The sequence below is a fragment of the Desmodus rotundus genome, chromosome 12 (genome assembly GCF_022682495.2).
Source record: "Desmodus rotundus isolate HL8 chromosome 12, HLdesRot8A.1, whole genome shotgun sequence".
Classification (NCBI taxonomy): domain Eukaryota; kingdom Metazoa; phylum Chordata; class Mammalia; order Chiroptera; family Phyllostomidae; genus Desmodus; species Desmodus rotundus.
The window spans coordinates 74,647,104-74,719,192 of NC_071398.1; the positions used below are offsets into that span (position 1 = coordinate 74,647,104).

Here is a 72,089-nt window from a genome sequence, read left to right on the forward strand (position 1 = left end):
CCAGTCAGAATGGCCAACATAAACAAATCCACAAACAAATGTTGGAGAGGATGTGGAGAAAAGGGAACCCTTGTGCACTGTTGGTGGGAATGCAGACTGGTGAGGCCACTGTGGAAAACAATATGGAATTTCCTTAGAAAACTAAAAATGGAAATGCCCTTTGACCCAGTAATTCCGCTGCTGGGATTATACCCTAAGAACACTGAAACACCAATCCAAAAGAATCTGTGCACCCCAATGTTCATAGCAGCACAATTTACAATAGCCAAGTACTGGAAGCAACCGAAGTGCCCATCAGCAAACGAGTGGATCCAAAAACTATGGTATATTTACACAATGGAATTCTACGCAGCAGAGAGAAAGAAGGAGCTTATACCCTTTGCAACAGCATGGATGAAACTGGAGAGCATTATGCTAAGTGAAATAAGCCAGGAAGTGAGGGACAAGTACCATATGATCTCACCTTTAACTGGAACATAAGCAATAGAAGAAAAAAGCAAACAAAATATAACCAGAGACATTGAAGTTAAGAACAATCTAACAATAGCCAGGGCGGGGGTGGGGGGTGGGGGCGGGGATAGTGGGAAGAGGGTATTACAGGAACTACTATAAAGGACACATGCACAAAACCAAGGGGGAGGGTGGAGAGGGGGGAGGGAGGTGGGTTCACCTGGGGTGGGGTAGAGGGATGGGGAGAAAAGGCATACAACTGTAATTGCATAACAATAAAAAAAAAAAAATCTGCAAATTACAAGAACCAATTAAAAAGTGAACAAGGACTCCAGCAAACCACCATAATTACACACAGATATTTTTTTAACTTGGCTCACATGTTGACACTTGTTATTAATCTTGACCCAGTCCAATTAAAAGCCAGAGAACTATTTTCTCCAAGGTCACACAGCATTTTAATAGCAGAGCCAGGATAGGAACCCAAATATTGTGACTTCAATCCAGTGATTTTTCTATTATGAGGTATTGTCCATTTGTAAATCATACTAGCACAAATGTTTGTAATCATACTAGTACAAATGTGGCAATGGTAGAAACAGAAGTTTTAAAATGCTGTGACTGATTCCTGATATTCTTGGCAAATAGATTTAAATTAGAGAGTAGGTATTTTGTAAAAACTGACCCATTGATGGTTTTGCAGCACATGTTTCATTCATATTCAAACAATTTCACTTTTGTGCTTCATGTATGGCCTTCCTTGTCTTGGAAAAGATTAAGACAAGGTTTCTGGGAATATATGGAGAGAAGCTGTCTTGAGACAGTAAGGGGTCTGGATGGAGTGAAATGAGATCAGTAAAAAAATCCTGAGGGCACCCCACCAAGATATCTGGAGAAGGGAACTGAAAAAAAAAATAGCCTGTACTGAAACAGAATTACCTTTGAAAAACAAAAACTTAAGAGGAACTGAAAGAAAAAAGTCTACATACTATTTTAGCAATTTTTCTGTAAGTATAAAACTTTTAAAAATAAAAATGTTGAAAAGTGAAAAAAAAGTCTAATATTGAAACAGAATTGCCTTTGAAAAATAAAACTTATCGGCATCACTTCTTAGTTGATTATTTCTTCTTTCTTGAGACATTTTGGCCCACAGGACTCCATTGTCTCTTGGTTCTCTCCTACCCAAGGCTTCTTTTTTTTTTTAATTTTTATTGTTATTCAATTACAGTTGTATCCCAAGGCTTCTTATTATCTTTTGCTCAATGTTGAAAATTTCTCTCTTATCTATAAACATTGAAAAGTCTCTGGGTTCAGTCCTTAAACTTTTATACTCATTTTTATGTCATTTTTTTAGTTGATCTCATTCAATCTCTTGGTTTGAGATACTCAATTTTATTTCCAACTCTGACCTCTTTTTAAAATTTCAGTCTTGTATATCTAACCATCTACTCAGCATCACCATTTAAATAATTAACAGGCATCTAAGACTTCATATGTGCCAAATCAAGCTCTTGCTTTCCCACCTTCTACTTTCTCCTCTACCTGTCTTCTTCACTGCAGTAAATTATATCTTTAGTCATTAAGTTTTTCATGCCAGAATATTATAATTATCTGTGATCCCACTTGCTTTTATACCATATCTATTCATCAGCAAATTCTATTGGCTCTTCCTTGGAAAATGACCTGAACTCAATCACCGTCTATCACCTTTACCAACCTTCACCACTACCGCTGCTTGTCTGCACTATTATAATGGCTACCTAACTAGTCTCCTTGCTTCCACCTTGGTCCCCTATAATCTATGCTTTACAGGCAACTAGAGCGATACTTTTTTAAAAATTTTTATTGTTATTCAATTATAGTTGTATGCCTTTTCTCCTCAACCCTCCACCCCACCCCAGCCAAACCCCCCTCCCTAGAGTGGTACTTTTAACACATAAATCAGATCATGTTATTTCTTTGTTTGCCAGTTGTTTTCCATATCACTTAGGATAAAATGCAAAGTCCTTTCCATGGCCTCCAAGACCCTACATGATGGACCTTGGAAACCTTATTGATGTCATCTTATAGTTATTTACTCCTAGCTTTTTCCATACTTGTCCCATTAGCCACCTCATTTCCCTTGAGCATGTAAAGCACATTCCCACCTCAAGGCTTTTGCACTGGAAAAAAAGCTCTTCCCCTAGATATCTACACAGCTATCTCTGCCTTAGTACTTACTCTGTGTTACCTATTAGAGATGACTTCCTTCCTCTCAATAAAACATTACTGCCTGAAATTTTACTCTCTATCCCTTTAACCTGATGTGTTATTTTTTTTCACACAGGCTCTACCATACTAAAATCTAAGAATAATATGAAGAAAGACTTTGTTTGCTCACTACTCTATTCTCAGCAACTAAGTGCCTGGTACATAGTAGATCCTCAATACATGTATTGACATAATGAACAAGTGTCCTGAGCAATAGAAGTTGAGTAATTGTGAATGATACCCAGCATTTCCTTCTTTTTATTTGGACAGGAAAATTGGCAGCAGAAAAGGAGTGGGATTTCTTAGCTGAGTACTCCATCTTCTGTAATACTGGTTAAGTGGCAAAGAAGAATGTGAGGAAACATTCAGCAATTCTACTGGGGTGAGAGAAAATTTATAAAGAATAGAATGCTTGTCTATTTCCAGGAGACAATGTGCCATCTCAAAGTAAGAAATGGTTGTTGTTTTAAAGGATGACAGTATTGTTACAACTCATTTAATTTAAAGAATAGCCTTTTCAATAGTTATTTCTTTTTCAAAACACCTATTATTAAAATATATTGTGTAAAAGTGAGCATATAGCAAGCATATCAGTTTTCTCATGATGTGATTTTTTTTCACTCAATCATCATCTAAATCTTTCTTTGTAAAATAATGAAGAATGACATTAAAGTATGAAATAGAGAACTTTAAATTTGAAGCTAAAAAATCCAAGAACATTTTGATGCCTTTCTTACTAATACATTTTAATTATAATTTGACCATAATTATAACTTAATTATAATTATAAATATTTGGACATCTTCAGTAGAATGTTGGACATCTTCTTTCAACCTACTCTTAAATATTTATATTAGTGTTAAAAAAAAGTCCCTGGGAATGCACATAACTGGTTCCCCTTTGCCTATTCACATGCTTGAACTCTGATGATCATCATTTCCTGTTACATTATATGGCTATGAGTCATTGGCTGGGTTTTTCTCAAACTGCCCCCAGTTTCTACAAGTCATTTCTAAGTGGGCACAGATGACAGTCATTACTAGTCCTCACATATCATTGTGCCTTCCAGTTTCTATGCTCATTCACTAACATTCTTTCTCTGGGTGTCACCAATCATGCTGCATGTCTTTGAGGAAGGGGACTCTGGGAAAGAAGGTTACCCTTTTCCTGTGCCCAGAACAGTGCCTGGTGTAACTACACCCTCACACACTGACCCAAACACCCAAAGATCTACCTCAAATACTGTGGTGGAGGGCCCAGAACCCTGGTGCTCTTCATTTGTCATCAACAATGACAAATGTAACATCAACACTGTACCACTCACTGTAACTTGTATCACCTACTGTATGATGTGTTGAAAATACAGCTAAAAAACATTTGTCTGACTTCAAATTAACCATGCTTTCTTGAGGGAAATATGCACATAAGGCAACAGTTACAATACAGAGGGCAAGGACTGCAATGAGCAAAGTCTAAGGGGCTATTGGAGCACAGAGTAGTTCTAATGTAGGGTCTGCCACCTGCAGGTCATCTCACTTCTATGATTCATATGTTATTCACCTATAAAACTAGAATAAAATTGCCTTTTTGTGTCTGTGTCATAGGTTATTGTGGGGGCAAAACTATCAATGGATGTGAACACAGGTTGTAAATTCTAAAGGGCTATACCAGAGTGACTACAAGGCATATGGGGTGGCAGTGAAGGGAATTGTCCTGTATGGGGTTCTTGCAGGTTGTATTGGTCTACAGCTCAGAGCTGGTCTTAGCCCAGTTTCACAACTTCTGAAATGTAAAAATCAGGACAAAGAAAGAGAGGTCAGAGAAACCTTGGGTACACCAGTTGTACCCATAGCTATGGAACCACCACCAATCTCGATGGAATGGAATATTTGATCTTGGGCAAGGTGACTTTAATGTTTGATGCCTGGGTTTCCTCATCTTAGTAGTGGAGCAAACCATTGTTCTTAGTCCATGTAAGTGTAAGTATTAAATGAAACAATCCATATAAAAATAGTATAGGGACTACCTTCTAGTAAGTCCTCAGTAAATATGAGCTAATATTTTAATTATTCCCTTTAAAATAGCCACTAATCACTTATAAAGAGCCAGGTATGAGCCTTAGAAATAATTAGATAGATTCCTAGTGGTGGTCTTCACATGAGGAAGTTAGTGAGCCACCTGCCTGGACTGACCCTCCACTTGCTATGTGCCCTCAGTGTTGATGTTCCAGCTTTCTCCTCATTGCAGAAAAGACACATGCCCCCTCAAGCAGGCTACAGCATCATAACTAATACCCCAGCTCATATTCCTTGACTCTTTGTTGTCCTCTGAAGACACAGGTGTGTGTGCCATGTGCCAGGCTTGGGCAACGAGGGACAGGGTGGTTGGTGGGGGACCAGCTGATGAACGTGGGGTAACAGACACATAGATGTCTGCTATGCTTAGGTTTTCCCAAAGGTCACATTACCAATAGTAAACTTAAAAAAACGGAACTTGGTAGAAGCTCAACATTTGTCAGTTGTTTAGCAGCTATGCAAATTAGTATAAACAGATTTACAAAGCATTTTGAGAGCCATTTTGTGGAAATTGAGGGTGATTTTTACATAAAATACTCTTTTTTGATATAAAGAAGTCAGGCTATGTTAGTACAGTAAGAAGAAATTCATGGCAAGTTGATATTAGGAATGGAAAGTACACTGGAGGAAACTGCCACCATGTGACCCTGATAAACTGTGAGCAGCTCTGACTTCATATAATTAGTCAGTATTGACTCCACAGCTAAGCTGGGCAAATGCATGTAGAATTACTTTCAGTAAAATCTCATAAAAAGGATACATGGGTATGAGGGATTAGTGAGTATATAGAAATATTCAGTCTTAGTGTAACAGCACAGAAACTTTATTTCTTTAATATTAACTTCTCTTTTTTCTTTTTGATTCAGACTGGCCTTGCCCAGCCTAAGAGCACTGTGATTCACCTGCCACCTTCTTTCCTTGCACTTAGGTAATCATTAAGCCCTTAAGTAATGGACATTAGGTTTTGGTCAGCATCAAATAGTCTCAGGGACAAAGCCTCAGGTCTGTTGGCCACAGAAACAGAGTTTTGGTCAAATTAAAGGTAACAGACCCAGAAGAGCAGAATGACTTCTGTGACCACATCCCTGCAAAACCAGACAGAACAACATTATGGCTGATGTCAGGACCAGATACAATGATCAACTATCCCCTACCTTGGCTCTGACCGATCAATAGAGTCTACAACCTTAACTCCCTTAATCCTATGCATTTAGGGACCCTCTCCACCCAGAGTTTGCCAGCAGGCCCCACCTAGCAGCTGCCCAGACCAGTTATCTTGGAGGCAGAGGTTAGATGGTGGTCTATAACTAGGAGTCCCTGTCCTATAGCACTTGTGTTTGCAGCATAAGAAACAAGGGATTTTAGAATAGATCTGGATTTAAAATCTGTTCTGGTTTTGAAAATCAAAGGCATCTTCTGGTGAGGTTTCACAGGTCAAACAACACTTTCTCAAACTTGGAGAAACTTAGAAGGAATAGAAAAGGTATTAACTCCTGAGAATCTTAAGTTTGAAGTTCATTTTGCTCATCTCTCACCTGGACTCAGGGAAACTCAGCAGGAAATAAGAGAGAGACAATTTCTTAATAACCTTGCTAGTTTGTTTGATCTTGTGACTAAGGGAAACAGTGAGAAATTTGTTTGCTAGTTTGTTTAAAGTTGTATTTGTGATTTGTTGAGTCTGTGTCTCTTCTTGTGGGAAGGGAGCCAATTCTGACTACATTTCAGCAAACCTTGAAGGAGTGGGCAGTGGAAGCTAGACCTGGTCTAACTCAAGGTAGCTGTTCACCTCATCTTGACTGCATTGAGCAAACCTTGTGTTTGCCCCTGCCCCCGACACTGATGGGATAAAAACCCAAGGTCCTAGGCATAGTGGGAAGTTTGGGCCACCTAACACTTCTTAGTGTCTTGTCTGTTGTGTCTGACTTGTTGCCGGCCAACTTTAGAAGGGTATAAGAGTTGCTAAATTGTTAGATCTTGTGACTGTTTGTTCTATTTGTTTCCTTTATGAAAACTGTCTAATCCTAGGACTTAGTTAACATTGGTTAGGCTGAAATAGGTAATTACTTTGATTGACAACATTGGTAGCATGGGTAATGCTACCTTTGTACTCCAGTGTAAACTTCTGGGCTGTATTTTATAGAACTGGGGAATGTTTAACTATGAAACCATATTAAAAATGATTTCTCTATGCAGAATAGCCTAACCACATCATGTCTTAGGTCAGGGTAACACTGGCCACAGGATGGATCACTACATTACACTAGCATCTTACAGCTAGAACTATTTTGTAAGAAAGAGGAGAAATGGAATAAGATCCCTTATGTCCAGGTATTCATAATACTATGTCAAAATATACCTCCTCAAAGAAAATGTAAGATTCTGATACCAAAGGCAAGGAAACCCACTAAGCCCATTCAGTAGGAAACCCCCTTAGACAAGGAGAATATGCATAAATAATGCAACTAAATTTGGCAATGGCTCCTACTTCTGTGGTGCCTGATGCTCCACACCCATATATGAATACTGAAGCTACAGTGTAGCCACAGCCCCTCTAAAATGAGATTTCAAGGAATAGCGTCCTCTTCTCATACTTAATGGGGTACTCAGTTTGGTCAGAAAAATGTTCCAATCCAGGCAGGGCAATACCCTTGAAGACATATGCTATTAGGAAGGCAGGATGCAAATGGCCAGCCAGCAGGAATGGTATGAATATATACTCCCTTTTCCACCTCAGACTTCCTTAACAGGAGAGGTACTGTACCAGCATATAGAGAGGGCTCTTTAAGGATGGAAAAATCTGTTTGCTTCTATCTTCACCTCCCACAACCTGGCATGGGTAGACTTTCAGCAAATACTGAATACTCTACCTACTGCTGAAAAGTGTCAGACCATTTTGAAAAAAGCTAGTGAAGAGGCTACGCAATGAGAATCCTCAAAATCCGATTAGAGCTGAAGCTTCTGTGGCCACCCCACAATTGACTCCCACTAGAACATTAATGATGGGGATTAACCAAAACTTGAACGTCATAGAGAATATGTCCCTGCCAGATTAAGGAAGAGATTACCTAAACAAAAGAATTTCAGTAAATTTCAAATGCTCCAGGACACTGAATTTATGGCCCTGACCCTCACACTACATATAGGAAGAGGTAAGAGTGTTAACATCTACACAGACTCAAGATATACATTCATGGTGTAACAGTGGGGAATTATAACCTACCCCATCATTGTTTTGACATTGTCACTGCAAGTGCTGACTCTGACTAATATGTAACTTATAGGTAAACAACATATCAGTATAAGAATCTTAGGAACTAACTTCAAAAGATACAGACTCTAACCTTTAGGCATTCTAGCTCTGAGAGATTTGTTGAGCTTCAACCATAATAGGTACCAGGATGATGCACACCAGACCATTACTTGACCAGTTTCAGGGTCTTTATCAGAATATACTGTGCTGGTCTGCATGTAGAGAACTTCTCAACCTCCTCCTCTTGATTTCTTCGTTCTGATGTCCCTCTCCCTCCTTATAAAAACTGCCACCTGCACTAAGATGGGAAGATGGGCTTTGGGATGGGACTCCCCCATCTTCTCAGGTGTCTGGCACTTAAATAAATCATCTTTCCTTACACAAGCACCTGTCTTTCTAGTGTTGGCTTTCAAAGCAGAAGGGAGTTGGACCTGTATTTGGTAACAATGGTTGTACATGCCCATGGAGCCATTTGGAAAGAAAAAGTTAACCTCAGGGGGAGAGGAAATAAACATGCCCCTAAGATAATAAAATTGTTAGAGGCAGTTATGGGACCTAAGGTTGTTGCTATTATAACTGCCTTGGTCATCAGAAACTGGACAATCTGGTCTCTCAGAAAAATAACAGAGTGGAGCAGGTGGCAAAATTAGCAGCAAAGACTAAAGTCTCAGCATCTCTAATAGTGGCACTCATTTCTGAAATCAATCTAAATGAAGCCAGTCCAACCTGAATTATTTCCCAGAGGACTTAAAAAGAACTGAGACACTCCTGCAGGAGTGAGTGGTGAGAACTATGGCTGAGCTAGCCGAGAACCCTGAACATGGACATAGAGTAGGGGTTCTGCTGTGACTGTTGGCTGTCTGGCAGTCAGTGTTTCAGACAAAGAAACAAAGCCACGGTGAACTGACACCCTTAGACTCCCAAATCTCACTTCCCAGTGCCATTGGTGTCCAGTTTCAGAGCATACTGTCTGCCATCCCAAGAACTATTACCTCAGAATTGCTATTTCCCTCTGTGGCTGATCCCCAGTTTGGGCATGTGGGGGGTATCCTGCAGAAGTCTGAGGTCACCATTACCAAGAAGGCAAAACAAACCTTACCCTCAAAGTCATGGTTATACATGGTTATACTGAAAGCAGCCTTGGAGGTCAGCTTTGGGATTTCACTGAGCTAAAACAAACAAACAAAAAACAAAACCAAAAAAACCCCTTGCAATTCAGCACCACCTACTGGAAAATAGTAGAAAGACCCCTTTATAGAAGTAATGCTAGTGGACTGCTAATACATAGATGAGTAGGCAGAGAAGAAGCCCATCAAATACCATAAATAATCAAGGTAAAGAGGCAGCTCAGAAAGAAAATGAAAATCTCCAGAAAGTAAACTGGAACACATGGAAATATGTGCTATAAATGATAGAGAATTCAAGTTTGCTGTTCTGAAAATACTCAATGAGATGCAAGAAAATACAGACAATTATTAATGAACAAAACAAATAGTTTGCCAAAAAGATTGAAACTTTGAAAAAATAACCACGCAGAAATCCTGGGGATGAAGCATTCAATAAAGGAGATCAGAAATGAACTACTGGACATAGGAAACAGAGCCAACAGGATGGAGGAAAAAATTAGTGATATTGAAGACAGGAATCTAGAAATAATGCAAAGGGAAGAAGAGAGAGACCTCAGCATAAAAACATGGAAAAAAATCTGCAAGAACTATCTGAATTCATTAGGAAAAGCAATATAAGAATAATTGGGATACCAGAAGAAGAAGAGAGGGTGAAGGGAACAAAAAGCCCATTCACACAAATAGTACATGAGAACTTCTAAACCTGTAGAAAGAACTAGATCCTTGAATCCAAGAAGTGAACAGAACACATAGTTACCTTAATCCAAAGAGGCCCTTTCAGGGCACATCATATTAAAGCTGCCAAAAATTAATGACAAAGAAAAATTCTCAAAGCAGTGAAGGAAAAAAGAAAGTGACCTACAAAGGAAAGCCTATCAGGTTATCATAGGACTTCTCAGCAGAAACTCTATAAGCCAGAAGAGAGTGGAACCAAATATCCAAAATACTGACAGAGAAATTACCAGCCAAGAATAATATATCTAGCAAAGTTATCTTTTAAATATGAAGGAGAAATAAAGATCTTTCCAGACACACAGAAGCTGAGGGAATTTATCACCAGAAATCCTTCACTTCAGGAAATACTCAAAAAAACTTATTCTACCTGAAACAAAGAGCAAAAGGTCACAACAGTACCAGTAATATCACCAATAAGAAACTGACAGCATAAACAAGGATAATTTGTAACAACAAAAACATAAAAGGGGAAAGGGCAAAGGTTTGAACTGGCAAAAAGAGGATGGAGATCAGATACATGTGAAAGGGAAAAAAGTACTGTATATATATACAACTTTCTTTTTCATTGTCCTAATGGTAACCACACACAAAAACCCCCAAACTGAGGCACAAAGCTTTAAAAAAAGGAAACAAGGAAAGCATGGAATACCACCAAACAAAATCAACAAATGGAAACACAAAGCAAAAGAACTAACGGAAGCACAGAGTTACCAGAAAACAAAGGATAAAATGGCTATAGGAATCCTCACACATCAATAATCACCTTAAATTCACCAATAAAGAGGCGCAGAATAGCAGACTGGATCAAAAAACAAAACCAAACTATATGCTGCCTCTAGGAGACACAGCCAAACTGCAAAGACAAAGGTAGATTTCAAGTGAAAGGGTGGAAAATGATTCTCCAAGCAAAAAAACATTCACAGAAAATCCGGTGTTGCCATACTTATATCTGACAAAATAGATTTGAAGATAAAAAGGTAACAGACAAAGATGGACATTTTATAATGATAAGAGAGACATAACACTTTTTTTAATAGGGTATTTTTTATTGTACTTTTTCATTATAATTTATCCCCCTTATACCCTCTTCCCGTCTCCTCCACCATAATAACCACACTGTTGTCTAATGACATGAGTTCTTTTTCTTTTTTGCCTAATCCTTCCACCTCCCAACACACTCCCACTCCAGAGCTCTCAACCTGCTATCTATGAGTCCCCATTTTGCTTGTTAGTTCTGTTTGTTCATTAGATTCCACGTGAGTGAAATCATATGGTATTTGTCTTTCTCTGACTGGTTTATTTCATTTAGCATAATGTTCTCCACGTTCATCCATGCTGTTATAAAGGTCAAAATTTTCTTCTTTTTTATGGCCAAGTAGTATTCCATCGTGTAAATGTAACATAGATATTTTATGTACTCATCTGCTGATGAACACTAGGTCTGCTTCCAAATCTTAGCTATTGTAAATAACACTGCAATGAACATAAGGGTAAATAGGAGGTCTATCCAGAAACTATCCACTCATGCACTATGAAAAACAGAGACATTCACTGAAAAAGATACAAGATAGAAGAAACATTGTACATAGGACAATGACACCTTAGTCCCTTCAAAGTAGACACCTTGGGAACTCACATAGTTCTCCCAGCATCTCTTCAACTATTCAAGACACTCTGCAAAATTCTTTGTTGCAATCACCATCAGCTGCCCCATTGTATTTTCCTGAATCTCATCAACAGCATGAAATCTCTTCCCTTTCAAAGGTGATTTTAGTTTTAGGAAAAGCCAGAAGTTCCGTGGCACAAAATCTGGGCTGTTAGCGGGGCTGACTCACCTGGGTGATTTGATGTTTCACCAAAAATGCTGCATGAGATGTGATGTATGAGTGGGTGTGTTGTTGTGATGAAGCTGCCAATCACCAGTTGCCCATAGATGCAGCCATTTTCATTGTATTGCATCTCTCAACCAACAAAGAACATTGAGGTAGTACTCCTTATTAATTGTTCCTTCTCCTTTGGTAACAGAAGCCACAGAACAAATTTTGCCATGATACGTTTCATGCCAAGATCCTGCGTCAATATCTCAGGCACAGTAGTTTTTGGAATCCCCAGATGAGCTTCTACTTCTGACACTGTCAGTCTCTGATCTTTGTTGATTGCAGCCCAAACATGTTCAACATCTTCAGGTATTCTGCTTGTTGCAAGCTTTCCAGAGTGTGCATCACTTTCAACAGATTCTCAACCATCTTTGAAGCATTTGTGCCACACTTTTATTTGTGCTGCCCTCCTTGCATCATCCCCCAGCCTTCTGAATCATCCAAATAATTTCTGTGGAGGAATGTTCAAGCTTAATGCAAAATTTGATGCAGATTCGTTGCTGTACTCACTCAGTCATTTTTTTTAAATCACTTTATTGTTGTTCAGTTACAGTTGTCTGCATTCCCCCTCATCTTTCCTCCCAACCCCAGCCAAACCCATCTCCCTCCCTTGCTTCCACCCTCCCCCTTGGTTTTGTCCATGTGTCCTTTATAGTCGTTCCTGAAAACCCTTCTCCCCACCATCCCCCCTCACCGCCCCTCTGGCTATTGTTAGATTGTTCTTAATTTCAATGTCTCTGGTTATATTTTGTTTGCCTTTTTCTTTTGTTAATTATGTTCCAGTTAAAGGTGAGATCATATGTTATTTGTCCCTCACCACCTGGCTTAATTTCACCTTTCTTTCAATTTCTCTTTAGACATGAATTTACCAGGCAAAACTGTTGATTTTTGAAGCGATTTTCCTGAAATTGCATGAGAATCAGTGAAATAATGGTTCCATTATTTGTTCTTAATTATTAATATTTTTTCATTTATAAAGTTACTGGACTATAATTGGCTTAATAAGCACATCCTACTCTAAATGATAAAAATATAGCCAAAGTAAAACCATTGACCTTGTGGTATTAAGATTGGGGAGTAAACACACAAGATTATTTGTCACCTATTTTTAGAAAATAAATGTCAGTATAAAACCAGAGGTCAAAATGAATTAGCATAGGTGTAAATGTTTGACTAGAAATTGTAATTTCTTATGTTTTTAGGGGTGTTAAGAAAGTCTTGTTCTTTGGTTTATTTTACTGTTTTGATTGTAATAACGTTTGCAAGCCCTGGTAACCATTAACTTTCTCAAACCTAATGTCTGAAAGCTTCATAAAATCAATCTAAATGTTTACCTTGTTAAGGCAATTTGTGAAACTTTAAAAGGGTCTTCCTGTTCCAAGGGTATATATTATTGTGAAAGTAAAGTCTCACAAAGCTAAATAAATTTTCTTACATACCTTTAAAAAATAAAGAAACGAACTAAAAGGAGGTGAATGTACTTGAAGAAATAATGATTCATTTTCAAGATAGCTGCAGATGGAAGCTACAATAACCTCCTCCTGGTGCCCAACTACATTTACAGCTAAATTATAAAGCAATCTGATGAACGACCAACTTAAGAAAAGCTAAACAGGAGTATTATATTCAAGGGTTTTTAGAAGAAACTACATAGAGACCACTCAGTCATTTTGAATGCAACGGCCACACGGTACACATGCTCACTCAATGGCATCTACTACTCCCACTGACTAGTACAGTCAAATTGTCATTGTTCATGAATGCACATTCCATTTCACTCTCCTTAGCTGCCAGGTTACATCGATGTTGCGCAAACTGTTCTTGTTATGTTAACAATGGTTGTATTTTTCCAGACAGGTCTTATATATTCTTTTGAATTAGTTTTTTTGGTTTCTTCAGGTAAGTTTCCTGAAGTGGAATCACTGGGTAGTAAGGCAGTTCCATTTTTAACTTTTTGAGATATCTCCGTACTGCTCACCACAGTGGCTGCACCAATCTGCATCCCCCCCAACAGTGCAGGAGTGTTCCAAGTTCCAGCCCTGGGGCAACTTAGCAAGAGGTATGGGCCTCACTGAAGTCACATGTTGCTTGTCTGAGAGAATTTAGGAAAATCTAAAACATGAGCCAAGACAAGCCATTTGTATGGAAAAGACCCTGGAAACAGCTTGGGTAAGCCCGAAAGTTGGGTGCAGCAGGGTCTTTGGGAATCACCAGGATGGGACAAACAGTTTGAGTTAGGTTGATGGAGTCTCAGATATGGTGTCTGCCTTCCAACTTTGTTGGGGGAGAGATCAGGAAAGGAACAATGGCCTTAGCCAGCACTTTTGTCTGGGAGAGAGCCCTCACAACTCTCACCCTGATTCTGGACAATTAGTTCCTCCCTATATATCTCTGATGCCTTTTAATCTGCTGCTCCCATGCTGGAGCCTAGAAGGAATGAGTCAAAGTAAGTCTGTGTGTGAGCACTTTAAGGCGAACTTCCTGAGACACCAGAAGTTTCTGTCTTCTACAGCCTCAATACTGCTGGTTTTTACGGCCAGAAGTTATGGGGACTTATCCTTCTAGCACTGGAACCCTGAGCTGGGGAGCCTAATGTGGTGCTGGAAACCCTCACTCCTGAGATATATCCCCTGATATTTATCCACCACACATGGGTGTGGGACCCATCCATTTCATGTATCTGCCCCACCTACCAGTCCTGATGTGGTTGCTTCTTTAGTTCTGTAGCTGGTTTCATCTTTAATTTTGTAGTTGTAGGACTTTCATTCAGCTTGATTTCTGAAAATTCTGAATGATGGTTGTTCTATACTTTAGTTGTAATTTTGATGTGGTTGTGTGAGGAGGAAAGCTCTGTTTACCTGTGCTGTCATCTTGACTGGAAGCTCCTATTCTTTTTTTTTTTAATTCTTTTTTCTTTTTGCTGCTCTGATTGGGTATTTTTTCCCACCTTGTCTCTCAAATCACTGATTTGATTTCTGCTTCATCTAACCCACTGTTTATTCCTTTCAGTATATTATTTATTTTAGATAAATAATTCTTTATTTCCAACTGCATTCTTTATTTCTGACTGTTTTTTTTAATGGTTTCTATGTCTTTATATTCATGCTGTTCAGCAGCCTTATAATCATTACTTTTAACTCTATATCTGATAAATTTCTTGCCTCCATGTCAGTTAGCTCTTTTTCTGGAGAATTCTCTTGTTCCTTCATTTAGGGTCTGTTTCTTTTTCTCCCCATTTTGGCTTTCTCTTTGTATTTGTTTCTATGTATTAGGTATATCTACATAGGCTCTCATGCAGGCCTATGCCAGATGCTGTCTGTAACTGATCCTGGACATCCTGTTTGGAGCTATCAGTAATCCACAACTTTTGGCTCCCTCTGCAGGACCTGGGTGTGTGCAGAAAAAAAAAAGGCTGCACACCAAGGCCAGGGGAGATCAGCTACAGTCTCAAAGCTCCCAGAGATTTGCTTCCACCTGCAGGTTTTTAGACTTAATCACTGAATAAAGCTAAAGCTCCACAGAGTGGGGCAAGGATTACTGAGGTTTAGGTTATTGTTTCCTCCTAGGCTAAAGCCTCAGAGGAGTGCTCTGGAGAGGAGTGGAGTGCTCTGCCCAAGAAATATGGCTTCTACAGTATAGGGGGATGATGGAGCACAGGAATCCTGGTGACTGACCCTTCAGTTCTCTTCCCAGAGCCACCAACCCCAGACTTTTCTCATATGGCTCTAGTCCACTCTGGCCTCCCTTCACTGGAACTCAGAGTAAGTAGCTTCAAATGAAATTCTGTGTTTGCCCTTTGAGAGGGTCTCTGCATCTCTAGTTGTCTCTCCTTGGCAGACAGAAACCCCATTGTTTTTCACAACCAGATGTTATGTGAGCACCTTTCCTGGTTCTGGTGACCTGGCTGAGGAACCCAGCTTGGCATTTAGACCCCATACTTCTCAAAGGGAACCATTCTGACTGCTGAAATATCTCTCCAGAACTTCAACTGCTACCCATGGGAGCCCAGCCAGCCCTGTCGCAACTCTGAACTTCCTTTCAGTTTCAATGTGGTCATGTGGTTTCCTTTGAAAGGTTTTTTTTTTTTTTCATAAGGCATCTCTCCAGCTAGTCTTCCATTGGTTATTCAAGATGATTTTTCTGTTATTTAGTTATAATTCCTGTTTTGTCTTGGGAAGTGGTTAGTATAGCTTCCACTAATCTGCCACCATCTTGGATCTTCTCTCCAAGAAGACATAATACTTTTTAAAATATATGCACCAAATCAGGGAGCAAGAAGGATAACTGAGGCTGGAGTTATTACTTCCTCCCAGGCTGATGCCACATGGAAAGGAGTGCACCAAGATATACAAAGCAAATACTCACAGATCTAAAGGGAGAAATAGACTGAAACACAGGCATAGTTAGGGACCTTAGTACTTTATTGGCAGCTCTAGATGCATCATGCAAAGAGAAAATCAATAGAGAAAGATCAGCCTTATATGACACATTATAGCATGTGGACATAATTGACATATACAGAGCCTTTTTATCCCAGAATATCAGGTTACACAGTCTTCTCCAATACATATGAAACATTCTCAAGGATAGACCTGATGTTGGGTCACAAAATTAGCCTCAACAAATTTAATAAGCTTGAAATTATATGAAACATACCTCTAACCATAATACCTTGAAATTAGAAATGTGTAAAGAAAATAAAGAAACCCCAAAATAGGTGGAGGTTATACAACATACTACTAAAAATGACTGGGACAAGAGTAAACAAAAGGTGAGATGAAAATATACATAAAAGGTTCCAGCCAAGATGGAGGCATAGGTGGAAATGCTTTGCTTCCTCACACAACCAAAAGAAGGAAAATAACAAATTTAAAGATATTGTCTGGTTGTTTATTAACAACCAGAACTGCTAGAGTATCAAACTTCATGGAACTCTGGCAGCCAAGGAGATAAAGAAACATTCATCCAGACTGGTAGGAGGGGTGGAGATGGGCAGCCAGGCAGACAAGACTTGTGGTAAGGCAGCAGACTTACCACAAGGTGGGGGCTGGCTGATTAAGGAACCAAAGACTCAAAATCTCTAGCCATAAAATCCTGTGAGGGTTGTGAAGGCAAGAGAAACTCCCAAGACTCACAGGAAAGCTGGTTGGAGGGGCCCACAGGATCCTACATCATACACAAACTTACCTACTTGTGAATTAGCACCTGAAAGGGCACAATTGTTCGTGGGAAGTGATGGAAAGTGGGGCTAGAGTGGAACAAGCCAGTAGCATTGTTCCCTCTATGACCTTTTCCCCACAGACAGTGACACAAGGTGGCAAAGAGGGCTTCCCCACCATGACAAAAATCCAAGGCTCTGCCCTTTACACCATACCAGGTGTGCTGAGACAAAGAAATATGGCCAAAATGAAAGAACAGATCAGAACTCCAGAAAAAGAACTAAGTTATTAGAAGATAGACAACCTTTCTTATGCAGAGTTCAAAACACTGGTAATCAGGATGCTCACAGAAATGATTGAGTTTGGTTACAAAATTAAGGATGAAATGAGGGCTATACAAAGTGAAATAAGGGAAAATATACAGGGAACCAACAATGAAGGGAAGGAAACCGGGAATCAAATCAACAATATGGAACAAAAGGAAGAAATAAACATCCAACCAGAACAGAATTAAGAAACAAGAATTAAAAAAAAAAGATGAGAAGATTAGGAAACTCTGGGACAACTGTAAGCACTCCAACATCCAAATCATAGGGCTACCAGAGGGAGAAGGAAGAGCAAGAAATTGAAAACTTATTTGAACAAATAATGAAGAACTTCCCCAATATTGTGATGGAAATGAACTTCCAGGAAGGTCAGGAAGCCCAGGAAGTCCAGAGAGTCCCAAAGAAATTGGGCCCAAGAAGGGATACACCAGGGCACATCATAATTACATTACCCAAGATTAAAGATAAGGAGAGAGTCTTAAAAGTAGCAAGAGGAAAGGAGAGAGTTACCTACAAAGGAGTGCTTATAAGACTATCAGCTGATTTCTCAAAAGAAGCCTTGCAGACAACTGTAATTGAATAACAATAAAAATTAAAAAAAAAGGAAGAAACCTTGCATGCCAGAAGGAGCTGGAAAGAAGTATTCAAAGTCATGAAAGACAAAGACCTACAACCAAGATTACTGTATCCAGCAAAGCTACCATTTAAAATGGAAGGGAAGATAAAGTGCTTCCCAGATAAGGTAAAGGAATTTCATCATCACCAAGCCCTTATTATATGAAATATTAAAAAGACTTATCTAAGAAAAAGAAGATGATCAAAACTATGAACAGTAAAATGACAACAAACACACCTATCAACAACTGAACCTTAAAAAATGAAAACAAAAACAAACTAAGCAAACAACTAAAACAGGAACAGAATTACGGAAATGGAGAGCACAGTGGGGAGGGGGGTAGGAGGAAATGGGGGAAACAGTACAGGGAATAAGAAGCATAGTTGATAGGCACATAATAGACAGGGGGGGCTAAGAATAGTATAGGCAATAGACAAAGAACTTATATGTACAACCCATAGACATGAACTAGGGGGAGGGAGGAATGGTGAAGGGTAGGGGGTACTGGGAAGAGGGGGAGAAAAGGGAGAAATAAAGTGGGACAACTGTAATAGCATAATCAATAAAATATACTTAAAATATAGAGAGACAGACAAATGTGAATGACCATAAAACATATCAAAACTCCTGGGATGCTGTGAAAGCAGTAATATGAGGAAATTTTATATCATTACAGGTTTATCTCAAGAAACAAGAGAAATCCCAAGTGAACAACCTAACAAACCTAACATCCTAAAGATCTAGAAAAAGAGGAACAAAAGCAACCTAAAATCAGCAGAAGAAAGGAAATAATAAAAATTACACCAAAATTGAGTAAAATTGGGGACAAAAAGACGATACAAAACTTAATATAACCAAGAGCTGGTTTGCTGAAAAGATTAATAAAATTTACAAACCCCTGGCTAGAGTCACTAAGGAAAAAAGAGAAAACACCTCTATAAACAATATCAGAAATGAAAGAAAAGTTACCACAGACATCACAGAGATGCAAAGGATCATAGTGGAATACTATGAAAGACTATATATCACTGAATTCAATAACCTAGAAGAAATGGGTAAGTTCCTAGAAATTTATAACCTTCCTAGACCAATCATGAAGAATTGGAAAATCTAAATAGACCAATCAGCAGTGAGGAAATTGAAGCAATCATCAAAAACTTCCCCCCAAATAAAAATTCAAGACCAGGTGGTTTCACCAGTAAATTTTACCAAATATTCAAAGATTGAAAACGTGTTCTTCTCAAACTCTTCCAAAAAATTGAAGAAGAGGCAATATTTCCTAACACATTTTAAGAGGCCAACATAACCCTAATACCAAAACCTGGAAAGGATAACACACAAAAAAGAAACTACAGACCAATATCTCTGATGAATACAGATGCAGAAATCCTAAACAAAATACTAGCAAATCAAATACAACAATATAGTTTTAAAAATACATCACAATCAAGTGGATTTCATTTCAGGAGCACAAGGATGGTTTAACATGTGCCAATCAATCAATGTATTATACCACACTAGCAAAAGAAAGGATAAAAATCATATGATCTTAACAACAGATGCAGAAAAAAGCATCTGTTGTTAAGATAAGATAAAACATCAATTTATAATTAAAACACTCAGTAAAATAGAAATAGAAGGAAAGTACCTCAACATAATTAAGGCCATATATGACAACCCTCAGCCAATGTTATACTCAATGGCAAAAAACTGAAAGCTTTTCCTCTAAAATCAGGAAGAAGACAAGAATGTCCACTCTCACCACTCATTCAACATAGTTCTTGAAGTCCTTATCAGAGCAATAAGGCAAGAGAAAGAAATAAAAGGCATCCAAATTAGGAAGGAAGAAGTAAAAGTGTCACTTTTTGCAGATGACATTATTCTGTACATAGAAAACCCTAAAGACTTCACCAAAAAACTATTGGGAACAATAAACAAATACAGTAAAACTGCAGGACACAAAATCAATATACAAAAAATCCACTCCTTTCCTGTATAGTAATAATGAAACTTCAGAAAAAGAAATGAAAAAATGATTCCTTTTACAATTGCAACCAAAGGAATAAAATACCTCAGGATAAACTTAACAAAGCACGTGAAAGACCTATATACTGAAAACTATAAAGTATTACTAAAAGAGATTGTATAAAATACAATGAAATGGAAAGATATTCTATGTCCATTGATTGGAAGAATCAACATAGTTAAAATGGCCATACTACCCAAAGCAATCCCCAACCCAATTCTAATGTTATTTTTAAAAGAAATAGAACAAAAATAATCACCACATTTACACATTTATATGGAACCACAAAAGTCCCCAAGAAGCCAAAGCAATTCTGAGAAAAAAGAACAAAGCTAGAGGTATCACATTACCTGACTTCAAATTATATTACAGAAGAATGATAATCAAAACAGCATGGTATTGGCAGAAAAACAGACACAAAAATCAGTGAAACAGGATTGAGAGCCCAGATACAAAGCCACATGTATTTGCACAGATAATTTTTGACCAAGGAGCCAGAAACACACAATGGAGAAAAGAAAATCTCTTCAATAAATGGTGCTTGGAAAATTGGAAAGCTTACATGCAAAAGAATGAAACTAGATTAGTTTGTCTCCATGTACAAAAATTAATTCAAAATGGATCAAAACCCTAAATATAAGATCTTAAACAATAAATTACATAAAAGAAAACATAAGTACTACACTTATGGACCTTCGTCATGGAGGACAGTTTATGAATTTGACTCCAAAGGCAAGGGAAGTAAAGATAAAAATTAATAAATGGAACTATATAAAATTAAAAAGCTTCTGCACAGCAAAAGAAACTGACAACCAAACAGAGAACTGACTGAATGAGAAACCATATTTGCAAACGACATCTCTGACAAGGGTTTAATATCCAGAATATAGAAAGAACTCATAAAACTCAACACCAAACAAATACTCCAACTGAAAAATAGGCAGAGGACTTAAACAGATACCTTCCCCAAGAAGACATAAGAATAGCCAACAGATATATGAAAAGATGTTCAACCTCACTAGCTATTTGGGAAATGTAAATCAAAACTACCATGAAATACCATGTCACACCTGTTAGAATGGCTATTATCAACAAGACAAATGATAACAAGTGTTGGAGAGGTTGTGGAGAAAAGGGAGCTCTCATTCACTGTTGGTGGGAATGTAGACTGGTACAGTCACTATGGAAAACAGTTTCGTAGTTCCTGAAAAAGTTAAATAGAGAACCAAGATGGCGGCATAGGTAGACACACTGCGCCTCCTCGCACAACCAGAACTGACAGAAAATTGAACAGTAAGGGGGTCCGACACCAAGGAAATACAAAATAAACATTCATCCAGACCAGTAGGAGGGGCGGAGACGGGCACCGGGGTGGAGAGGACTCGCGTGGCTGTGGAGGGAATGAGACTGGCGGAGTGTGGGACAAATGGCGCAGGCAGTCTGAGCACAAGCAGACCCTGAGGCCATACATTTGCACAGATAAACTGAGAGGGCCAGACTCAGAGTGGCAGAGAGCGGGGCAGGCAGAGCAGTGGGTAGCACCCCAGGGCCCCACATTCGCACATAGATAAACCGGGCGAACGGCAGGGAGCGAAGCAGACTGCACAACCCAGGGCTCCAGCTCCGGGAAATAAAGCCTCAAGCCTCTGATTGAAAGCGCCCATGGGGGTTGGGGCAGCAGCAGGAGAGACTCCTAGCCTCATGGGAGAGGTCGTTGGAGAGACCCACAGGGGCCTAGAGTGTGCACAAGCCCACCCACTGGGGGACCAGCACCAGAGGGGCCCAGTTTGATTGTGGGTATCAGAGTGAAAGATTGAAATCCAGAGGAGAGTGAGGTGGGTGCCATTGCTCCCTCTTGGCCCCTCCCCCACATAGAGCATCACAGAGCAGTGACCAGCGTTACCCTGCCCCAGTGAACACCTAAGGCTCCACCCCTTAAAGTAACAGACACGCCAAGACAAAAAAAAAAAAAAAAAAAAAAAAGGCCCAAATGACAGAACACTTCAAAGCTCCAGAAAAAATACAACTAAGCGAGGAAGAGATAGCCAACCTATCGGATGCACAGTTCAAAGCACTGGTTATCAAGATGCTCACAGAATTGGTTGAATCTGTTTGAAAAGTAGATGAAAAAATGAAGCCTAAGCTAAGAGAAACAAAGGAAAATGTACAGGGAACCAATAGTGATGCGAAGGAAACTGGGACTCAAATCAACGGTGTGGACCAGAAGGAAGAAAGAAACATCCAACCAGAAAAGAATGAAGAAACAAGAACTCGGAAAAATGAGGAGAGGCTTAGGAACCTCCAGGACATCTTGAAACGTTGCAACATCCGAATTACAGGGGTGCCAGAAGGAGAAGAGGAAGAACAAAAAATTGAAAACTTATTTGAACAAATAATGAAGGAGAACTTCGCTCATCTGGCAAAGGAAATAGACTTCTGGGAAGTCCAGGAAGCTCAGAGAGTCCCAAAGAAGCTAGACCCAAGGAGGAATACACCAAGGCACATCATAATTACATTACCCAAGATTAAACGCAAGGACCTACATCCAAGATTACTGTATCCAGCAAAGCTATCATTTAGAATGGAAGGGAAGATAAAGTGCTTCTCAGATAAGGTCAAGTTAAAGAAGTTCATCATCACCAAGCCCTTATTATATGAAATGTTAAAGGGAGTTACCTAAGAAAAAGAAGATCAAAAATAGGAACAGTAAAAATGACAGCAAACTCACAGTTATTAACGACCATACCTAAAACAAAAACAAGAGCAAACTAGGCAAAAACTAGAACAGGAACAGAACCATAGAGATGGAGATCACATGGAGGGATGTCAATAGGGGAGTGGGAGGGGGAGAGGGGAGGAAAGGTACAGAGAATAAGTAGCATAGATGATAGGTGGAAAATAGACAGGGGGAGGGTAAAAATAGTGTAGGAAATGTAGAAGCCAAAGAACTTATAAGTATGACCCATGGACATGAACTATAGGGGGGATTGTGGGAGGGAGGGGGTGGGTAGGATGGAGTGGAGTGAGGAGGGAGGGAAATGGGACAACTGTAATAGCATAATCAATAAATATATTTAAAATATATATATATATTTTAAAAAAGTTAAAAATAGAGTTACCATATGAACCAGCAAGTTCTCTCCCAGCTCTTTACCCGAAAAACTCAAAAACATGTATTTGCAAAGATATGTGCACTCCTAGGTTCACTGAAGAATTATACATGGTTGTCAAGACATGGAGACAACCAAAATGTCCTGTGATAGAAGATTGAATAAAGAAGATGTGGTACACACACACAATGGCACACTATTCAACCATAAGAAAAGAAAAAATACTGCCATTTGTGACAACATGGATGACCTTGAGAATATATACTAAGTGAAATAAGTCAGTCAGAAAAAAGCTAAGAACCATGTGATTTCACTAATGTGTGGAATATAAAACTGAAACTCATGGACGCAGACAGCAATATGGTGGTTGCCAGAGGGAAATGGGTGGGGAGTGGCTTAACATATGGTTGACAGAAGAAGGTGGTGGGCATGCAGTGCAATATATAGATCCAGTATCATAGAAATATACTTTTGAAACCTATATGATCCCATTAACAAATGTCACCCCAAAATATTTAATAAAAATTTTTTTGAGAGGAGGAGGACAGGGTGGGGGGAGATGGAGAAGGATGAAAGAAAACTATCTGAAAGGCTACATAGCATGATTCCAATTATATGATATTCTGAAAAAATCAGAACTATGGGGACAGTAAAAAGATCAGTGGTTGCTAGAGATTTCAGGAAAGAGGGATGAATAGGAGGAGCATAGAGGATTTTTAGTGCAGTGGAACTATTCTGTTGTGGAACTATAAATGTGGATACAAGTCATTATACATTTGTTCAACTTTATAAAATTTACAAAGCCAAATGTGAAACCTAAAGTAAACTATGGACTTTGGGTAATCATGATGTTGCAATGTCAGTTCATCAAGTGTAACAAATGTACCACTCTGGTTAGAGATGTAGATAATGGGGGAGGCTATGCATGTGGGGGTCAAGAAATATAAGGGAAAGCTCTGTACTTCCCTCTCAATTTTTCTGTGAACCTAAAAAGTACTCTAAGAAATAAAATCTACTTTAAAAAATCTATAGGGCTTCCTGTTTCTGGTCTCCAGGCCCCACCCACAAGCTGCTGGGCAGAAACATCTGTGGCTCATCCACGGCCATGAAATCAAGAATACTGAGACCCTCAGTCTATTTTCAGTCTGGTTCTTGCCTGGCTTCAGAGTTCCTGGGAAGCTCTGGAATGTGCTCCAAAGGGCTGAAGTTGTGTCTGGCTCTGGAACTTCTACTGCTGTCTCTTTGTTTCCTGGAGACCAACGTTCAAGGTATTTTCCATAAACTGTTTGTCTGTGATTGTGCACCAAAGGCACAATCGTGAAAGTAAAGTATGGCCTCTAGACCGTAGGCACTTCCATCTTGGAAGCAGGGCAGTGATGAGTTGGGGAGGTTTTCTTAGCCTTGGAGTATCGGGTTCTATGTCTTTTCTCAATGGGACATGGCAAAAACTGAACCACGGGGAGATGAGGAAGTAGGGCCCTCATATTTAGTCCCATGGCCTGTGGTCTGTGAAGTATTTTTTGCGTTTTGAATAACAGCACACTCAACACTGATAGATGCCACATTTTTATGCTCAGGTATACTTTGCTGCTCCATGAGACTTCTGTCTGTGCAAGGTGTTCTGTCCTAAGCGGAGGTAAATGATGTCATTGTCCCAAAGAGAGATCAAATTGTAGGAAAGATAAGTTTGAAAGGACTGCTGTGTGAAGGGTCTCTGAATGAGGGTCTGAGTAGGTGCTTCAGTATAAAAGTCACTCTGAACTCCCAAGCTTTGGGTTGTTAAGAGTTAAGGTGCAATCTCCAGCTATGGGCTGGTTCTAGCCTCCTTATGAGCTAACTTTACTTTTCCTATACGGCTGCCCAACCCTTCAGTACCTTTCTTCCCAGGCCAGCTGAGAAGCAAGAGTTCAGCTATTGTCTTTCTCACTGTTCCTCTTCTAATAAATGTTCAGGATTTTTTCATGTAAAAGGTTTTAATACTTACCACTGTAATAAAAAATGACTAAAAGTGAACAAACATAGGGAGAAACACAGCATCATAAACTTAATGGCAGTATGTAACTTTTAGGGAGATGAGGTAGAAATGCTGACCAGAAACATTGAAATTAAGAACATTATAACAATATCCACAGGGGAGTGGGGAGGGGATAGTGGGGAGAGGGGTCTATAGGAGCCACTATAAAGGACACAAGGACAAAATCAAGGGGGAGGGTAGAGGTGGGGGAGGGAGGTGGGACTGGCTGGGGTGGGGAGGAGGGAAGGGGAGAAAATGCAGACAATTGTAACTGAATAAAAATAAATAAATTAATTAAAAAAATAAATGCTGACAGGAAAGGCTTCTCAGGGTGGCAATACTTTAGATCTGGTTCACAACTACTTAAGGCTAGAGACATGATGTGTCTTTATGGGTTCCTTAGGGCTGATTCAATTCATAGGACACTAACATGGCCTTGGTAGTGGGGTTTATGTGAATGAAGTATTAATCCAACTTTTGGAAAGATAGAGCTGCCAAGAGAACTGGAATATTTCAGGACTTTCTCTAGAGACAAAAACAAGGTATCTGAATTTCTTTGTGCATGGATTATGCATACAGATGGTTGTCTTATCCCCAATGTGTGAGTTCCTTTCCATTAACCACAATCCATCTAAATTAAACTTTTTTTTTGCCTTGAAGGAGGTGTTTTCTCTTGCTGCTAGGCCCATGTAGTACATGTCTTTCCTTCTGCCTAGGATTTCCTGCACCATCTTCTCTCCCTGACCCTTTCTTAGCCTCCCATTGCCATGTGACTGCCTCCCAGAAATCTCAGGCCCCAGATTATTGGTGAATTTTTTGTTTCATTGTTTCCTTGAGCTCAATGAGGACAGGGACCATGTCTAGTGCTGACCTTAGCACAGTGCCTGGAACATAGCTGGCATCAATAAATAATTGTTAATTATATGAATCAATGACTTCAAAGAACTTCCTTTTGGCTATACATCCAGATTTCCTGGGAGTACAGTAGCTCTCTTCTCCCTGATAAGAAATTCTTTTGTAGAAAAATTTAAGAAGCACTTTTAAATTTCCTGTTTTATCTCTCCTCAGAGTCAAGTTTCTCAGTTCTTTGATTTCAGGGTACCTCTCCACTATTAGGCATCTTCCCCATCTCCCTACAACACTTAGCAGAGTTCAGTGGAAACAGCATGTAATAAGAATGAGAAGACCTGTGTTGTCTCTGAGTTCAATGACGTGGGACTTTCTATAAGTCACAAAAGTTTCCTGAGCCTTAGCTTTCTCAACTCTATAATAGTATAATAATATGCTCTGCATTTTTTCAAGGTGTTATTATTAACATCAAATTAAATAAAGAATGTGAAATTGCTTTGCAATTGTGACACACACAATCTGAGTCAGACAAGCCTGAGAAGAATATTTTAAAGTTTAATAAAAAAAAATTCAAAGCCCAAAGTTCTTTCCTGAGCCCCAGACCTGAATTTCTAGCTGCTTCTTAGACAACTCCCCCAGACTCTCTAAATACATATCCAAAATCTAACTCATCATCTTGTTCCAGATATCTATTGCTGTGTTATGAGCTACCACAAAACTTTGACTTAAATTAGTAACAGTCATTTATTCTGCCCACAAATGTGGGGGTACGATTTGCTCAGCACCTCGAGGTTTCTCATGTGCTAGTCACCAGATCATGGTGGGGACTGAGATCATCTATTTCTAAACCTTCATTATTCACATGACTGGTGCCTAGGCTGAGTAAGACTAAATTCAAGAAAGAGGCAAATGCTGCCTGATATTTTTTAACCTAGCTTTGAAAGTAACTGTTCTGAGGCATTCTGTTTTATTGAGGCAGTCATCAAAGGGAGGGGACTTACACTCTAACTCTTGATTGGAGTAGTGTCAAAAATTTGCAGACTTTTAAAAAATATTATAATCTGCTGTTCTTCTACTATTTCCTATTACAAAAAATGGCATCTCTATGTTCAGTTACTCAAGCAAGAATTCTAGGAGTCACCCTCAACTTCTTTCTTTCTCTCTCTTGACACACCTAATAAATAAGTCCTATTAGTTTTCTATTAAAAATATCTCTCAAGTATATCTCATTTTATCCATCTCCACTGACAGAGTAAACCACCTATGCTAGATCAATACACCATTTTCTCTTTTTCTCTCCCTCTTTTTTATCCTCACCCAAGGACTTTTTTTCCATTGCTTTTTAGAGAAAGAGGAAGGGAGAGAGTGAGGGAGAAAGACAAACATTGCTGCAAGAGAGAAGCATCAGTTGGTTGCCTCCCATATGTTCCCAGACCAGGGATCATATGCATCCTGGTTTGGGCACAACCAAAAACTGTCCTTACCTTTCATGCTCCTTTACCATTCTCCTTTCCATTCACACTAACATATATTAAAAGAGTAGTTTACATTAATTCTCTTCTTTCTCACTTTCAGTTTAGGCCTTGACCCGTTGTAATCTGATTTATTGAATTCACTAGACTTTCCATCCCAGGAAATGGTACTCTGTTTATCTTGTCAGTCATGACACATATCTTCAGAACTGATATTTATTGCCAAAAAAGTTCCTAAAAATATTTGTAGAGGTTTGAATATAGTTGATCTCATTAGAGAGCTCCAGGTAAGTCCATATCAATATTTTTAAAATGTACCTTTTTCCATCCTTAAGAGTTTTACTAGAAACCATGTGACTTGTTTTTAGAACAATCAGAACTTCCTCTTTAGAACCTATAGACTCTTTGGTATAAAATTATGACTTCCTTTAATCTGATTTTTCCCTATTTTAATTTTTTTTTACAGACAAGAAACATGGGTAAGCACGGAAAATATATGTTTTATTTTCTATTGTAAACTACAGGTAAACACAGTTACTTTATCTTAAGCACCCAGGTACATACCCAACTACTTCTTCCTGTTAGAATTAAATCAAAATAGTAGCTTTCCTTAAGGCTGCTTTCCTTACCTTTTAAAATAAGAAATTTATAGGAAGGCAAATTAAGATTTTCTCAATTTACTTTAAAATTGAAAAATACATAAGTATACTTTACATAAGTAAAATATCAATCCAACTTATTAGACAATTCTGTTAGCTGACTAAATTACAATCTTGATACCCCAAATTGTATTATATTTCTCCATTAATTTTGCAATCTCTATAAATAAAATTAGTCCATAGTTCTTCTTCAATTTGTGAATGGATTATAGAATTCTTTCTGAAAACTAGAATACCTTCCTTTTCTTCTTGTGTGGTCAATCAACCATTCTTTCTAGTGTTTCTATCTTCAGGTTTATGTTGCTGTCCAGGCCATTCATTTGTTAGGTATTTCATAACAAAATTTACTCTTCTTTTGCTATTTTTAAACATGTGCATTGGCCCATGCCAGGTTGTTTCCCTTAGCTGACTTATATTAATTTATAGATATTTGAAAACTTGAGTGACTATGGGACCAACACTCTTTTATGATTTTTTTTTTGAGAATTCGTGAGTGTATCCTTCACTGCTCTTCTGCCTTCTATGACATAATAGTGACCTTTTGTTTATTTATTCAGGATCCAGCCACAAGCCAGGGCTGTACTGGTCCAGTTTGGGCACATTATCATATATATAAAAAAACATAGCTCATAAGTAATAAGTAACATAACAAATCTTAATTTGCCTTCCTACAAATTTTTTATTTTAAAAGGTAAGGGAAGCAGCTTTAAGGAAAGCTACTATTTTGATTTAATTCTAACAGGAAGAAGTGGTTGGGTATGTATCTGGGTGCTTAAGATAAAGTAACTGTGTCATAAGTAATTAAACAGTAACTCAAATTTCTACTTGCAGTGTCTCAAAAGATGTTAAAGGGTATATAATTTATAAGCTATAGCAACATTTCCTACAATCCCTTTTACTGCTTTCTTCAGTCTTCTCAAACCATCCCATCCATCTGCTGCTCAGAGATTCTTACTCCTTTGAGCCTTCATGCTGTAGCACCCTTATTTCTTAAACCACCAGAGTGGCCCTTGTTATATATATATATATAATTTCTCCCCATCAACACAAAGAGTCACCAGGCCTTCTTTCATCTTGTATCTTGTAGCTATCATCTTTTCTTTCTCCAACTTAACCAAACTTGGTATTTTAGAGCTGAGGCTTACACAATTTGGGGTACTCTCATGAGAGAAAGAACAAAACTGTATATACAAATAAGAAAAAAATTAATTTAGTCAGCATAAGAAAAGAAATTCCTATGTATCACAAGCTTTAAAAAGTTAATGAATACTACCAATATCACTAAAGCCAGAAAAATAGTATAATACTTTTGTTAATGAAATGCCTTCGTGCTTTTGTAATACTTTGCCACTGAATTTCTTTGTCTCCCATTCACTTTAAACCTTGTTTCTCCTCTATTCCCCACTTACTGCTGGAAAACTAAATTGAACCATAGGAAACAAAAGCCTATAGAAGAGATGACTTGTCATTACTTTATCTCAAAATCTACTGGGTCAGCCTCAGTGTCCTTTTTCTTGGTCATCTTAGGCAGAACTAGATGTATTCTAAGCAACACCGCCTGCCCCCAAGCCCACTTCTCAATCTCCAACTTTCATTAAATTCCTGACCAGAGGTCCAGGCCCTCTGATATAGACCATATTCATGGCTGCAAGTAGAAATCCCTTGCTTCTTCCCTGATCACCATCCCAAGCCAAAGCCTGAGCCACAGGGCATCTCTACCTTCTCTAAAACAGGTCTTGCTCTCAATCTCATTGGCAGGTTATTCAGAATATTCGGTATCTGCAGTCTCCGGCAGCAATACGACTCTTCGAATCTCTAATTTGCCTAACAACCACCTAAGTCTCACCTTGTTTTATAATTCCAACCAGAAGATTTTAGAATGGGAATCCGACAAGCCTAATCCCCACTTCTTCAAAACTACATTTAAGGACAGGGTCATACTTGATCGTAAAAATGGCATATTCTACATCTATAAGGTCCAGAAAAATGATACAAGCACCTACCTCCTGAAAGTGGTGATGGAGAATGGGACTGAAGAGGAATGGAAGATCCCACTGGAAGTGTTTGGTGAGTTTGAGGAAACCAAGGGCAAGTCCCCACTTTGGGGTCTTGGATGGAGTGGTGGGAGGTTTCCTGGTGATGAAGGGGGCTCTCCTGGGAGGAGGGAAAAACCTCAGGACAGGCTTAATTCATTTCTCCTTGGGATATTTCATAACTCCTTGGGTGTTAGTGAGCCTAAGATTTGAAGAGAAGAAAGACAGTAGGGAGGGTTTCCTCTCTATTATCTCTGTGTTCTCCTGTGATCAATCCAGATCTGTTCTGAGATCGTCTTAATAATATATCTGAACAAAGATTTTATCAGACTTAAGAAAAAAGATAGATGAGGTAAAGGAGTGGGCAGGATACTAAGGAGGGTTTTTAATCTTTCAAAATGTGTGAGATAAAAACTTTTAATCATAGCTCCAGCTTAACCAGTATATGTGAAATAAAGACTAGGACATTATACTTGGAATCTGACAGCCTTAGGTTAAAAACTCTGGTCACTTACAAGCTATGTGACCTTGGAGAAAGATTTTAACATCTCTGTGCCCACATATTAGCTAAGTTTCTTTTGATGGCAATAACAAACACCAAGTCAGTATACCTTGAGAGAGAGAGAGAGAGAATTTATCTAAGAAACTAGGACTATTTAAAAGAATTGAAGGAATTTAGAAAATTCAAGAAGGGTGAAGGGGAGGAATATTGAGAACCAGGGCCAGTCCAGAATCCCTAACCTCAAGAATCAGTGGACTAATCCTATGGATTCCTGCCTTTTACATGACTTATCTACCAAAGTCTAGACTATCGTATCTCTCAGTTTAAATTCTCAAGAAAGAAAAACTGGTTGTGTGGGAGAAGATGTAGCAGCCTCTTCTCCAAACAATCCTTTTGTCTTCATACTTCTCTGGGGCCAGCAGCTGCCTGACATGAGGCCCAGGGCTGTGGGCTTAGCTATCATGGGCTCTGTGTCAAACCAGTTTGCAGAGCAAGCTGCACTTGGAGGGCTTCTGGAGACTGAAGGAGGGTGAGGCAGTCACCCTTAAGAAGTACACTATGGGTCTGGAATCTATCTGAGTCAGCAGCCCTGGTGGGGTGTCCTGTATTGGGAGAGAAAGGCAGCCAAAAGGGAAGAACATGCAGAAGGGGAGATCAAAGGGGACAAGTGTGACAACGACACCTGTGGAGGTCTAGGCTATAATGCCAAGGAATACAAGCTGCTTCTCCAGCCCAAGATGTGCCACTTCTCTCACAGCATCAGCCATATGGTGGCCTCATGTTTACTGAAGGCCCAGCAGGCCCCCAGCTCACTGGGAAAGCCAGCCTACTTTCAGGAGGAAGAAGAGATCCATAGCTCTGATTTGCTCTCAGAGGCCCAGAATTTAGCCACAGTGTATGTGTGGGTGTGTGGGTGGGGGTATCCTTTTGCCAACAGGAATTTTCAAGGAGCAGGCATCAGCAGAATGAAGAAAATGGGAACAAGGTGGATAGGGGGCTCATGCATTAGTGTTTCTTTCTTTCTTTTTTTTTCTTTTGTTCAATGTCTCATAATTTTTCAAGCGCAGGTCTTTCAACGAATTTGTTAAATTTAATCCTAAATTTAAATTTTGGCATTTAATATTTTATGCAATTGTAAATGGGATTGTTTTCTTAGTTTCCTTTTCCTGATAGTTCATCATTGGCCTATAAAAATGCAACTGATTTCTGAATATTTATTTTGTATCCTGTTACTTTACTGAATTCATTTATCAGTTCTAGTAGTTTTTGTGGAATCTTTAGGATTCTCTCTATATAAGTATCATGTCATCTGCAAACAAAGACAATTAATTTACTTCTTCCTTCCCAATTTGGATATCTCTTATTCTACTTGTCTGATTATTGTGACTAGGACTTCCAGTACTATGTTGAATAAGAACGGTGAAAGTGGACATCCCAGCCTTTTTTTCCATTTAAGAATGTTTTATTTTGAAATAATTACATATTCACAGGAAATTTCAAAGACAGAGCCAAAAGAAATCAGCTTTTGCATATTAACCATGTATTCTTCAACCTTGCTATAACTGCTTATCTGTTCCAGGAGTTTTTTCATTTTTTGTTCTGTTTTTGTGATTCCTTGGGATTTTCTTTTTTTTTTTCTTTTTTTTTTTTATTGTTATTCAATTACAGTTGTATGCCTTTTCTCCCCATCCCTCCATCCCACCCCAGGTGAACCCACCTCCCTCCCCCCTCTCCACCCTCCCCCTTGGTTTTGTCCATGTGTCCTTTATAGTACTTCCTGTAATCCCCTCTACCCACTGTCCCCGCCCCCACCCCCCACCCACGCCATGGCTATTGTTAGATTGTTCTTAACTTCAATGTCTCTGGTTATATTTTGTTTGCTTTTTTCTTCTATTGATTATGTTCCAGTTAAAGGTGAGATCATATGGTATTTGTCCCTCACTTCCTGGCTTATTTCACTTAGCATAATGCTCTCCAGTTTCATCCATGCTGTTGCAAAGGGTATAAGCTCCTTCTTTCTCTCTGCTGCGTAGAATTCCATTGTGTAAATATACCATAGTTTTTGGATTCACTCGCTTGCTGATGGGCACTTCGGTTGCTTCCAGTACTTGGCTATTGTAAATTGTGCTGCTATGAACATTGGGGTGCATAGGTTCTTTTGGATTGGTGTTTCAGGGTTCTTAGGGTATAATCCCAGCAGCGGAATTACTGGGTCAAAGGGCAGTTCCATTTTTAGTTTTCTGAGGAAATTCCATATTGTTTTCCACAGTGGCTTCACCAGGCTGCATTCCCACCAACACTGCACGAGGGTTCCCTTTTCTCCACATCCTCTCCAACATTTGTTTGTGGAATTGGTTATGTTGGCCATTCTGACTGGTGTGAGATGATACCTCATTGTGGTTTTAATTTGCATCTCTCTGATGGCTAGTGATGCTGGGCATCTTTTGATATGTCTCTGGGCCCTCTGTATGTCTTCCTTGGAGAAGTGTCTGTTCAAGTCCTTTGCCCATTTTTTAATTGGGTTGTTTGTCTTCCTGGAGTGGAGTGGTGTGAGTTCTTTATATATTTTGGAGATCAGGCCCTTGTCTGAGGTATCATTGGCAAATATGTTTTCCCATACTGTTGGTTCTCTTTGTAATTTGGTGCTGTTTTCTTTAGCCATGCAGAAGCTTTTTATTTTGATGAGGTCCCACTTTTTTATTCGTTCCTTTATGTCCCTTGCTTTAGGGGACATGTCTGTGAGGATGTTGCTGCGTGGAATGTCTGAGATTTTCCTGCCAATGTTTTCCTCGAGGACTTTTATGGTGTTACGGCTTATATTTAAGTATTTTATCCATCTTGAGTTTATTTTCGTGTATGGCGTAAGTTGGTGATCAAGTTTCATTTTTTTGCACGTAGCTGTCCAGATCTCCCAACACCATCTGTTGAAGAGGCTGTTTTTGCTCCATTTTATGCTCCTGCCTCCTTTGTCAAACATTAATTGATCGTATAGACTTGAGTTTATTTCTGGGCTCTCTATTCTGTTCCATAGGTCTATGTGCCTGTTTTTATGCCAGTACCAGGCTGTTTTGATTACAGTGGCCTTGTAATACAGTTTGATATCAGGTATTGTGATCCCTCCTGCTTGGTTCTTCTTTCTCAAAATTGCTGCAGCTATTCGAGGTCGTTTATGGTTCCATATGAATTTCTGCAATGTTTGTTCTATATCTGTGAAATATGTCATGGGTACTCTAATAGGGATTGCATTGAATCTATAAATCGCTTTGGGTAGTATGGCCATTTTGATGATGTTAATTCTTCCAATCCATGAACATGGTACATGCTTCCATTTGTTTGTATCTTCCTTAATTTCTTTCTTCAGTGTTGTGTAGTTTTCTGAGTACAGGTCTTTTACCTCCTTGGTTAGGTTTATTCCTAGGTACTTTATTTTTCTTGTTGCTATATCGAATGGGATTTTTTTCCTGATTTCTGTTTCTGCAGTTTCGTTGCTGGTGTACAGGAATGCCTTTGATTTCTGGGTATTGACTCTGTATCCAGCTGTTTTGCCAAATTCATTTATTAGGTCGAGTAGTTTTTGAGTGGAGTCTATAGGGTTTTCCATGTACACTATCATGTCGTCTGCAAACAGTGACAGTTTCATTTCCTCCTTTCCAATTTGGATGCCTTTTATTGCTTTTTCTTGTCTGATTGCTGTGGCTAGGACTTCCAATACTATGTTGAATAGGAGTGGTGAGAGAGGGCATCCTTGTCTTGTTCCTGATCTTAGTGGGAAAGCTCTAAGTTTTTGTCCATTGAGTGTGATGTTGGCTGTAGGTCTCTCATATATGGCCTTAATTATGTTGAGGACTGCTCCCTTTATTCCTACTTTGCTGAGTGTTTTTATCAGAAATGGGTGCTGTATCTTATCGAACGCTTTTTCCGCATGTATTGATATGATCATGTGATTTTTGTCTTTGCTGTTGTTGATGTGATGTATTATGTTTATTGATTTGCGAATATTGTACCATCCTTGCATCCCTGGGATGAATCCCACTTGGTCATGGTGGATGATCTTTTTAATATATTGCTGGATGCGGTTTGCTAATATTTTGTTGAGAATTTTAGCGTCTATGTTCATCAGCGATATTGGCCTGAAGTTTTCTTTCTTCGTTGTGTCTTTATCTGGTTTTGGGATTAGGATGATGTTGGCTTCATAAAAAGAGTTTGGGAGTCTTCCATCAGTTTGGATTTTTTCGAATAGTCTGTGAAGGATAGGGGTTAGTTCTTCCTTAAATGCTTTGTAGAAATCTCCTGTGAAACCATCTGGTCCAGGGCTTTTGTGTGATGGGAGTTTCTTGATGACTGCTTCAATTTCCTTTGCTGATATTGGTCTGTTCAGGTTTTCTGCTTCTTCTTCAGTCAGTTTTGGAAGATTATATTTTTCTAGAAATGTGTCCATTTCATCTAGGTTTTCAAATTTCTTAGCATACAGGTCTTCATAGTAATTTCTTACGATCCTTTGTATTTCTGTGGTATCAGTTGTAATCTCTCCACTTTCATTTCTAATTCTGTTTATTTGGATCCTCTCTCTTTTCTTCTTGATGAGCCTACTTAAAGGCTTGTCGATTTTGTTTATCTTTTCAAAGAACCAGCTCCCCCCTGGATTCATTGATCCTTACAATTGTGCTTTTAGTCTCTATGTCATTTAGTTCTGCTCTGATCTTGGTTATTTCCTTCCTTCTGCTTGCTCTGGGCTGTCTTTGTTGTTGTTCCTCCAGTTCTTGTAGGCATAGGGTTAGGTTGTTTGTTTGAACTGTTTCTAACTTCTTAAGGTAGGCCTGTATTGCTATGAACTTCCCTCTCAGGACTGCCTTTGCTGTGTCCCATAGGTTTTGGGTTGTTGTGAGTTCGTTTTCATTTGTTTGAGGAAGTTTTTGATTTCTTCCCTAATCTCGTTCTTGACCCATTCATTGTTTAATAGCATGCTATTCAGTCTCCATGATTTTGAGTGTTTTGGGTTTTTACCCTTGGCGTTGGTTTCTAGTTTCAGACCCTTGTGGTCAGAGAAGATGCTTGATATGATTTCAATTTTCTTGAATTTGTTGAGGCTTGCTTTGTGTCCTATCATGTGGTCTATCTTTGAAAAATTTCCATGGACACTTGAAAAGAATGTGTATTTTGCTTCTTTGGGATGAAAAGCTCTGTATATATCAGTTAAGTCCATTTCCTCTAAGGTATTGTTAAGTGACACAATATCTTTGTTGATCTTTTGTTTGGAAGACCTGTCCATTTTTGATAGTGGGGTGTTAAAATCCCCTACTATAATTGTGTTGCTGTCAATATCTTTCTTGAAATCCTCCAAGATTTTCTTTATGTATTTGGGTGCTCCTATGTTGGGTGCATATATATTTACAATGTTTATGTCTTCTTGGTGGATTCTTCCTTTGAGTATTATGAAGTGACCTTCTGGGTCTCTCTTTATCACCCTTCTTCTGCAGTCCATTTTGTCTGATATGAGTATTGCTACCCCTGCTTTTTTTTCCTGTCCGTTTGCTTGGAAAATTTGTTTCCAGCCCTTCACTTTCAGTCTGTGTAAGTCTTTTGTTCTGAGATGGGTCTCTTGTAGGCAGCATATGTGTGGGTCATGTTTTCTTATCCATTCAGCTGTTCTATGTCTTTTGATTGGAGCATTTAATCCATTTACATTTAAGGTTATTATCGATAGGTAGTTATTCATTGCCATTATTTCCTACCTGTGTTCCTCTGACTTTCTCTTTTCCTTCCTTTCCTTAAAGCAGTCCCTTTAGCATCTCTTGCAGAGCTGGTTTGGTGGAGCTGTATTCTTTTAGACTTCTTTTGTCTGGGAAGATCCTTATTTGGCCTTCTATCTTGACTGAGAGCCTTGCTGGGTAAAGTAGTCTTGGTTGCAGGCCTCTGGTTCTCAGTACTTGGAATATTTTTTGCCATTCTCTTCTGGCTTGGAGCGTTTCCATTGAGAAGTCAGTTGCTAACCTTATTGGGGCTCCCTTGTATGTTACTTCCTTTTTCTCCCTTGCTGCCTTTAAGATCCTCTCTTTGTCTTGGAAATTTGCCATTTTAATTATGATGTGTCTTGCAGTGGGTCTCTTTGGGTTCCTCTTGCTTGGGACTCTCTGTGATTCCTGGATTTGGGTGACTTTTTCTCTCCTCAGATTAGGGAAATTTTCCATCATTACTTTTTCAAACAGGTTTTCTATCCCTTGCTCTTCTTCTTCTCCTTCTGGTATTCCTATTATACGGATATTGTTACGTTTCACATTGTCCTGCATTTCCCTTATTGCCTCTTCATTCTTTCTGAGCCTCTTTTCCTTTTCTTGCTCTTTCTGGGTGTTTTTTTCTACTTTGTCCTCCAGCTCGCTGATCCGATCCTCTGCTTCATCAAGTCTGCTTTTAATTCCTTCTACTGTGTTCTTCAATTCAGAAATTGTATTCTTCATATCCTCTTGGCTCTTGTTGATATTTTCTATTTCCTTTTTCATGTTGATATAGTTTGCAGTGAGTTCATTGTAGTTTCTGGTAGTTCTCTTTGAGCTCAGAGAGCTCAGTGAGCTTCCTGATGACCATTTCTTTGAACTCAGTATCTGATAGTTGAGTTGCCTCTTTTTCGGTTAGTATTCTTTCTGAGACTTCCTCCTTTCCTTTCATTTGGGAATTGTTTCTTTGTCTTCCCATTGTTTGTGAGGCTCTTATTGTTGGCCTCTGCTTCTTAAATTGCTTTGTTCTGACTCCCTGGGTTTATGATATGAACTTCTATGGTAGAATGCCAATGGGATTCGGTGGTGCTGTTTCCTTACTCTCCTGTGCTCACTGGTCTTGAGCTGACATTTATGTGTTTAACACGGTCTAACTCTAGTCTTTTCAGCACTCCCGGTTTTGTTGTCTCACCTGTGGGAAAAAGAGGAAGGGGGGGAGAAAGAAAAGAAAAGAAAAACAAAAACAAAAACAAAAATAAAACAAAGATGGGAAGGAGGGAACAAGGAAATAGGAAAGGAGGAAAGGAAGGAAGGAGGGAAGAAGGAATAAAGAAAGATTGGAGGCAAGATAAGAAGGAATTTTAACAAAAATTAAAACATAGAAATAGATAAAAGAAGGCAGGAAGAAGACATAAAAATGGTAAACGATGGGAGGAAGAAGGAATGAGAAAAAAAAAAAGAGAGAGGAAGAAGGAATTCAGGGGGAAAGGAAAGAAAAAAAAAATCTTCTGCTGGCTTTAAACCGGTCAGGTTAGTTCTGCTGGTGTCCTGTCTGTGCAACGGGAGGGGGTGGTTGGAAGGATTGGTTTCACTTTTCTCCCTTCCTGGGTCACACTCTTCGCTGTTGTTCAGCCTGCACACTCTCCTCTCACTGCAGCTCACCTCTACTGGGTGTTCTGCCTTTGTCCTAGAGAGCTAGTAGGCCCTGCCGGGTGAGCACTTGTTAGGTAGGCGTTGTAGGTGTGGTCCCTGGCAGGCAATCAGGCCGTTGATCAGCCAATCCCGCAGCTTTGTTCTTAGGACACGCAGGCGGCGGCTCCAGCCGCTTTGGCTTGGGACGCGTGCATGCGCAGCAGGGTAATCCAGCCGCTTTGGGTTTGTGATGGTCTCAAGCGGCTTTGTGCTCTGAGCGCGCAGCCCGCTGATTGAGCCGCCTGGGCTTGGGACGCTGGCACGCAGGCGGCGGATTCAGCCGCCTTGGGGTTAGGACACTCGCCAGCAGCTTTGTGCTCGGAAAACGCGCATCCAGCCGGCCCTGCGCTGGGTGAGGGCGCAGCCCGCCGAGCCAGAGGCTCTGGCTTGGGGGCCTGATCCAGCCGCCCTAGGCTTGAGTCTCTCGGGCGGGCGGGGCCGCCCTGGGACTGAATCACGTGGCACTCGGTTCCGAGGTTTTGGGCCTGTGGGTGGAGCAGCTAGTCTCTGCTCCAAATGATCTCGGAGGTTTCAGGTGTGGGCGCCCCTCCGGGGTTTCATGTATGGGCCCCGTTCGCTAATCTGCGCGCGCGCGCGACCGGACCTCAGGTGAGCGTAGCAGTCCAGGGGTGGAGGGGGAGGGGCGCCAGGGGCCTTGGCTACTACCCCGAGTTCTCTAACTAGCCCCTGAGTGTCTCTATTTTCTTTTTCTTTTTGAGAAATTCCTCCTTTTCAAGCCCCCCTGGTCCAATCAAGCACCTGGCTGCTCACAGCGCAGCCTGGCCCTCTCCCAAGACTCCTGCAGCAGCCCCTGCGCCAGGGCTGGCGCTTCTGCCGCCCTTGTACTGCGCGGTCCCGGGTCCCGGGGACCTTATTGTCCTTGAGCACTCTTCTTACCGTCAGATCTTTCAATGTCCTCTATCTTTGGACTCTGATCTTCGTATATGCTGGAATACTGTTGGCTGTTCGCTCTGCTCCTCAGATCAGCTAGGTATTTCTCTGGCATTGAGGGGAAGTGGACTCCGCTCCCACCTATGTTGCCGCCATCTTCCGGGATTTTCTTTATTGAGGATCTTTTTTAAAAAGTTGTTTTATTGTTGTTCAAGTACAGTTGTCTGCATTTACCCCTCACCACTCCCCCGGCCCACCCCAGCCCTCCTCGCCTCCCTCCCCTTCTTCCACCCTGCCTTTGTTTTGTCCATGTGTCCTTTATAGTTGTTCCTGAAAAACCTTCTCCCCCCCTCCATTTTCATATGCAAACAGCTTTTCATGTTTTACTGTTGCTTCTGGTCAATGTTTAAAAATACAACTCTCTAAGATTTTCCCTTGTCAACATTTTCCTCTTTATCCTTTGTATCCTTCCAACTCATACCTGAGAAATGGGTTCTGGCAATTGTCAGGAAATTATTGTTGTTGTTGTCATTGTTGTCATTATTGTTTTTGGTTTTTGTGTACAGCTTAACAGCCAGACAGTCATATACTTTACGTAGTGTTCCCCTTGATATTTTCGGTATCCTAAATGGCACCATACATAATTATCACAATACTATTGACTGTATTTCCCATGCTTTACTTACTCCCCCATGGCTATTTTGTAACAACCAACTTGTGTTTCTTAGTCTCTTCACCTCCTTCACTCAGTGTCCCAATACTACTGTCCCCTCTGGCAGCCACCAGTTTTCTCTATCTATAAGTCTGTTTCATTTTTGTTTGTTCACTTATTTTGTTCTTTAGATTCCACATGTAAGTAAAATCATATGTTATTTGTCTTTCTCTGAATGACTTTTTTCACTGAGCACAGTACCCTTTAGGTCCATCCATACCATCACAAATTGAATGATTTTATGCTTTTTATGGCTGAGTAATATTCCATTGTGCAGGTGGGAGGAAGTGAGTACACAAAACAGAATTTATTCTTGTATTATTTTTACTAATTAATATATTATTTTCCATACAAACAAATATAAACCTACTTTTGCCCCATTCTGTATATAGTATGATAGCTTTTTAAATTCACTCATCTATTGTGTTGCTTCTATACCTTGGGTGTTATAAGTAACACTACAATGAACATATGGGTGCACATATTCTTTCAAATTACTAAATGTGGGTTTCTTTGGATAAATCACTAAAAGTGAAATACCTGGGTCAAAAGGCAGATATATATCTTTGTTTTTTAAGAAACTCCATATTGTTTTCCATTGTGGCTGCACTAATCTGCATTCCCACCAACAATGCATGAGGGTTCCCTTTTCTCTATATCCTTACTTACACTTGTTATTTGTTGATTTATTGAAGATAGCCATTCAAACAGATGTGAAATGATACCTCACAGTGGTTTTAATTTGCATCTCTCTCATGATTAGTGATGCTGAGCATCTTTTCACATGTCTATTGGCCATCCGTATGTCCTCTTTAAAGAAATATCTATTCAAATCCTCTGCCTATTTATTTATTTGGTATTGAGTAGAAGTTTTTATAAATTTTAGATATTAATCCCATATCGGATGTATCATTGGATAATATGTTTTCCCATTTATTATGTTATTTGGGGTTTTTTTGATGGTTTCCATTTTTGTGAAAAAATTTTTAATTTGATGTAATCCTAGATTTATTTTTCTTTTGTTCCCTTTGCCTGAGGAGACATATCAGAAAAAATATCACTATGAGAAATGTTTGAAATTTTACTGTCTATGTTTTCTTTTAAGATTTTTATAATTTCAAGTTTTACATTTAAGTCTTTAATCCATTTTTAGTTTATTCTTGTATAAAGTGTAAAGAGGTGAACTAGTTTTATTTTTTGCACATATCTGTCCAAAATTTCTCGCATCATTTATTGACTAGACTGTCTTTACCCCACTGTATGTCCTTGCCTCCTTTGTCAAGTATAATTGACCATATAGATGTGGGTTTATTTATGGGCTCTCTATTCTCTTTCATTGACCTATATGTCTGTTTTTATGCCAGTATAAAACCATTTTGAGTATTATGGCCTTGTAGTATAGCTTGATATCTGGTAGCATGATACCCCCAACTTTATTCTTGTTTCCCTATATTGCTGAGGTTATTTGAAGGTTTTTTTTTTTGTGGTTCCATATCAATTTTGGATTACTGTTCTAGTTCTATCTAGTATGCCATCAGTGTTTTGAAAGAGATTGTGTTGAATGTATAGATTGTTTTGAGGTATGGACATTTTAATGATGTTAATTCTTTCTATCGACAAAAATGGTATAGGCTTCCATTTATTTCTATTTTCTTTGATTTCTTTCTTCAATTCCTTATAGTTTTCCAACTACAGGACTTTACCTCCTTGATTAAATTTATTCCCAAGTAGGATTTCTGGTCAAGATGGAGACATAGGTAGATACACTTTACCTCCTCACACAACCAAAAGAAGGACAACAACAAATTTAATAACAAAAAATAACTAGAACTGCCAGAGTATCAAACTGTATGGAGGTCCAACAAACAAGGAATTGAAGAAGAAATATTCATTCAGACTGGTAGGAGGTGCGGAGATGTGGAGCGGAGGTGGAGAGGACTCCCAGCAAAGCAGAGCCTGTGGGGCCAGGGTGAGTGAGGCCACAGCTGGCAGATTGGGGGGTCCCGCATTTGTGGGTGGATAAACTGGGAGGAATAGCTAGGAAGCAAGAGAGACCACACAACCCAGGATGGAACCCATGGTTCCATCGCAGGAAAAGAAAGCCTTAAAACCTCTGGCAGTAAAAACCTGTGGGGGTTGCAGCAGTGGGATAAACTCCCAGCACCACAGGAGAGTTCACTGGAGAAACCCACAGGGTCCTAGAGCATACATAAACCCACCCACCCAGGAATCAGCACCAGAAGGGCCCAATTTGCATGTGGGTAGAGGGGGAAGAGACTGAAAGCCAGCCTAGACTCCAGCAAGTGGCATTGTTCCCTCTCTGACCCCTCCCCTACATACAGCACCACAATGCAGCAACTTGGGTTGCTTCACCCTGGTAAATACCTAACCCTCTGCCCCTTATTAGTAACAGGTGCACCAAGACAAAAAAAATATGGCCCAAATTAAAGAACAGATCAAAGCTCCAAAAATAGAACTAAGCAGAGGAAAGATGGCAGCGAGATAGGTGGGAGCAGACTCCACTTCCCCCTGCACATGGGTGAAACACCTAGCAGATCTACTGAGGAACAAAGCGAACAGCCAACAGCACCCCAGGGTTTATGAAGATAGGAGACCAAAAAGTATAGAGGACACTGAAAAAACAGACAGTAAAGGGATTGCTTCAGGACAAAAGGTCCCTGGGACCAGCGCAGGGACCAGGGTGACTGCAGCCCCAGGCTCGCACCTGTTGGGCCTGCTGCAGGACTCCTGGGAGAGAGCCGGGTTAATGGCTCCCACCCTGCCAAACAAGGCTTGAGGAGCAACAAGAGAGACATGGTTGCTTGAGGTCGCAGGGAGAGGAATAAAAACGAAGTGTGGTAAACACGGAGACCGTGCTTGCCGGCTGGGGAGCATTGAGAATTGGGCCGTGTGGGGCCCTGAGGTGGACAGTCCCTGATCTAGCTGGAGAGGTGGGCTGTGCAATAGGACAGGCCCTTACTTGTATGTAGCAGCAGGATTGAGCAGGAGGATTTTCCCAAAAAGAAAAAGACCCTCGGGGGCACTTTGGGGAACTCTCCTGCAGCAGCAGCTCCAGTGTCTTCTCCACCTGGCTGCCAGGTGCTCCCGCAGGGCTGTGGGGGATATTGAGCCCAAATCCTAAGCACCGGGGAGGGGGGGGGAGTGCACACCACACAGAGACCACAGGCACCGACCAGGGAGCGTGCAACTCAGAGAGACGTGAGACCAAAGGCACCAGGGAGAGTGCGAATCAAGAAAGGCCCTGTGCACACACACCCATAGCCTGGAGAAGGGTGAGTGCCTGAACCTGTGGGTCTGGGTGCCACTGCAGACTGGCTTGGCCAGCAGGCTTGCATTTTTTTAAGTCATTCTTTATTATTATTTTATTATTTTTTCTTTCTGTTAACACCTTCTTCCTCTTTCCTTCTTTCTTATTCTACTCCTTCTTTCTCTCTCTTTATATCTCTTCTTCCTTCCATCTTTTTTTTTAAATCCCACAAGTGAAACAATCAAACCTGGAACTTTGAAAAGACCAAAGTTGGACCCAAAGAGGGGGCATCCCAACACCTGAGACAGTGAAACAAATTTCACTTGGCTACTCCAGAGAACTTACAAGATATTGTATATTTGTACTATTTTTCCATTATCCTTACATCACTCATTTTATTAATATTTTGTATCTCTTTTTTCTGTTTAGTCTTCTTCACTTGACAGGTTATTTTGCATTGTTTGACTGGTTTCCCCTTGTTCTCTCTTTCAAACTGTATTGTTAATTAACTGTCTTTCACTTCACTTGTGTTCCATTAGCACACTACTCTAGGACCTATACTCCCTATTCTAGTCATTCAGATCACATAGATTCTGTGATATGATTGTTGCTTCATTACTATTGTAAATAAAAGCTGTTCCATACATCTGTAAATACTACACAGAACTTCTCCCAGATCTCAGCCCACTTCACTGTTTCCTGAACTTTGTTACTGGTGTGGTTAAATCTGTTCTCTCACATATTACACCTATTTTCTACCCTTTACTGTCACTTTACCTCATAATCTGACTTGACCTTATCTGGGAAGCACTATATCAGCCCTTCCATTCTAAATGATAGCTTAGACCTGTGGGTCTCTCCAATGAACTCTCCTGTGAGGCTTGGAGTTTCTCCCACTGCCTCAACCCCCACAGGTTTTTTCAGTCTGAGGTTTTGAGGCTTTATTTCCCTGCGCTGGAACCCTGGGTTGTGCAGTCTCTCTTGCTCCCCAGTTGTTCCTCCTGATTTATCTACACGCAAATGTGGGACCCCCTGGTCCTCCAGCATTGCCTTGCCATGAGTCCTCTCCTCCTGGTTGCCTGTCTCCACCCCTCCCAGAGGTCTGGATGAATGTTTCTTCTTTAACTCCTTGATTGTCGGACTTCCATACAGTTCAATTTTCTGTCAGTTCTGGTTGTTTTTTGTTTTTAAATTTGTTGTTGTCCTTCTCTTAGTTGTGCAAGGAGGCACAGTGAATCTACCTATGCCTGCATCTAGTCCAGAAGTGCACATAAGTTTTTGTGCACTTCTTGCTCTTTCTCTTCCCCTTCCAGTACTCCTATGATTCAATTGTTGGTATATTTGAAATTGTCCCAGAGGCTCCTTACTCTATCCTCACTTTTTTAAAAAATTATTTTTTCTTCTTGCTGTTATGATTGAATTGGTTTTTTCTTCCTTGTGTTCAAATCATTGATTTGATTCTCAGTTTCATTCCCTCCACTGTTGATTCCATGTAAACTTTTCTTTATTTAACCTAGTGTAACCTTTATTTCTGCCTGGGTCTTTTTTATGCTGTTGAAGTACCAAGTGAGTTTCTTGAACATCCTAATAACCAGTCTTTTTAATTTCATCTAATAGGTTGCTCATCTCCATTTTGTTTAGTTCTTTCCCTAGAGTTTTGTTCTGTTCTTTCATTTGGGCCATGTTTCTTTGTCTTCTCATTTTTGCAGCCTCCCTGTGTTTTTTTCTGTGTATTAGGGAGAGCTGCTTTGACTCTCTGTCTTAGTAGCATAGCCTAATGTAGAAAAGTGCACCCTTAAGTTGGATTGGGTGGAGCCTTGGGTAATCGCTTGGACAGAGCCACCCATGTGAACTAGGTTGATGGAATCTCAGATATGGTGTTGCTGCTCTATGTCTCTGTGTGGAGGGGGGCTCAGGAAAGGGACAATGGCTGCTGTCTGGCCTCTCGACTTTTATCTGGAAGGAAGCTGTCCCCTGGCACTTGCCCTGATACCAGACACTTCAGTTTCTCCCAGTATGCCACCAGTGCCCTTTGAGCTGCTGCCTCAGTGCTGGACCCCAGAAGGAGTGATTCTGCCTAAGTCCATTGCAGACCCTTTAAGAAAGAGATGCCAGATAATCCCTCTTCCACCACCCCATCCCACTGATTTTTGCAGCCATAAGTCCATGAGGGCTTATCTTCCTGGCACTGGAACCCTATGCTTGGGGGGCCTGCTGTGGGGCTGGGTTCACTTACTCCTAAAATATTCTCAATTTTTATCCACCACATATATGTGTGTACGAACACCCATTCCATGTCTCTGCCCCTCCTCCTTGTCTGAAAGCATGTGATTTCTTTAATTCCTTGGTTTTCAGATTTCTATACAGCTCAGTTTTCTGATGATTCTGGGTGATAGTTGTTTTTTGTTTAGTTGTAATTTTTGCTGTGGTTGTATGAGGAGGCAAGCTGTGTTTACCTATGCCTCCATCTTGACTCAAGGCATAGATAAACACAATAAACAAAATCTCCTTTTGTTTATTTTAATCTAAAGTTCTCGGGTACTTGAGCAACCTCAAGGATAAGTAGACAATAGCTCTTATCTACACAGCAATAATATCTTTTGTTGTTTTATCACCATGAAAAACAACTATTGGGAGTGCAGAGCCTATTGCATTACCTAATTTCTGCTAATTAGAGCTTTCTTATTTGCCACAGTGTCCTCTTCACCTTCACCTTCAAAGTTTAATAGAAGACTAAATTTTAACTGGATGGCCCTGTTACTTGATGTCCTACTGAAAGGTTGGAAATTGGTCTGAACAGGAAAAGATGATGCAGAGGTTTGGGGAGGCTGGGTCAGGTAAAAGACACGGAAGGGAATCCAACATTAAGTGAAGGTTGTCTATATATGTGTAATAAAGGATTCCTGTTCCAGTCCCCTAAACCCAGGGTTTAGGAGTTGCTTTACATACCAGATCCATCCCTCACTGGTGGATTAGGCCTACCATGCACAACAAGGTGTATGTGTGTGTATTTGTAAAAAAAAATATGATTTGGTAAAGATAGGTTTTAAGAAAAATACCTCTGTACCCATCTTGAGCTGCCCAGGGATGGATATATGAATCAATTGTCTAACCTTAAAATTCTGGGCTTTTCTTTCTTGGCTTCCAGAGAGATCATAAGCAATAGCTTCTTTTTGGTGCCCTAAGCCAGTGTTCTTCCTTTCTACAGCAGAGCATTGTGGTTGCTGAAGGAGAAAAGAGGGGTTGTTTGTATGCTGTGAGATCACCTCAAACTGTACTGAAAGGGGGAAAATGCAATAGCACACATTGGGTGATGTGTTTCTGATCCTAGGTTCTTGTCTTCCCCAAATGATGCCACTCTCTAGTTATTGTATTTGTATAATTTAGTGATTGTTAGGTGGTCTAGTTTGTGTAAATATAATATGTTGGTCTGTCTGCATGTTCTTTTGGGGTTTTATTGTTTAAAACCTTCTTCTTATATTGAGAAAACTAGCTAAAGCATCTTTGTCAAGAGATTTTGTACCAGGCAAAATGATCTGAAACATAATCTTAGAGACTCCTCTTCTTGACATGGAGTCTTGAACCATCCTTTTCTTGTTTGCTTGTTTGTTTCTCCTTCTCTTATTTCCTGTTTTGGACCAGATATTCTGTCCTAAAGATTTCTCTCCTACCCTAGCTCCTCTTCTATAAACTGCCTACAAAAAGCTCACCCCCACATTTAATTTGTGGGCTGCCACCCCCAATTATTAAGTGATGTATGCAAAATGCCTGGAGAAGCTAAAACTACTCCATTCCTCCTTCCTAATCTCCTGAATCAAGACCATTCCTTGATATGTGATTAATGCCAAACATTAAGATTGCTGTACATAAATGGATCAAGCATACTTTAGTCTTTAATCTTAGAAGCAATGAGGAGACCTTCTATTTTGAAAATAGGGCCAGAAGACCAAGAAAGGGAACATGAATATATATCCAAGTCACTCAGGAACTTTCATGAAAGAAACATATGTCAAAGTAGCCACAAGATTGTCTAATAGGAAACAAATGAATGTAACTCCATCTTTACTGATAGAAACCAAAGCTTTGTGTGAAATCTTGAATTTGTGGAGAGGGAAGGTAAGAAAGCATGAACCTGCCTTTTCTTTCCCTGATCCCTTCCCCTCATTTCTGAACTGCAGCAGACTGAGCCTCCTTGGGCTTTGGTGACCTCCATTGCTGGGGACTTTATATTGCTGTGTCAGGTACTTCCATTTGCTATCTATCATTTTGTAAGTTACAAATGGTTTCACAACCAGCTTGCAAAATTTCTGAATATGTTAAAACCCACAAGCTAGTTGGCTTCAGCACATCTGCCTGAAGATAATACCCCTCAGAATATGTTTAGAAAGCAATCATCCTTTAGTCCAACCCAGGAATTTTGGACAGATCATAGGGGGCATTTTGGAATCAGACTACCACAGCCGATTCAGTAAATCCCATCCACAAGTGCTCAGTGTTGTGATGCTCACCATGAGAAATATGGAAGGTATATAAGACATGAGGCTAATCCACAAGAAATGGCAAAAAAAAAAAAAGGTATAAAAATTGCTCAGTTAAAGCATGCAGGATAAGCTGAGCATCTGAGAGGGTTGCACAGAGAAGATGAGTCTAGAGTTCAGGACACTGGCTTAGTAGAGCTCCCTTTGCCCCTCCACACACACATAGCCCAGAGGCAAGATCTGATCTGGTTAATTCTCTGCCACATTTTAATCTTGTGACATTTGAAATGCACTGATATGGCAGATGGTTTACCCTTGACAAGAATGAAAAGACCCTAGAGGATTTCAAGTAAAGTAACCCTAGCAAAGGATAAAGCAGACACTTGGATTACCTTTCCCCCTGTCTGGCAGCATAACAACAGCAGTGATGATGATATGACCTTCAGTGTACATATAACACAGTCTACAGAAAGCATCTTCTCATGGACAATATCATTTTATAAATGAGAAAGAAATTCAAGATGTCACTAATCTTGCCTAATATCACTCCACCACAGTCAAGTCCAAGATCCAGGCTGGTCTCAATCCAAAGCTAGTGTTTTGTTCTCTCTATCTCATAACTACTCCATCCATCAATCTACCCATCAATCCATCCATCCATTCATTCAACAGATATTTATAGAATACCTGCTCTGTGGCAGGTACTGCTCTAGGCACTGAGATATAAAAGTTAACAGGCACAATGCTGTTGGTCACTGCTGACAGGTGCTGGGGTTACATGAGGTTCTTTTCTGTAGCTCTGCCACAGTCCAGAAAAGGGCTTCACTATGTGCAGAGCAGTATATCTTAACCTGGACTCTTGCTGAAGCTGAGTCCAAAAGTCTTTAAAGGACAGACAGACCAAGGTGCCAACTGAGGGCTATTGCTAGAGAAGGGACCTGAGCAGTTCAAAGATCTCTCTGCCAGCACTCTGCTGTTCTTTCTGGACCACAGATGGTTATAGACCCATATTGTTTCTGGGTGCATGGCTTCCCCTCCTGAATCCAGGTTCGCTTCAACCCAAGGAGAAGCTCTTCTGTTTCTTCCATAAGGGCTTCTTCTTTATGACTCCAATTTCCACAGCATTTGTCCCCTCCTAGCTTCCTTGGTATGTTGTTGGCTAAACTTACCTGATAATATAAATGCTTCATAAATCCATTGTTTCATCTTATAACCTCTTTCTCTTCTTCAGATCCTGTACCTAAGCCTGTCATAAAAATTGAGAAAACACAGGAAGTGAACAACAGCTGTTTTCTGATCCTGTCATGTGTGATCCCAGATACTACATCTGTCAAATACCTCTGGTATAGGGACTCAGTGCCCTTCCAAAAAGAGCTCCAGAGGGATGTGCTTAACATCTCCATTAAGCTACAAGACTACCCCAAGAGTTACACATGCCAAGTCAGCAACCCTGTGAGCAGTAACAATGGCACAGTCTACTTTACTTCAGCCTGTACACCAGGTAAGAAATATTCCTAAGGGAGCTGTTGTGGGTTCAGAGTCATTAGTTTTCTCTTGAATGAAGAAAGGTGTGGGGTTCCTATTCAGCCTCTTGGCACAGAATTTGGTGGAGAAACGCAGAGGCATCTGGGAGACTTGGGTTCTACTCATGGCTCTGCTAAAACCTCCCAGTGAACTCACTTTATCTTTGTGGAGCTCAGTGTCCTCATCTACAAAGGATGGATGCATAGGATATCCCCTTACCTCACCTACTCTAACAATGCATGATCCTTGAATCTGCAGCCAGGGTAATTGTAGGACAATTCGAGATATCATGATGAGTGGACAGAAAAAGGGCAAGTGGGAGAGCAGGCCACACATTGTTGAGCAGGTGTACCAAGGGGTTTCTGGTAGACAGCCTAAATCAGCAAAAGAAAGACCAAGGAGATGAGCATGAGTAAAAACAAGTAGTGAACAGGAGTGAGAGCCTTATCCTAAGGTAGAGACACTCTGCTCTTTCCCAACTGTGTGTTTCTTGATGAATTTAGGCAGGCAAATTCTGGGTTTTATGTTCACATTCCTCTGTTTCCTGGGAGCATCTACTCACTACCTTGAGCATCACTCCTATCTCTCTACCAAGCCTACATAGATCCTATAGTGAGGTAGCTTAGATAGTGTAGTAAGTTCACAGGTTTTGGAGTCGGATATCTGGGATTAACTCTAGGAATGTCACTTACTAGCTAAGCAAGTTACTTAGCTTCTGTGAGTCATGTCCTATTAAATAGCAGACAAAATAATCGTTTTTATCTCATGCTGTTGTAAGGATTGAATGAGACAATACAGATAAGCTAGTACAGTGTCTGACAAGTTTTCAGTGAGTGGTAGCTAAATTAGGCTCACTCCCTTCACTTTGGGAGACACTAAGGGTTTGGGGACCCCATTAGTAAATATGGATCACTATAATCCGCACTCAGGTCTATCTTACTCTTCACACCCCTGATGTCACATCTCTGAGCCCTGGTATACATATCCTTCTTGAATAACTCATACCAGTGATGGTAACATTTACCTGAGATCCCTATCATGGCCAGTTATCAGGGACCATGGCCCCCAAGGACATTGCTCTTTCATGGTCTTCTTGGATCCAGTCTACTCTCCCACCTGTGCTGATTTCTATACCTCTGTGGGCACAGGTAGACTATGGAACTTGTATTCTCTTCTTTATTCTTCCCAATTAACTGTCTGCGTCTCTTTTAGTCTCCTCAGACCCAATATGAAGTTTGGTGTCTGACTTTGAGACCATAAGTTGACTGGGGAGTCAACTAGCACCACCTTCATATCAAAACCATATCCCAAGATCCAGGAAAATAAAAGACATGTAGTCTCTGTCCTTCACAAAATGAAGGGGACTGCTCATTTTCAGAGAGGATGAAAACAATAATACACCAATTTTTTGAAAGGGCTAAACCTATCTTGTCACTTTTTAGCTATCTAAATTATCCTACAAAAGCATCAATAACCTCCCTTTCCTCTTTTATCACTCATTCTTTTTCTCATTATTTGTACTTCCTCCCCTCTCTTCCCATCTGTCTCCTCTCCTCTTCTCCTCTGTTTTTATTCCCTTCCATCCCTATCTCCCCTTCTAGTTGGTACAGATAGCTCATGGGGTGGAGAAACAGGAAGGAGAAGTCCTTGCCTCCCCAGGATCAGCTGTGCATAGCATTTATGGTCATCTGTTTACACCTGGAACTTTGCCCTACCTAAATGATATACAATGGAGGAGAGTGATTCTTTTCCAGGCCCACAGGCATACAAAGTGACCTGCAAGCTGAGGACTCACCTAAGCCAGTGATAATTAAAAGGGTTCTGCATTTTTTACACCTTACATCTGGGGAGATTAAGTCAGTCTGGGAAGAGGATGTCCCAGGCACACTAGGACTGGATTCAGGGAGGAAACACACTCTCCTGCTCCAATAACAATGCCCATACCCCTCACCCTTTATTGATGTGGTAATGAAGACACCTAAGTGTTTGGAGTTCTCTTGCCTTTTCAGCCCGATCTTCTGGAGTAGCTTGGATTGCTGTGTGGCTAGTGGTCGTGATACCCACCATTCTTGGCCTCCTATTGACCTGAAACAAGCATTCCTAATCCTGAAACTTGAAGACTGAAGGGTCTTGCTTCCATCAGCAACCATGCTTTTAACCTGGAAGAAGCTCTGGCTCTATGGGATAGAGAAAGTGTGCTGAAGCATGTATAAAGATTTTCAAATTAACTTTTAAAAATCATGGCTACAGTATGATCATCAGAGGAAAAGGGGGAAGGGGGAGAGAGAAGAGGGTAAAAGGAGATAAATGACAGACTTGACTGGGGGTGGTGAACATACAATACAATATACAGATGATGTAATATAGAATTGTACACTTGAAACCTATATAATTTTATTAACTAATACCAACCCAATAAACTCAATTAAAAATAAATAATAAGTAAAAGAAAAAAACAAGTTGAACATCACAATTCAGGTTTGCAGACCTTCCATAACTGTAGGTTGAAATGGTATATTTACATCTGTGGATTAAGGAATAAATTATTAACAATTCATGGGTAATGTAGCCATAAAATGCTATTTAGACAAATGCTGGGTGGGGAGAGTTTCCTTTCACAAATATGAAAGATTTTCTTTCTGGCATACCTTTCTAAATCTCAACTTAGAATAACTATTAAAAATATTATAAATCACTTTGCAAAAATAAAACTCCTAAGCATGAAAATAAAAATAAAAATCATGGCTAAGGTTTTATTTTATATCCCTTAGTTGTTTTCCAACATGCATATATAAATACACATGCATTTTTTTCCATCAAAAAATGCAATCAGCACTGGCTGGTGAGGCCAGTGGATTGAGTGCTGGCCTGAGAACCAAAGGGGCTTCAGTTCGATTCCCAGTCAGGGCACATGCCTGGGTTGCAGGCCAGATCCCCAGTTGGGGGCATGTGAGAGGCAACCAAACACTGATGTTTCTCTCCCTCTCTTTCTCCTTCCCTTCCCCTCTCTCTAAAAATAAATAAATAAAATCTAAAAAAAATGGGATCATACTATGTAATGTTGTATGCAATGTTTAAATAAATATTTAATATTATTGTCAAAGTGGATTCCTGAAGTTACCCCAAATATCTCAGGCAATGCCAGCTCCATCAGCCTGGAAAAACTGGAACATCAAGGTAAGTAGGGGAAGAGCCTGGGACCATAAGCCTTCAGCTGCTGTGTGGCTGAAGAGTTAATTTGTGCTGTCTCTGAGTCTTGCTCCCATACCTATGCTAGACCTCCATGTGATCCAACAGTCCCAAACTTCCCCTTCACCAAGTTCTGGCCTCCTTCTTGGTGGTTTGCTTTCTTCTGGCTCCTCTGAGGAACATGAACAGGTTTCCTGGGAATATGGGGTCAGGTTTCCTCCTCCAGAACTGAGTATGCAGCTTTACCACATATAAGGGTCCCTTCAAAGCCTTTCATGGGGAGCAGAGCTCCCCAGCCTCTTTCATCATTGTTGCTGTGTGAATAACTCTTCAAGTTCTAGCTGTGTCAGGGGATCCAATAAAACCATTAAATTGACTAAATATTCTCACCAGAGTCTCCCACTGTATTATGTCCAGCCCAGCATTAACATAATAGTTGAAATGTTTGCCATAGGTTTTTCTCTTCTGAGGCTCCCCATAGGCCTTTAACTAAAGAGGGTCACTAAAGGGTAGGCTCCTTTGACACCAAACTATCCTTCCCCATATTGTCAGGCCTCTGTGGAAGAGGCAAATGCTGTGTCTTCACCAAGCTTTTCATTTGCCTCCTGGGCTGTGATGGTGAACTTTAAGTGTCAATTTTACTAGGCCATGAAGATGCCCAAACATTTGGTCAAACATTATTCTGGGTATGTCTGTGAGGGCATTTCTCTGTGACGTTAACATTTAAATCAGTACACTGAATAAAGCAGATTACCCTCATCCAATCTGTGGTAGGCTTGATCAGAACAAAAATGTCTCACCCTCCTGAAAGTATGGGGCAACTCCTCCTGCCTGACTGCCTTTGAGCTAGGACATTTGGTTTCTCCTGCCTTCAGACTTGAACTGGAACTACATCATCAGCTCTTTTGGGTCTCCTACTTGACCACTATAACCTTGAACATCCATGATAAGCCGTTCATTTGGGTTTTTTTGGTTTTTTGTTTGTTTTAAATTTTTATTGTTATTCAATTACAGTTGTCTGCATTTTCTCCCCATCCCGCAAACCCACCCCAGCCACACCCACCTCCCTCTCCTACCTCCACCCTCCCCCTTGATTTTGTCCATGTGTCCTTTATAGTAGCTCCTGTAAACCCCTCTCCCCACTACCCCCTCCCCACTCCCCTCTGGCTATTGTTACATTGTTCTTAACTTCCATGTCTCTGGTTATATTTTGTTTGCTTTTTTCTTTTGTTGATTAGCTTCCAGTTAAAGGTGAGATCATATGGTATTTGTCCCTCACCGCCTGGCTTATTTCACTTAGCATAATGTTCTCCAGTTCCATCCACACTGTTGCAAAGGGTATAAGCTCCTTCTTTCTCTCTGCTGCGTAGGATTCCATTGTGTAAATGTGCCATAGCTTTTTGATCCACTCATTTGCTGATGGGCACTTAGGTTGCTGCCAGTACTTGGCTATTGTAAATTGTGCTGCTATGAACATTGGGGTGCATAGGTTCTTTTGGATGGGTGTTTCAGGATTCTTAGGGTATAATCCCAGCAGCGGAATTGCTGGGTCAAAGGGCAGTTCCATTTTTAGTTTTCTGAGGAAATCCCATACTGTTTTCCACAGTAGCTGCACCAGTCTGCATTCCCACCAAAAATGTACCAGGGTTCCCTTTTCTCCATATCCTCTCCAACATTTGTTTGTTGATTTGTTTATGTTGGCCACTCTGACTGGTGTGAGATGGTACCAAATTGTGGTTACAATTTGCATCTTTCTGATGGCTAGTGATGCTGAGCATCTTTCCATATGTCTCTGGGCCCTCTGTATGTCTTCCTTGGGGAAGTGTCTGTTCAAGTCCTTTGCCCATTTTTTAATTGGGTTGTTTGTCTTCCTGGAGTGGAGTCGTGTGAGTTCTTTATATATTTTGGAGATCAGGCCCTTGTCTGAGGTATCATTGGCCAATATGTTTTCCCATACTGTTGGTTCTCTTTTCATTTTAATGCTGTTTTCTTTAGCCATGCAGAAGCTTTTTATTTGATGTAGTCCCATTTATTTATTCTTTCCTTTATGTCCCTTGCTTCAGGGGACGTGTCTGAGAGGATGTTGCTCCGTGGAATGTCTGAGATTTTCCTGCCAATGTTTTCCTCTAGGACTTTTATGGTGTTATGACTTATATTTAAGTCTTTTATCCACCTTGAATTTATTTTTGTGTATGGTGTAAGTTGGTGATCGAGTTTCATTTTTTTGCACGTAGCTGTCCAGATCTCCCAACACCATCTGTTGAAGAGGCTGTTTTTGCTCCATTTTATGCTCCTGCCTCCTTTGCAAATATTAATGGACCATAAAGACTTGAGTTTATTTCTGGGCTCTCTGTTCTGTTCCATTGGTCTATGTGCCTGTTTTTATGCCAGTACCAGGCTGTTTTGATTACAGTGGCCTTGTAATACAGTTTGATATCAGGTATTGTGATCCCTCCTGCTTGGTTCTTCTTTCTCAAAATTGCTGCAGCTATTCGGGGTCGTTTATGGTTCCATATAAATTTCTGAAATGTTGGTTCTATATCTGTGAAATATGTCATGGGTACTCTAATAGGGATTGCATTGAATCTATAAATCGCTTTGGGTAGTATGGCCATTTTCATGATGTTAATTCTTCCAATTCATGACCATGGTACATGCTTCCATTTGTTTGTGTCTTCCTTAATTTCTTTCTTCAGTGTTGTGTAGTTTTCTGAGTACAGGTCTTTTACCTCCTTGGTTAGGTTTATTCCTAGGTACTTTATTTTTCTTGTTGCTATATCAAATAGCATTTTCCCCTGATTTCTGTTTCTGCTGTTTCATTGTTGGTATACAGGAATGCATTTGATTTCTGAGTACTGACTTTGTATCCCCCTGTTTTGCCAAATTCATTTATTAGGTCGAGTAGTTTTTTGGTAGAGTCTATAGCATTTTCCATGTACACTATCATGTCATCTGCAAACAGTGAGAGTTTCATCTCCTCCTTTCCAATTTGGATGCCTTTTATTTCTTTTCTTGTCTGATTGGTGTGGCTAGGACTTCCAGTACTATGTTGAATAGGAGTGGTGAGAGAGGGCATCCTTTTCTTGTTCCTGATCTTAGTAGGAAAGCTCTAAGTTTTTGTCCATTGAGTATGATGTTGGCTGTAGGTCTGTCATATATGGCCTTTATTATGTTGAGGAATGCTCCCTCTATTCCCACTTTGCTGAGTGTTTTTATCATAAATGTGTGCTATATCTTATCAAATGCTTTTTCCGCATCTGTTCATGTGATCATGTTTTGTCTTTGCTGTTGTTTATGTGGTGTATTATGTTGATTGATTTTTGGATATTGTACCATCCTTGCATCCCTGGGATGAATCCCACTTCGTGATGGTGTGTGATCTTTTTAATGTATTGCTGGATGCAGTTTGCCAATATTTTGTTGAGAATTTTAGCGTCTATGTTCATCAGCGATATTGGCCTGAAGTTTTCTTTCTTCATTATGTCTTTATCTGGTTTTGGGATTAGGATGATGCTGGCTTCATAAAAAGAGTTTGGGAGTCTTCCATCATTTTGAAATTTTGCGAATACTCTGTGAAGGATAGGGGTAAGCTCTTCCTTAAATGCTTTGTAGAATTCTCCTGTGAAACCATCTGGTCCAGTGCTTTGTGTGTTGGGAGTTTTTTGATTACTGCTTCAATTTTGTCTGCTGTTATTGGTCTGTTCAGGTTTTCTGCTTCTTCTTCATTCAGTTTTGGAAGATTATATTTTTCTAGAAATGTGTCCATTTCACCTAGATTTTCAGAGTTCTTGGCATGCAGTTCTTTGTAGTAATGTCTTACAATTCTTTGTATTTCTGTGCTGTCAGTTGTAATCTCTCCTCTTTCATTTCTAATTGTGTTTATTTGGATCCTCTCTCTTTTTTTCTTGATGAGCCAACCTAAAGGCTTGTTGATTTTGTTTATGTTTTCAAAGAACCAGCTCCTGGATTCATTGATCCTTATAATTGTGCTTTTAGTATCTATGTCATTTAATTCTGCTCTGATAATGGTTATTTCCTTCCTTCTACTTGCTCTGGGTTGTCTTTGTTGTTCCTCAAGTTCTTGTAAGCATAGGGTTAGGTTGTTTGTTTGAACTGTTTCTATCTTTTTAAGGTAGGCCTGTATTGCTATGAACTTCCCTCTCAGGATTGCCTTTGCTGTGTCCCATAAGTTTTGGGTTGTTGTGAGTTCATTTTCTTTTTTTTCCAGAAACTTTTTGATTTCTTCCCTGATCTCATTCTTGACCCATTCATTGTTTAATAGCATGCTATTCAGTCTCCATGATTTAGAGTGTTTTGGGTTTTTCCTTTGGGGTTGGTTTCTAGCTTCAGTCCCTTGTGGTCAGAGAAAATGCTTGATATGATTTCAATTTTCTTGAATTTGTTGAGGCTTGTTTTGTGTCCTATCATGTTGTCTATCTTTGAAAATGTTCCATGTACACTTGAAAAAAGTGTGTATTTGCTTCTTTGGGATGAAAAGCTCTCTATATATCAGTTAAGTCCATTTCATCTAGGGTATTATTCAGTGACACAATATCTTTGTTGATATTTTGTTTGGAAGATCTGTCCATCTTTGACAGTGCGGTGTTAAAGTCCCCTACTATAATTGTGTTGCTGTCACTATCTTTCTTGAAGTCCTCCAAGAATTTCTTTATGTATTTGGGTGCTCCTGTGTTGGGTGCATATATATTTACAATGTTTATCTCTTCTTTGTGGATTCTTCCTTTGAGTATTGAGAGACCTTCTGGGTCTCTCTTTATGGCCCTTCTTTTGAAGTCTATTTTGTCTGATATGAGTATTGCTATCCCAGCTTTTCTTTTTTTTTCCTCTCCGTTTGCTTGGAAAATTTGTTTCCAGCCCTTTACTTTCAGTCTGTGTAGGTCTTTTGTCGTGAGGTGGGTCTCTTGTAGGCAGCATATGTGTGGGTCATGTTTTCTTATCCATTCAGCTATTCTATGTCTTTTGATTGGAGCATTTAATCCATTTATGTTTAAGGTTATTATTGATAGGTACTTATTCATTGCAGATTTTTTCACACCTGTGTTCCTCTCTCTCTTTTCCTTCCATTCCTTAAAGCAGTCCCTTTAGCATCTCTTGCATAGCTGGTTTGGTAGGAGTGTATTCTTTTAGACTTCTTTTGTCTGGGAAGCTCCTCATTTGGCCTTCTATCTTGATTGAGAACCTTGCTGGGTAAAGTGGCCTTGGTTGCAGGCCTCTGGTTCTCATCACTTGGAATATTTTTTGCCATTCTCTTCTGGCTTGGAGCGTTTCCATTGAGAAGTCTGCTGCTAACCTTATTGGGGCTCCCTTGTATTTTAGTTCTTGTTTCTCCCTTGCTGCCTTTAAGATACTCTCATTGTCTTGGAACTTTCCCATTTTAATTATTATGTGTCTTGCAGTGGACCTCTTTGCGTTCCTCTTGCTTGGGATTCTCTGTGTTTCCTGAATTTGTGTGACTTTTTCTCTCATCACATTAGGGAAGTTTTCCATTATTACTTTTTCAAACAGTTTTTTTATCCCTTGCTCTTCTTCTTCTCCTTCTGGTATCCCTATTATATGGATATTATTATGTTTCATGTTGTCCTGCATTTCCCTTAAGCCCTCTTCAGTCTTTCTGAGCCTCTTTTCCTTTTCTTGCTCTTTCTGGGTGGTTTTTTCTACCTTGTCCTCCAGTTCGCTGATCTGATCTTCTGCTTCATCGAGCCTGCTTTTGATTCCTTCTACTGTGTTCTTCAGTTCAGAAGTTGTATTCTTCATTTCCTCTTGGCCCTTGTTGATAGTTTCTATTTCGTTTTTCATGTTGATATAGTTTGCAGTGAGTTCATTGTAGTTTCCCTGTAGTTTCTGGTAATTCTCTGTGAGCTCAGTGAGCTTCCTGATAACCATTGCTTTGAACTCAGTATCTGATAGTTGACTTGCCTCTATTTCATTTAGCATTCTTTCTGAGGCTTCCTCCTTTCCTTTCATTTGGGGATTGTTTCTTTGTCTTACCTTTGTTTGTGAGACTCTTCTTGTTAGCCTCTGCTTCTTAAATTGATCTGTTCTGACTCCCTGGGTTTATGGTATGAACTTCTATGACAGAATGCCAGTGGGATTCAGTGGTGCCATCTCCTTAATCTCCTGAGCTCGTTGGTCTTGGGCTGTCGTTTATGGGTCTAACAGGGTCTAACTCTAGTCTTTTCAGAGCTCCAGGTTTTATTGTCTCACTTGTGGGAAAAGGAGGGGGAAAAAAAGAAAAAAGGAAGGAAAGAAAAAGGAATAGAAAAGGAAAAGAAGGAAGTAAGGAAGAATGAATTAGAAATGATTGGAGGAAAGAAAAGAAGAAGGAAATTTAACAAAAATTAAAATAAAAAAAATAAATAAAAGATGGCAGAAGAAGGAATAAAAAAGTAAAGGAAGGAAGGAAGAAGGAATAAAAAAAGAAAGGAGGACAGAAAGGAAGGAGAGAAAAGAAGGGGAAAAAAGGGAGTGGGGAGGGAATAGTGGGGAGAAGGGTCTATAGGAGCTACTCTAAAGGACACAAGGACAAAATCAAGGGGGAGGTAGAGGTGAGGGAGGGTGGTGGGACTGGCTGGGGTGGGGTGGAGGCTTGGGGAGAAAATGCAGACAATTGTAACTGAATAAAAATTAATTAATTAATTAATTAATTTGTAAAATGTCTTCTCTGGCTCTAAATTGGTCAGGTCAGTTCTACTGGTCTTCCTGTGTGTGAAACGGGAGGGGATGGGTGGAGGGATTGTTTTCACTTTTCTCCCTTCCTGAGCCACACTCTTCCCTGTTGTCCAGCCTCCAGTCCAGTTCCTCAGGGTCCTTCTGCTCTCCCCCTAGGCCTTTAGTCCACCAGTTGTGCTGTCCTTGAGGTGCAGCAATTAGGGGCAACTCCCACTCCTCCTTCTTGCTCTTTGCTGTCCTAGCTGCTAGGGGCTCTTGGTGCTCCTTCAGGGTAGTTCAGCCCCCTACTGAGTCAAGTCTTTCCAGAGACTGCAGTCTCCCCTAGCCCTGCATCTCCCCTCTGCTGGGTGTTCTGCCTTCCTCCTAGAGAGTGAGTAGGCCCTGCAGGGCTCTGTGTGCAGGGGCTAGGTAGGAGGTGTTCAGTCCTCAGTGCTTCAGGCATGGTCTCCATCAGGCAGCCAGGCAGCCAGGCCGTGGATCGGGTTGCACACCAATCCCAGGATTTGGGCCTGTGCGCTCAGGCAGCCAGGCCGCTGATCAGAGTACGCACCCACCCCGGGTTTCAGGTGTGGGTACCCAGGCGGCTGATCAGGGTACGCACTGACCTAAGGGCTTTGGGCCGGTGTGCCCGGGCAGCTAGGCCACTGATCAGGGTGCATACCCACCAGGCTTCAGGTGTGTGCTGGGGCTACTTATCCAGTGTTCACAATCTGGGGGCTGAGGAGGTGGGGGCGCAAGAGGCTATAGCTGCTGCGGAGAATTCTCTAAACAGCTGCTGAGTGCCTCTATTTTCTCTTTTTCTTTTGGAGAAATTCCTCCTTTTCTAGTCCCCCCCCCCCCATCCAAACAAGCACCTGGCCTCTCACACAGCCCAGCCTGAGTCTCTCCCAAGAATCCTGCAGCAGACCCTGCACCCTGGCCAGGGGCTTCAGCCGCCCTGGTCCCCACACTGGTTCCAGGGACCTTATTGTCCTTAAGCACTCTTCTTACCATGTGATCTTTCAATGTCTTCTACAATCTTTGGTCTCCGACCTTCATATATGCTGGAATACCATTGGCTGTTCGCTGTGTTCCTCAGATCAGCTAGGCATTTCACTGGTGCCGAGAGGAAGTGGACTCCTCTCCCACCTATCTCGCCACCATCTTCCAGGTTCCCCCTCATTTGTTTTCTTATACATAAACTTAAGGGGATGATCCTGTGAACTCAAGCCATTTGTCTCTGTGTAAGGAAGATAAACCAACATTTGCCCAAAGTTCTTATCATCAACTGAATGAAGTCTGAGGATAAATTTTTCAATGTAGTTGGTCAGCATGCTCTGGCTTCCCTACAGCACTGCCCTCTGCTGGCTCTCCTCTACAGGGTTTCGGTAAGACTTAAAGCCTTGGATTAGATCTGTGCCTCTCAAACTTTCTCTTTAAGTGCATAAAATCACCCAGTGGTCTTGCTAAAATGCAGAATCTAAGACAGTAGGTCTGGGATGAGAACCGAGATTCCACAGTTCTAATGAGTTACCAGGACATGCAGATGCTGCAGTTCACACATCATTGTTTGAGTGGCAAAGCACAAGATGTCTCCAGGCATAATGCTGTTCTGACCATTAAGCTTTGTGGTTCTAGGCCTGTCCATGGGATTTGGTTCTCTCCTCTACTTCCTACCCTATTCAGCTCCTGGATATCATTCATTCCCTTCTCAAGTTAAATTTTCCAGTGGTCCTTTAAAGGTTTCCATGTTCCCTAGGCATACTGGCTGTGCTGCCAGGGACCGACTTGTTCTAACAGGCAGCACCAGGTGACATGGAAGGTTTACAAGGCCATAAAGTGAGATAATTCAGCCTTTATTGGCAGCTCTGCACAAATAAAAAGCTTGGATTGGGCCCTGGTATGGGGCCAAGTAAAGGAACACAGAAATTAGTCCTGGATCCTCAAATCAATGAGTTCATTCATTCCCCCACCCATATTTACCAAGTGCTGGCCATGCTGGGAACTGAGGCCCAGTACTGGGACCTTCTTAATGAGAGCCAGCATCCACTGTGACCACCTATGTGTCCAGCTCTGTGCCATGTTCTTTACCCAGTAGCACCCCTCTAAGGAATGGTGCTATGTATTGGGAGAGGAAGTCTTTCCAACATTCTTCATTGTGGGTTTCAATTTAAAGTGGCTTCCTTGACTGTGTTTATTCTACACAACTCTTGCTGAGACCAGAACATCCTTTGAATGTTTCCATCTTTTGTTTTCACTTCTTGTCCAGGAATAACAGGAAACACAACTTGCAGTAACTTTGGGCTAATGCATTTGTAAAAGTGGCAGCCCCTGCACCTAGAGAGGTGTGCTCTTCCCTTCCCTCCCCTCCTTCTCTCTTTTCTGTATCACCTCTCAGAAGGCTGCATGGTAGAAGATGGGACATATTTAGCCTGGAGCCATCTATACCAGTTGCAAAGTGTTAACCACAAATCCTGTTTTCTTTCACCAGCTGCTCTGCCTATGCCCCTGTGCTCCAGCTGGGTAAGCTATATATAGCACAGTCCCTTTGCCCAGTTTCTTCCCCTTGATCTAAGCCTCTCAGTCTTCCCCCATCTCTCTTCCACCATATTTTCTTTTCCCAAATTTTTGTCACCCTCATTTTCTATCATCTTCTTGTCTCTTATTTTTCCTTCCCTCTGTTCTACCTCATCCTATTGATTCAACATTTCTTTCATCACTCTGCTTTTTTAAAAAAAATTTTATTGTTATTCAATTACAGTTGTATGCCTTTTCTCCCCATCCCTCCACCCCACCCCAGCCGAACCCACCTCCCTCCCCCACCTCCACCCTCCCCCTTGATTTTGTCCATGTGTCCTTTATAGTAGTTCCTGTAATCCCCTCTCCTCACTGTCCCCTCCCCACTCCCCCCTGGCTATTGTTAGAATGCTCTTAACTTCAATGTCTCTGGTTATATTTTGATTGCTTTTTTCTTCTGTTGATTAGGTTCTAGTTAAAGGTGAGATCATATGGTATTTGTCCCTCACCATCTGGCTTATTTCACTTAGCATAATGCTCTGCAGTTCGCAAATGAGTGGATCAAAAAACTATGGTATATGTACACAATGGAATTCTATGAAGCAGAGAGAAAGAAGCTTATACCCTTTGCAACAGCATGGATCACTCCTGCTTTTTACTGAGCCCTCGCTGTGTTCTGTTCTGCCTCTGATGTTCCATCTGCCAACAAGGGTCTCACAGCCCGATAGTTAGTGCCTTGGTTGGTTTCTTTACTTCCTTATTGGAAGTAACAGGAACTATGGTCCCCTCAGTAACTGCTTCCTAGCCCACTGACCCCTGTGCCTGGGAGCCCAGCTTCAGCAGAGGTTCCCTGTGGAGCAGATAGCATAGCAAAAACATCAACACATATCTGTAATGGGATTCCTGATGAGATTTTCCCCAATGCTTCAAACTTACATAGCTAAGATAAAGAGACTTCACATTCCAAAAACAGCTACAAATAAGTCAGGAATAGCACCACCCCTAGGCTAAGTAAGAGGTGATCAAATTGATTTTGCTCCTCTAGCAATCACTTCAGCAGTTTTCACCCCCATTCTGTATAAACAGAAGATTAGAGAGAGAGAAGAAAATCATCATGATCAAAATTGTTGGAGCTGGGAGAGACCTGTGGTTTTTCTCTCTTCTGCATGAATGAAGTCCCCTTTCTATAATGCCAAATGAAAGGGGCTCCAAAAGCACCACTTGAAAGATTCAAGGAATACAAAAGAAGTGAAGTCTCTCTCTCTGGTTGGGCAGTAGAACTGTTGACCTTCCAGAAGATAGAAACATTGCTTTGGGATGAGATGGGGATCAGTCTGCACACTCACTGCTTGGCATGGTGAGGATGTAGGGGTTTCCACAGAGGACACTGCAGATGGTAGCTAGTCTTCAGTTGTCTTGCCACCCAGACACCAGGTAGGCAGATTCAAGGAGCTAGTTTGGGTGGTACATCATCAGTGAGAGCCAAGTGGGAAGGAGGGTCAGGAAACACCAAGCCAGAGAACATCTCCCACATTAGCACTCTTCAGTGAAGAGCTCCCCATTCCCACCAACCTTACTGTGGCCCCTCAAACACTCACACCTGTGCTCCATGAATGAGTCAATATTCAGATGTCTGTCAGAGAAGGTGTCCACAGTGGATTGGTATTAGAGGAACAGAGAAAATCAGCAACAGCCAGGTAACTGACAAATAGTTTATCCTCTCTGCCATTCCTTACATCACTGGAAAAGCTGGACCTAGATGAGGTAAAACAGGAGGAGAAAAAGATTAGACCAAATCTTCCTCTGGTATAGATTTTTGGACCATGAGACAAGCCTGAGCTGGAGTGACAGGAAGAGGTTAAAGGGGGGTTTTACTTTAAACTGTATAGTTCAATTACTAGAAGTGATAAAAATGAAACTTGAGGGATTTTCCTAAAATATCCCTCAAGTGATGAAAGGCAGAATTGACATAATCCTATGTGAATGTGGGAAAAATATTAGTTCCCAACCAAGTTCAGACTATTTAAAAAACCTGTTTTTTGTACTTAGTAAACAACTGCTATAAGTTAAACATCATTCTAGATTTATCACTGAGAAAGACAGACATAGTTCTTGCCTTCATGCAGATGATATTCTTGTCTGGAAGACTGCCCTAAGGAAAATTAATAATTTAATTTCAATCATGACAATGCTACACATGTCATCAAATATGACAAATGCCAAATAAAAGAGCTAGTGAGGACTAAGCAAATGTAAACTAGGAACATCAGATCTAGTTGTGAGGATCTTCCCTTTGGAATCAGAGACTGAAAAATGAAATGTGAAGGGAAAGTGTGGGGAGAAGACTTCAAGAAAGAGGAAAGGAGGTCGAGGGAAGCACCCCTGGTTGCTGGAGAAGTATGAATAAAAAATTAGCTAAAGAAAGATATTGCCACATTTCTAGATGGCAAATAGAGAGGCATCTTGAGGGATGGTTCTTGGAAAATAAAACAAGCTCTCAAAGAATCAAATAATAATAATTCTTAGCATAATAATTCTGGGGTTTTAATTTCATCAGAGTCAGGATCAGATCAATGAGAAAAATATGTTTTGTTCTAATATGACTGAGGCCTGCTTATGTCTTAGAAAAACTGGTGAGAAATTCAGCCGCAAATTTCACTATTAGGGTGACTCAATTAGAATAAAGTGGACCCATTTTCTCTCTCACCCTTTAGGCTAGAGTTTAGCTTTCCTGATTCCAAAATCAACTTTGAGCAAAGGAGAATTTCAGTAAGCTTCAAGGCAGAGCCAGGACATTTGTATTTGCAAAGCATGAGAAAGGATTGAAAGGCAGAAACTGTCTCCTGTGTCATCTGATTGCATGCAAGATCCCCAAACCAAAAATATTGGGGAGAATTTCACTAATGGATTTGGGAATAACTTGAAGAATCAAGAGAAAAACTGAACATTGGCATCAAGGTAGCAAGATTTAATAGGCAAATTGTTAGGATGTCCACCCCATCAAGATAAATCATCTCTAGTTGTTCTTCAGACTTGTGACACTGCTTCACATGCAAATTCCTGGAACCCCTCTTCCTCCTAAAGTTATCTGGGCTTTTGAGGTCTACTAGACAATGCAATAAAGAGCTTTATATACATTCATGGCAGAGTTGGGCATTATTTTTCTGAGAAAAACTGAAAGGTAAGAGTTATTCCAAAACAGACCAGTAACCCCTCTGTAGTCCTTTGTGTGGGCTTTGCAGACTCCAGTGAGGCAGGAGGACAATCAGCCCAGCCTTTTATAAATTTCAAAGTAAAGTCAAAGGTAGTTGATATCATTGGACAGATCCTTAGGTTAGCACCTACACAGACAATGTACATTCCTACCTCCTCCTGCCTTGCACCAGCACCAACAACATAAAACTGAATTCAGGATACCCTAATTTAGGAAAATAAAAAGTCTGCCACCCTTGAGGTTAAGACTGAGACCAGTGGTCTGGGAAAGCTAGAGAAAATATAGCAAAAGGCAAGACCACTGGTCACAGGGGCCATGTAATGCAGGATCCTGGGAATTTTATCCTAAGGACACTGGCAAACCATTGATAGACTTTTAGCAGGGAAGGGGTATGGCTAGATTTGTGTTGGGAAAGATTGTTCTCACTGATGTATGAAAATTCCCAAGGAAGTTTCAAGTGGTTCTATGGGAACTTTCTGCAGAATGAGAGGGCGATTTGGCAAATTGTAAAATGTGAAATACCTCCTTGATTAAGTCCCAGTTTTAAGTTGCCTTTATTTAGTTTTTTTCTAGATATGGGATAATTAACGTAATGTGATATCATGGCTTTAGATACAGACCCATGGACCTCAAAAATAATCCTGGTAAATGTATATACCTATATAAATTTTTACTATGTGTTTATATATGATAGTAAGATAAATATAAACATATATATGAAGTAATTACATATTTTTATATAAAGGAGAGAAAATAGATTCAAAGTGTTGTGGCTAAATGGAAAAAAACTAGGGAAGATTTTGAGACAAAACCTTAAAATCTAGTATTTTTCTCAAGGCCACCTTTTATTATTATTTTTCTTTATTGGAATATTACATATGTATTGAAAAGTGTACGGTAAATTTCTAAAAGTAAACATACCTCTATAATTAGCACTCAGATTGAGAAACTCATCTTAACTTCTAATAAATGTAAAGGATAAGGTCTATTGTGACACTGTTGTCAGAGATAAGAAGATGAGCACATAGAATGGTAGATGTCCTCCTCATTCTCCTTGACTGCCAAGCATATGTGCACACAAGCACACTCACATTCACCTTCATCCCATGCATCTGATTGCAAAGATGTCCCTCTTATATGATTAAATCACTCTCTAGGTGGCAAAGACTCCTAATTGCTTATTCAATAAATATTTATCTTCTATTTTTCAAAGATTAACAAACCCTGATAACTAGTTGGACGTGTTGCAGTTCATTTAAAGGCTGCATTTCCCAACTCCTTTACAGTTAAGTTTTAGCCATTGCTAGTAAGCAGAAATTGTGTAAGATTTCTGGCAATGAATAGGAAGATATTTACCATTTCTTCCTTTATCTTGCTGCCTGGGACAAAGCAAAAAATGGATGTGTAGAGCATCAATAACCATTTGGACTATTAGTACAAAGGTCACAAATTAAGGATGATAGAATCACCATATCCTAAAGATATCTAAGAAATCACCATACCAAACTAGTTGAGACAATAATGAAACTGTCTTGTTTAAGGTGCTCTTTTCCAAGTTTCTTAAACTGATTCTATTTCTAATCCTAAATGATTTACCATATGTAACTTCAAATGGACTTACCTACTCCCCAACAGAAACCATCTAGAAATTATAGTTGACTCTTGCACATAGAAATCATTGTGACATGGATACAGTCCTCTGAGTTCAGTTGTCCAAATGATGGCTATCTTCTTTTAGTTCCCTATATTATAGGCCAACCTCACTTGCAAATAGAAATTTTAATGTTTTTTTAAAATTTTTATTGTTATTCAATTACAGTTGTATGCCTTTTCTCCCCATCCCTCCACCCCACCCCAGCCGAACCCACCTCCCTCCCCCACCTCCACCCTCCCCCTTGACTTTGTCTATGTGTCCTTTATAGTAGTTCCTGTAATCCCCTCTCCCCACTGTCCCCTCCCCACTCCCCCCTGGCTATTGTTAGATTGTTCTTAACTTCAATGTCTCTGGTTATATTTTGATTGCTTTTTTCTTCTGTTGATTATGTTCCAGTTAAAGGTGAGATCATATGGTATTTGTCCCTCACTGTCTGGCTTATTTCACTTTTAAAAGCACAATGAGGTGCCATCTCACACCAGTCAGAGTGGCCAACATAAACAAATCCACAAACAAATGTTGGAGAGGATGTGGAGAAAAGGGAACCCTAGTACATTGTTGGTGGGAATGCAGACTGGTACAGCCACTGTGGAAAACAGTATGGAATTTCCTCAGAAAACTAAAAATGGAACTACCCTTTGACCCAGCAATTCCACTGCTGGGATTATACCCTAAGAACCCTGAAACACCCATCCAAAAGAACCTATGCACCCCAATGTTCATAGCAGCACAATTTACAATAGCCAAGTACTGGCAGCAACCTAAGTGCCCATCAGCAAACAAGTGGATCCAAAAACTATGGTATATTTACACAATGGAATTTTATGCAGAAGAGAGAAAGAAGGAGCTTATACCCTTTGCAACAGCATGGATGGAACTACAAATAGAAATTTTAAATAAAATATTACCAAATTGAATTCATTAATGTAATAAGATATACCATAGAGTTTACCCCAGGAATGCAAAGGTGGTTTAACTTTTCAAATTTATTTATGTAATTAATTACATTGGCCATTAAAATGGAGAAATCAAACAATCACTTCAATAAATGAATAAAAATATAAAAGATGTATGACAATGATTTTAATCAACCTAGTAGATGAGAATTCACTTAACCTGATGAAGAGAATTTCACATGCATGTGCACATACACACTGTAGATGTTGGCAAAAATGGCAGAGTAAGGACCTCCAAAAATTCTCTCATTCATAAAAGCAATGAGAAAACTTTAAACACAAATAATCAGACTCGACTTTTCCAGAGTACTAGGAATTAACTAAATTAACAAAAGTTTACAGTAATTCAGGGGGTGTTTATTCAAGAAAAATACCTAAATTCCAGTAAGAACATTTAGCTTTGTCGCATTTTACCTCACCCAGGTCCCATCCCACTCTATATCCTCTCTCTTGCCTTTAAAACAAATAGCCCACAATCATGGTGAAAACCAACAGCTGTGCAGACACTGGAGGAACAGAGGATTTGGAGTTCCTTCAAAACCACATTCCCAGAGAACTGTCATTTGATTTTTATGGTTATTCCTTGAAGGACCCCTCTTGCAAGGCTGTCTTTATTTGATATGAGTGGAATTCACTCAATGTGAAAGCCTTTTCCCTGGGGGTGTTTGTCAAAAACAATTAGATGCAATTGATTAACTTTGCAGCTTTCTCAGGTAGTGGATTACAGTTCTTATTATTTTTCTGTTGAATCAATTAAGAAGAGAAGAAAGCTTCCATGAGCAACAGATGAGTAGGGGCTGCAGGTTGTCTGTGGCTCTACAGGCTTTTGCCTTACAAATGTCTTTCTATTCTAGTTCCTAGGCAACAGGAGCACATCCTTTCCCCATTGTGACATGCTCTGGCAGAGGGCAGAAATACAGAACAGGAGGCTCTTTTACAAAGACAAATTTGTAATATTTCCATGCATAGAATCTTCCACTGATAGCCTCTTTAGAAGGCCTAAAGGTTACTACTGATCCCTACATGACTTTGCTCCTGTGGATTTCTCCTGCCTAATTTCTAGTCTGGCTCCTCCTTTTCAGCAAATGCTGCAACCTTCATAAACTACTCACAGTTCCCCAAACTCACCCAGGGCCTCTGCTGAAGCTTTTTACCTCCTGGAATTTCCCCTCTCCTCCTACTTTACCTAACAAACTCCTATTCATTTGTCAAGATTCCAACCAATTGTTACTTCTCCAAAGCCTCAAGATCTTAGGGATAAGACTCTCTCCCTCCCTCATACATCACCTCTTTCCATTCCCTATGTGATAGAGAGGATTATTACAGAAAATATTGGGAAGTCATCAGCAGAGAAACCCACAAAATTTGCATTTCTTGATTTGTTTTTCAGTGTTGGGAGACCAAGAAAGGGAAGTGACATGCTCAAGACCACGTAAAAAATTACCAGTAGAGTTGAGGATGGAGTCAAAGATGCTGTCTCCTTCCTTTAGGATCTGCTGATAATCACCGGGCTTGACCCATTACCCTCTTATGCTCACATGGATTCTCTTGGATTCTCTCAAACTACAGACCACTGAATTTTGCAGGGCCTGCTAAGATGTCAATGTTAAAAATCTTTTTGGTACCTACAGAAAGCACTGGGATGAAAATTTTCCATCTAAAGCCTTATAACTAACAGCTGGAACCACAATGGAAGCCTTTGGAAGATTTCACAGTGTACGAGAAAGAGCATTAACCTTTGGAGCCAGGTTTGGGTTTGAATTTCAAACCCACCAATTACCAGTTTTAGAACCTCAGGAAAAGTAAACTTTCTAGACTCAGTTTCCTAAGTGGATTATTTTTCATCAAGATTAAGTGAGATAGCATCAGTAAATAATCCAGCATAATGTCTGGCATACATTAAGTACTCAATAACTCCAGTTGCCTCCTTCTATCTCATACTGCTCCCTCCTCTCTCTCAGGCTCAGGACTTTAATTCAACTGAATCAAGACAATATCTTTTAGTCTAAGCTTCTCCAAGTGTAAAATAAGAGGGAATTGATTGCATGTTCTGTGCACTAAAAACAATACTTTCTTTTTCTTTTTCTTGTTTTTATTAATCTTCCCATTCAAGTCTATGGACTCAGCACAAAGCCTGCCCTTGGGTGTAACCTGCACAACAGAGGTTTTGTTCTTAGAGGAAGTAAAGAGGGGTTGAAAGAGACCTGGGGTAATGCAAATTTGGTGGCTAAATAGGACTTGCCTGCGTCCGATGATTTCTAAGATGCTGCTAAGATATAATTTCAGTGATGATGTTCCAGAGAGGATAGGCCAGTCCTACCCCAAAGAATGGTTGTAATTAGTATGTCCATTCCAAAACCATTTTAACACCTACTATATGTCAAGCATTGTTAGATAGGAGAAACAAAAGTATAAATAGAGCAAAATGAAAGTCAGTTAGGGGCGGGTACACTGATCTAGACCCAAGAGACTGATTTTTGGTCATTGTTTCACAAAAACTGGTCGTATGGCCTCCGGTAAGTCCCTCAGAGGTGTTAACCTCTAAGTCTCAGCTTCTGAGGGTGAAATGAGGGAATTAGAGAGGTGGTTTTGAATGTTTTTCATTGCTGTTCTTTTCTTCAGATTATAATTTTCATCTGAAGTTCAGCTCTATATATTCAAATATTCCTTGGAAATCTCCATCTTGATGTACCATAAATATGTCAACTGAACATATCCCAAGCCAACAAACTAATCTTATACCTTTGCTCCCAATTTTGTCTCAAAGTTATCTCCACTCCTTGTATTTCCTGTCTCAGAGAAGGACATTGCTCTATGCCTGGAGACTACACCATAAGTCTAAAGGTCATTGTATATACGTCCCTCTTCTTCACGCTGTGCATCCAATCAGTCACCAAACCTTACTGAATCCACCTACAAAATAAGCCTCCAATGTACTTCTTTCTCTTCCAATCCATTGCCACTTCTTTAGTGGAAACCATTATATCTTCTAATCATCTCACAGCCTCTAGTTGTTTGTTTTTTTAACCTAAATATCTCCCACACTGTAGCCAAAGTAATCTTTCTAAAGCAAAAATATGATCAGGTCACTTACCTGCTTGAAACTTTTGGTAGCTCTCATTAAGAGGGTGAATAAATTTCCAAGGATTGTTTACCTATTTGTGTGTAAAAAGTTTTGACCACATGGGAAGAGGAACATTGCCTACTGTCAGAAGCCTCAGTTCAGTAGCTGAAGTATTCTTAGGAATGAATGAAAGACAAAACAAGGAAGAGAAGGAAACTAGCAAATACTGAGGGCCCATGCTATTATTAAATATTGTACTTTTTATACACTTTATTGCTTTAATACTCAAAAATACATGAGATCTCTTAGGTCAGGTTCCCCTCTAGAATAGACTCTGAAATGAGGATGTACATGCAGGAAGTTTACTGGGAAGTACTTGTGAATTAATGCCCATGGGAAGTGAAGGGCGTAGGCTGAGCAGAGAGAGAAGGTGAATTCAATACAGTTGCAACAAAGGTTTCAGCTCATTCCACAAGGAGCTTTGTAACTGGGATATCCCTTAAGGGCTGCTCCAAATTGAGCCAAGAGAACTGGATTTTTATATCCTTTTACTACCAGTTGACCAGTTGTTAGATGTGGGTGGTTCTCAGGGAAGGAACTGGCTGAGTACAGATCCTAAAGAAGGATTCAGCTGGGAATTGTCTGTCACCAGTACTTCCAGCAACTGGGGAGAGATTTATTTGCTGCTCTGAGATCTGAGTCTAACATCATAGCATCCTGTACATGAAGTAACATGTAGTGCACTATTTTAAAAATAAGAAAACTAAGTTTTACCAACACTGATGTATCCTAGGTCATACAAGTAGTGAGTGAAACTTCTGTGGTTCTAATTCATATTTTTCTGACTCTATGAACCCTCAACTACATATACTTCTGCAATTAGAAAAAAAATTTCATTAGCTTAACATCAAACTTGAACTCTTAGGTGCTTTGGGTGGCAGTATAAGCTTAGAAAAAGAATTAGAGCTGAACAATAGTGGGGCCAAATATTTAAGGTCCTAGAAGATATTTCTGAGAACAGATAGTACAAGTATCAGGGACTTCACTACGAAATTCAGAACAAGGAGAGTAAGACCATGTTTATGGCAGGCCCAGGATGGGTCTTGTGGAAGACTAGCAGCTGAAGAAGCCAACAATGCAGCAATCACAAACCTGGCTGGGCCAGTGGCCAGAAATGACCTGGGAGCTAGAGAGCTCAAAGGGCTGATAAGAGCAGGACTGAGGAAGGGGGAGAGAGAGAGAAAGCCCAATGCCAGGTCCTTCGAAGTTAACAGGAAATACCAAAGTAAAAAATCATACATACTTAATGCTAAATGGATTAGGATATGAGACACAGAGCCCAGGAAGAATGTGATAGAATAATGGCTTTGGGCCACAGCTATTCTCTTCCTGTAGTCTCTCTGTCTTGCCCCTGGATTTGAAGCACTCTGATAACGGCTTTGCTAGGCCCATATATCCCAGGCCAGTGTGGCAGGAAGTGGTAGAGCTTATATTCAAGTGCTGCCCCCACTACTTATTTACTGTGTGACCTCAAGCAATTTATTTAACTCTCTAAGCCTCAGTTTCCTTGTCTGTGAATTGGGGACAATATTAATTAAGGTCTAGGCCTGGTTCAGAGCTCATGGGAAAGATAGCTGTTTCCATTGTAGAAATGTCATATTCTTCCACACTCATAACCAACATACCTGTGTGGACAAACCAAATTTAGAACCCAAGCTCCTAAAATCAATTTTTACAATAGATTTCAAAGAGTTTAGTAAGCAACATAAGAAGTAACTTGATTGCCCATCTTTCTCCTAGCCTTCCATCCCAGTGTAAAAGGTTCTTCGAGGTGGAAGAGTGGACACTCTGGGTTGCAGTGAGCGACTGCAGAAGCTCCCGCTGGAGGGAAAACAGGACAGCTGGGTCTGACGGTGCCATCTAAGCATGCAGGATTTAATATCCCATCCACTTGGGGTCCAGATGGACTAAAGTTCAGCATTTTAATGGCCTTTATCATAGTTCTGTCATCAGAACTGGG

The 72,089-nt window shown here is 40.2% G+C and overlaps 1 protein-coding gene across 1 annotated transcript; it reads left to right on the forward strand.

The window, feature by feature from the left end:
• The first annotated feature begins 23,986 nt into the window (after nucleotides 1-23,986).
• On the forward strand, nucleotides 23,987-51,883 carry CD48 (CD48 molecule). Its single transcript, XM_024571338.4, has 4 exons — nucleotides 23,987-24,269; nucleotides 29,754-30,062; nucleotides 48,514-48,783; nucleotides 50,816-51,883. The coding sequence occupies exons 1-4, from the start codon at nucleotides 24,107-24,109 to the stop codon at nucleotides 50,893-50,895; spliced, it is 822 nt and encodes a 273-aa protein (XP_024427106.2). The 5' UTR covers nucleotides 23,987-24,106; the 3' UTR covers nucleotides 50,896-51,883.
• The last annotated feature ends 20,206 nt before the right edge of the window (nucleotides 51,884-72,089 follow it).

Bases quoted from the DNA above. Each gene is read 5' to 3' on its own strand.
- CD48 (XM_024571338.4), top strand. From the start codon at position 24,107: ATGAAATCAAGAATACTGAGACCCTCAGTCTATTTTCAGTCTGGTTCT. The intron at 30,063-48,513 runs GTGAGTTTGAGG...TCTCTTCTTCAG, and splicing joins GATCCCACTGGAAGTGTTTG to ATCCTGTACCTAAGCCTGTC. The intron at 48,784-50,815 runs GTAAGAAATATT...TTGCCTTTTCAG, and splicing joins TACTTCAGCCTGTACACCAG to CCCGATCTTCTGGAGTAGCT.